Here is a 72,089-nt window from a genome sequence, read left to right on the forward strand (position 1 = left end):
AACATATAAATGACAAAAGTGTCATTACACTGTATTCAGCACAAACTAGGCTACAATAATATGTGAGGAACATGTATGCACATGTTTGTATTTTTGAAGGAATAATGTTTATGCGTGGTTATTGAAAAAACAAAAACTTAAGTCACTGAAATAAGGCCAAAAAAAGTATATTAAATCTGTGTTCACAAGACTTTTGGGTATTGGAGGTTGTAGACTAGAGTTTTTGCTTCAGAATTATGTAAAAATTATGCTGCCTGCTTCATATAAAACAATATATTGATTTAGTTTTTGTAAGACACTTTTTGTCAAGAAACACAGTATGCGTGGGGGCGTGAATCTGTATGAATAATGGGCCATTTACACTTGAGAAGACAAAGGAATCACATAATAATGATCTGAAAAGACCTGCATATTAATGAGACCTATCAGTCAGGTAGGCTGTGAAAAAAACCCTCTGTAATAATGTCTCAGCTCATCATAAACAGCAATACTGTGAAATATTATTACAATTTAAAATAATGGTATTCTATTATATTCTTTAAAATATAATGTATTTCTGTGGTACAAAGTGTCTGAACAATTATGTTACCTCTATGGCATTTCATATAGGCTTTTAGCTTAAAAGCATGAACATTTGGAGAAATATTGATGGATTCTTATATATTTATGTCAGTTTTCTATACTGAGAAATAATATTTATTGTCATCACTATGAGTGCTGGATACTGTGTTTTTAATTCATACTTGCAGCCGGAGAGCGCTCTTTACACCTTTAGTCCACAAATTCATAATATAAAGAAGAAAAGGAACTAGGAACTAACGGCATGTCTTCTAGAGATCGCTAACCATTGCTGTAACATCTAAATAAACACTTTTCAAGACAATAAATACACGATTGAGACGATGAATGCATGTATTGCCTCTGAATTTGCGTCTGAATAGCGCTGGCTCCGTGGGCGTGGCCGCATTAGCGGATAATGAGCTGAATCACAGACTTCTGACATGGCTCTCTTTTCATACAGATTATATAAACACAGAATGTTTGTTTTCGATTTGACTTGCACGATTTAAAACCTGACATTTCAACATTTCTTTAGACGTAAGTGTCATTTTTTTGTCATTAGTATTCATAAGTTACAGTTCATTTTCTGAGAACTATCAGATTGGACTTCGTTCAGAGGGAGAGGAGAGATCACGCATCATGTTAGTTTTCTTTATTTTACAAAAAGCACAACATTGTGTTTTTACTATGAGTGTACACAAATAAAAGAAGATATTCTATAGTTTCAATTGATATATTACTTATGTCTCTATGACAAGAAATGACGGAGTATTTTAAGTCTGTTTTGCTGCAATGTGAAAAAAAACCTGCAAAACGCGCCGGCGCGTTTTCAGACCTCAGGGAGTTAATAGTCAATTTATTTTCAGCAGTCAAGCTTGTACACACTGGTCACAGACACGAAGATGTACCTTTAATTTCCCCAAGCTGATAGCTCACTAAAAACCCAACAGTCATCATGTTTTCTGCCATTTCAAGTTTGATTTTGATGTGTAATGCGGTAAGTTGTTTACTTACTTTTTAATTAGTCTTCCCATTAACGGCATCGTTGTGTTCATTCAGGCCGATTCGACAAAAATGCGCATGAAAACAAAAGGCGGGATTTATCACATAAACCAATCATATCCAATCAAAACCGATCATATCCCATCATAACGTGATGGAGGCACTGCCACCTCTCACGTGACTTTCCCCCATTCATTCTCAATTACCCCCCACTAAACCCACCGCACGCTTTAGGGATACTGCTTTAACTCTATGAAGCTCAAGGGAAGCACAAGAGACACGGACTCCCCGCTGTAAGTTCACCTGCGGGTGTCGCTGTTGGACAGTGTTTCTTTTGAAAAATGAGTAACTTTTACACTCATTTAACAATATTTACATTGTTTTTGTAATATTGATTATTTTCTCAGCCAGAGGCACTGCCTCCCTTGCCTCCTTGGAGGAAATGCCCCTGAGTGGTATATCAGCTAGGGTCGTGGACCCCAACATCGCGGTGGTGCTGGATGATCTGGGTGAGTTTCATGGAACGAGGTAAGGAGAGCTGGGTCTAGGATGTTTTCTCTGTATGTCCATGAACGTTCTTCTGGTCAATAGCCCTCCTAGTCCATGAGATACTCAAGACGGCCACCACAGTGCCAGGAGTCTAATATCTCACGAACCGTGCACACCGCACCATCTTCCAGGATCAGTGGAAAGGGAGGTTCTTCTGTCGGCCAGGCTCTGTGGAGGGAACAGACACAGGTGAGTGGAAAGGTTTGAGGAGTGAGACATGGAATGCAGGGTGAATTCTGTAATGTGCAGGTAACTAACTAGGTGACTGGGTTGAGTCAGTTTTTTTGCAGGGGAGGCGCAGCTTGATGTCCCGTGTAGAAAGCCAAACCTTCTGTCCCGGCTGATAGGTTAGTCTTTCGGCTCTTCAGGCGTCAGCTTGGATCCTTTGGCTGCGCACTGCTCGCTGCAGATGGTGATGTACAGAGTCCCAGACCCTCTCACTCTCTCAGAACCAATAGTCGACGGAGGGGACATCGGATGGTTCCCCAGACCATGGGAACAGTGGAGGCTGGTAACTGAACACACACTGAAACGGAGTGAGTCCAGTGGCAGCTTGGCGGAGGGAGTCAAGTCAAGTCAAGTCAAGTCACCTTTATTTATATAGCGCTTTTTACAATGCAGATTGTGTCAAAGCAGCTTTACATTGATAGCTGGTACATAATTTGGCTGCACAGTAGCTCTTAAATAATAGTGTCAATGCAGGTAGATCAGAAGCACTGTTGAATAAATGTCAAGAATACTATTGAATATCAAATGTCGAGTGTCCCCAACTAAGCAAGCCAAAGGCAACAGCAGCAAGGAACCCAAACTCCATCAGGTGACATCAGGTGGCAAACAAGTGGCAAATAGGTGTTAAAATGGAGGGAAAAAAATCTTGGGAGAAACCAGGCTTAGTCGGGGGGCCAGTTCTCCTCTGGCGAACAGTGCTTTGTTACAATCAGGTTGCTATCATAAATCTGATAGGATCGCAACAATCAAAGTATTTATTTCAGTTCCATCCAGTTGAGGATCGTATTCATCACGCCGGTATGGACGGTTTGTTGAGGAACTGTGCTACTGGCTGTCGTGTCGATGAGGCCTTCACAATGGATGATCTAGTTGACTCGATCTCTGCTGATACTTCAGGGCTACGTTGTGGTCGTGTCCAGTTGAGGATCGTATTCATCACGCCGGTATGGACGGTCTGTTGAGGAACTGTACTACTGGGAGTACTACTGGGAGTACTACTGTTGAGGAACTGTACATGGGAGTTCTGCATGTACTCGGCCCAGCCTAGGAATTGTTTCCAAGAGTTCTGGTAGCCATGGCAAGGCAAGGCAAGGCAATTTTATTTGTATAGTACATTTCATACACAATGGTAATTATAAAAAATAATAATAAAAATAGAACATAAGGAATAGAAATAACAGTAAAAACAGAGAATTTTACCGCAATATTTAAAATGCTTTAAAAGTCAGAATCAAGATGATAAAATACATTAAAAATGAAATAAAAACAGGAAAAGGAATGTAAAGAATAAAAAGATAATACGTATAAAATAAAGTGCAAACAGTTTGGACATAGCACAGTGCTCAATCAGCAAATGCATAGATAAAAAGATGTGTTTTGAGTCTGGATTTGAATGTGGCTACTGTAGGAGCACACCTGATCTCTTCTGGAAGCTGGTTCCAGCTGCGGCTGGCGTAACAGCTAAAAGCAGACTCTCCCTGCTTTGAGTGAACCCTTGGTATTTTTAAGTGTGTTGATCCTGATGATCTGAGTGATCTGTTAGGTTTATATTCTATGAGCATATCTGCAATGTATTGGGGTCCTAGGCCATTGAGTGATTTATAAACGAGTTACAGTACTTTAAAATCAATTCTAAATGCAACTGGAAGCCAGTGCAAGGACCTGAGGACTGGTGTGATGTGTTCATGTTTTCGGGTTCTGCTCAGTATCCTGGCAGCAGCGTTCTGTACGAGCTGCAGTTGTCTTATGGTCTTTTTGGGAAGGCCAGTGAGGAGCCCATTACAGTAATCCACCCTGCTGGTGATGAAAGCATGAACAAGTTTCTCTAAGTCTTGACTGGAGACAAAGCATCTAATTCTTGCAATATTTTTGAGATGATAATATGCTGATTTAGTTATTGTCTTTACATGGCTACTGAAACTCAGGTCTGACTCCAGAATCACACCAAGATTCCTGACTTGATTTTTAGTTGTTTGACCCCTAGAGTGAAGGTACGTGTTCACTTTGAGAACTTCGTCTTTGTTTCCAAATGCAATGACTTCAGTTTTGTCTTTGTTTAACTGAAGGAAGTTTAGGCACATCCAATTTTTAATTTCATCAATGCATTGGCACAGGGAGTCAATGGGGCTGTAGTCGTTAGGTGAGAGGGCTAGGTAAATCTGGGTGTCATCTGCATAGCTGTGATATGCAATTTGGTTCTTTCTCATTATTTGGCTCAGTGGCAGCATATATAGGTTGAACAGGAGGGGTGCAAGTATTGAACCTTGAGGGACTCCGCATGTCATGGATGTCCACTCAGACTTATAGTCACCGATACTCACATAGTAACCTCTCCCTTCTAAGTATGACCTGAACCATTTAGGGACCATCCCAGAAAGCCCAACCCCGTTTTCGAGCCTGTCAAGAAGAATGTTGTGATCAACAGTGTCAAACGCAGCACTGAGGTCGAGTAAAACCAGCACTGATAATTTACCTGAATCTGTGTTTAGGCGAATATCATTTATTATCTTTATGAGTGCTATCTCTGTGCTGTGATGCGGTCGGAAACCAGATTGAAAGTTGTCGAGGTATCCATTCAAGCTTAAGAACTTGTTCAGCTGATTGAAAACAACTTTTTCAATGATCTTGCCTATGAAAGGAAGATTTGAGATTGGCCTGTAGTTGCTCAATATAGTGTTATCCAGATTGCTCTTTTTCAGGAGGGGCTTAACAACTGCAGTTTTCAGGGATTTTGGAAAAGTCCCAGAGAGAAGTGAGGCATTTACCACTTCTAGGAGATCTGCTTCTAAACAGTTAAACACTCTTTTGAAAAAAGATGTGGGAAGTGTGTCAAGGGCGCAGGTTGATGTTTTAAGGTGCTGTACTGTTTCTTCCAAAATTTTACCATCAATTGCTTCGAAATCAGACATAATAGCTACTTTCTGAGGTTGTGATCTGATCTGTTTTACCCCAGTGCAGCTCAAGGATGTGCTGATCGCCTTTCTGATATTATTAATTTTCTCAGAGAAGAAGGAAGCAAACTCACAACATTTGCTGTCTGAGAGCATTTCACTAGGAATCTGACTTGGGGGGTTTGTTAGTCTCTCTACAGTAGCAAAAAGAGTGCGGGTGTTGTTTAAGTTTCTGTTTATTATATTTGAGAAGAAGGTCTGTCTAGCTTTGCCTAATTCCACATTGAAAGCATGAAGAATATCTTTATAGATGTTATAATGAATTTCAAGTTTTGTCTTTTGCCACATGCGCTCAGCTTTTCTGCATTGTCTTTTCATATTTTGCACTGCTGTTGAGTTTCTCCACGGTGCTTTTTGTCTGCCACTTTTCTTCCTGACTTTCACAGGAGCAATGTTATCAATAACATTCTGTACTTTTGAGTTAAAAGAATCAAGGAGAAAATCAACAGAGTCTGCAGATATGCTTGGTGTTAAAGATATAGCCTTCATAAACAGTGCACTAGTATTCTCATTTAAGCATCGCTTTTTGCCCGAGACAGATCTAGCTTCAACAGTCGGACAGATCAATATTTCAAAGAAAATACAGAAATGATCAGATAGCGCTACATCCTTAATGACAATGGATGAAATGTTTAGACCCTTACTAATAATTAAATCTAGAGTGTGTCCACGATTGTGTGTAGGTCCATGTACATGCTGAGTCAGATCAAAAGTATTCAGAACAGTTATGATTTCTTTTGCCATATTGGATTCTGCATTGTCTATGTGGATGTTAAAGTCCCCAGTAATAACAAAACAGTCAAACTCTGAGGAAATTGCTGATAACAGTTCTGTAAAATCCTCCACAAAGGCTGGAGAGTATTTTGGAGGCCTGTAAATAACTAGAAGGAGAATGCGAGGAGCACCTTTTAACACAATACCTAAATATTTGAAAGACAAGTAATCCCCAAATGACACTTGCTTGCATTGATAGACATCTTTAAATAGAGCAGCAACACCTCCACCTCTCCTAACAGCTCTGCAGACACTCATAAAAGTAAAGTTAGGAGGGGCTGTTTCATTCAGGATTGTTGCACTGCAGCTGTCTTCAAGCCATGTTTCATTTAGAAGCATAAAATCTAGGTTGTTTGTGGTTATTAAGTCATTGACTAGAAGTGATTTATTTTTAAGTGAGCGGATGTTTAAAAGTGCTAACTTAACAGTCTTACTTTCTGTCTCTACAGTAATCTTAGTTTGACGTGTAATAGGTAGCAGATTAAATGGGTTTGCAAACGGTTTGAAAAGGCCTTAGGCTTTCTATAACGTAATAAAACAGAAATAGAGAAAGCTACAGGCACACTGTGTTCCTGCTTGTTCTGTAAACAATTGATAAAGTCACTGTTATCGTAGCGGGGACCCGACACACATCACTGAGAGCTGTTATCGGTTGTTTTTGATTCACCTAGAACAGATGGAGGAGGGTGAGGGCCCTGGCGTTGTGGCAGGGGCCGAAGAGCTCTCGCAGGAGGAGGGGGTGGCCGAGCTGGGCCCACAGGCTTTGGTGGTTTCGGGGCTTGACGCTTTTTTGTTGATATCTGGGGGCTCGCAGCAAAAGAGTGGGAGAGTTTGGTTCCAGCATACACCAGTTCCTCCATTTTCTCTGAAAAGCACAGAAGAGGGGATGCTGGAGAGAGGGATAAGGCAGAAGGTTCTCAGGAAGTGACCAATCTCCTGGATCTTCCTCTCTGTTTGCCCGTTTCACTGCAGATGGTACCCTGATGACAGGCTGATGGTCACACTAGGAGTTTGAAGAAAGCCTTCCATACCTGAGAGATGAATTGTGGCCTTCTGTCAGACACTATGTCTTCTGGAATGCCATAGTACCGGAATACAGGATTGAAGAGAAGCTCAGCAGTGGTCATGGCAGTGGGATCAAGATGGGATCAGAGGAATCAAAAGGCAGGATTTAGAAAATCGGTCAACAATGACTAGGATAGAGCAGGATAGAGGTGTTCTGATGGAGGCAGGTCAGTGGCGAAGTCTACTCCCAGGTGTGACCAAGGGTGTTGAGGTACAGGCAATGGAAGATGCTTGCCAGATGGAAGATGGCGTGGGCTTTTGGAGATGGCGCAGTCGGGGCCTCCCTGAATGAACCTTCTCACATCCCTGGCCATGTTGGGCCACCAGAAGTGATCTTGTAGCAGTGAGAGGGTGCAGTTGGCCCCTGGATGACCAGTGCCCATGGAAGAGTGAGTCGAGTGTGTGAGATTGGTGTGTTGGGATCTGGGAGCTGTTGATCCAATGACCACTGGATAGGACACAGGGTTATTTGTGTAGGCAAGATGGGCTCAGGCTCTTCGGAACTCTCTTCAGGAGTGTGGAGATGTGATAGGGCATCTGCCCTTAGGTTCTTGTTGCCTGGACGATATGAGATGGTGAAGTGGAAACGATTGAAGAATAAAGCCCATCTCGCCTGTCTGGGGTTGAGACATTTGAGATCACGGAGATATTGGAGATTCTTCTCCTTAGCACCCTCCAACCAATGTCTCCACTCCTCTAATGCGAGTTTGATAGCCAGTAACTCTCTGTTTCCGTAGTTGATCTCCTCCGGGGATAACTTCTTTGAATAGAAGGCGCATGGATGGAGTTGCGCTGGATTCCCCTGCTACTGAGAAATCACCGCTCCTACCCCAGTGGTGGAAGCATCAACCTCGAAGACAAAAGGTTTGTTGGGGTCAGGGTGGGTCAGGGTGGATCAGGAGCGGTGCCTTGGTGAACGAGTCCTTGAGTTTTTGGAAAGCTTGGGTGGCAGCTGGAGTCCAGGACAGAGACTTGGGCTTATTTTTGAGGAGATTGGTTAGTGGAGCTGTGATGGAGCTGTAGTTGTGAATGAAACAGCGATAGCAGTTTGAGAATCCAGTTGTGATAGCAGTTTGAGAATCAAGGTGTTGGCCAGTTGCGTACAGCATTTACCTGATGCCGTGTTAACTGATGTTATAGTCAAGCAACTGGATGATGGACTGATGGAAGGAGCATAACGAGGTATTCGTAGTGTCCAGTAGGGGTCACGAAGGCAGTCTTCCACTCGTCCCCCTCACGTATCTAGATGAGGTTATACACGCTGCGGAGGTCCAACTTGGTGAACCAGAGCTGCTGGGATGAGGGGAAGAGGATACCGGAACTTGACGGTGATTTTGTTGAGTACTCTGTAATCAATGCAGGGCCACAAGCCTCCGTTCTTCTTAGCCACAAAGAAAAAGCAGGGGAACTGGAAGGTCAGATGTAACCCTGTTGGAGAGTCTCTTCTACGTACTCCACCATGGCCTTCTGTTCTGGAAGAGATAAAGGGTAGATTTTACTGTGGGGCACTGGCTTATCCAGAAGGAGGTTAATGGCACAGTCCCATGGCCGGTGTGGAGGCAATGATGACGCCCGTTTGGGACAGAACACGTCACTGAAGGGGGCATAGCAGGCTGGACTCTCTGTGGATTGCTGTTCAACAGGGCTCTCGATGGACGTGGTGTTGACTGAAATTGATCTCACTGGATGTAAAAGACCTAGGAAGCATCCTGGAAAACAGCTATCGCCCCACTTCAGGACTTCACCGGTAATCCAGGAGAGAGTTGGGTCATGTTGCACTAGCCACGGACACCCTAGAATTATACCAACGGTGGAATTCTCCAGAACCAGAAAGGTGATGGATTCGGTGTGCAACTGTCATACTTGCAATTGGAAGGGTCCTACAGCATGTTGTACATTCTTCTTGTTTAAGGGTTTGCCGATGACCGAATGACCTGGTGATGAGTCTCAATGGACCTCTTCTTGAGGTTGAGCTGGCGGCAGAGGGAATAGGAGATGAAGTCTCCAGCTGACCCAAAGTCGAGGAGGATGTGTACTGGAAGAGAGACATGTGAGGCAGTAAGAATAACTTCAGTAGTGAGAGGCTTGGTATTCACAGACATTAAATGGATGACACTCACCATAGGTCTTGGTGGACGAATGGGACAGGCAGTGATAACATGTCCCCCAGCACTGCAGTATAGAGAAAGACACTGGGTCAGCCTCCTCTGCCATTCAGAAAACATCAGATGGGTGCCGTCCAATTGTACAGCCTCTGGTTCTGGAGAGCTGGTATGCTCTGGCTGGCGAGGACGTGATGGTGAAGGCTGGCCCTGTAGATCTTCCAGACATGGCTGCATATGATGATCGGTGCAGATGGAGAGATGAATGAACCATTCTAGACCGATGGTGTCGTAGTATGCAGTCGCAACCTGGGAATTCCTGTGGTAGGTGGTGAGGAGCGAGCACTCGTTCCAAAAAAAAAAAAAAAAAAATGGACATTTGTCCTTAAAAAAAAGATGATATAGCTGCTCACCAATTGAAGAATCACCATCAGGAACCCCAAAAATTTCACGGAAATGAGTAGTGACATTATCCAGTGTTTGTGTAACAATTCCATTCTGATTCCAAATGGTTTGGGCCCAGTGGAGCGCTTGCCCCATCAGCAGGGAGATTATGAAGGTGATCTTGGCTCTCTCGGTGGTAAAACGGTGCAACTGCATCTCTAGGGCCAGCGAACAAACCCGAAGAAATCCATCGCAATCTTCCACCAAGCCAGAGTAGGGCACTGGATTGGCCACGGGACTGGAAACCACAGGTGGTGAAGGAGTGACGTGATGGGTGATGAGGAAGTGGTCCCAGAAAGTGCTCACTTGAGTCAATAGGGTCTGGCTGCAGACTTAAGGGGCAAGTGGAGCTCCACTCTCAAACAGGAAATACGTCACCTCCATTAGTGGAGAAAGTTACAGCTATGGCCACTGGGCATGCTTACATCAATATTGAGTCATTTAATTACTGTATTTGCATTATTGTAAGGGTAGGTTTAGGGTTGGGGTAGGTGTAGATGTTAGTAGAACACAATCTGATAAGAAGATAATTTTATTAATTGTTATTTTATTGTGAGATTTTGCCTCACTATGTTATTTTAACACAAGCCATCAAAACATAGATTACGCCTAGTCGTCATGCAACACTGCTGAGAGAAAATTATTCAAGTGGAGGTGACGTATTTCCTGTTCAAGAGTGGAGCTCCACTCGCCCATGGTCTGCAGCCAGACCCTTCTTGCTTGAGTGCATCCACAACCTCCTGGAGTGAATCCGAAGAACTCATCATCAAACTGTAAGTTGGTCTGGTCTTCTGTAATGGAACATAGACTCACAACAATGTTGGAATTAATGGAGAGTTCATTCACAGAAGCAGGTATTGGTCACAAGCAGGTGAGTATAGCGGTTCAAGCAGTTCATGCAATAATGGAAGGAAATACTGACAGTTCTGTTTTGTTGCAGGAGATAGAGGAGGTAGTGGACTAGAGCAGCTGTAGCACACACTTTGGCGAGGCGAGTGGGGAATGGAAGGAGTCCAGAGTGGAATACGCTGGAGACACAGATGAACAGGGAGATGCTGGAGACATGGAGGATCAGGAGAGATGATGGGGGAAACAATGCATACAGTCTAGAGGTAAGTGAGTCCTTACTCAAAAAAAAGACCAGACAAAATGCCAGAGTGAAGTGTGTGCTTATATGCTGCTGTGGTGATGAGAAGATAAGGATCAGGTGCGGGTGATTAGTATTCAGGTGACAGTGATCTCTGTGATTGGGTGGTGATGGAGCTTGGCTGATCTCTGACACAGTTATTTTCAAGACTGGATTATGAGACTTCGATCAAGATAATTTTTAGATGACAAATGTCACAATTTTAGCTGATTTAGATATTTTTCACTTTTAATCACTTTTAATGGTAATGATTTAAGAACCTCACAGACTTCAAGTTTAAATTTGAATATATATGTAAATTTGAATATACATATCATATATTAAATCTTTACATCTCTGTTTAAAAGCACTTCAAGAGTAGTGAAAACAGGTTTACTCTCCAGATCACTCATAAGTGTACATAACTTGAACAGTAACCTGATGAGACAAGGTTTAAATCCATGACTTGATCCATGTTTCAGACAAATACACCTGCTGCATCACATCTGTGTCTTTTTGTATGGATCTTTAAAGTCATGGGCTCTAAATGGTGCTGGAGCCTACTCAACACTCCCTTTCTAATTTATTCACTATGGAGAAATGAGCTGTTGGACATTAGAATGTAACCTGTTTCACTTGTGTCTATGCTTATGTTTCTGTTCCTCACACAGGGTTTAATTTGATACAGAGACACTAAAGAAAGATGAGAAACCCAAAAGTCAGCGTAAATTTGTTCAGTGAATGTGGTGTTGAATGTCTCTGTGTGAGTGAGTGTGGGTGTATACGATACCCTTGTGGAAGACGGAGTTGATAGGTGACTGGGTTGACCTGCTTGACGATGGGGAATGGGCCAATGAACCTGGGACTCAGCTTTCTGCAGGGCAGACGCAGTCTGATGTCCCGGGTGGATAGCCAAACCATCTGACCAGGCTGGAAGACTGGGGTGTTGGAACGTCGGAGGTCGGCTACCATCATGCGTCTGCGCAGGGCTCCACTGCCGGAACGTTGGAGGGTTCCCCATCCCAGGGGAACAGTGGGGGTTGGTAGCCGAGTACGCACTGGAACGGTGTGAGCCCTGTAGTTGACAAAGAGAGTTTTGGGCGTACTCGGCCCAACCCAGGAACTGGTTCCAAGAGTCCTGGTGGTCATGACAGAAAGTACGGAGGAAGCGGCCAATCTCCTGCACCTTCCTTTCTGTCTGCCCGTTCGACTGCGGGTGGTATCCGAAAGTCAGGCTGACGGCCACACCTAGGAGGGAGTAGAACGACTTCCATACTCTGGATATGAACTGGGGTCCTCGGTCGGAGACTATATCTTCTGGTATTCCGAAGTATCTGAAGACTTGGTTGAAGAGTATTTCGGCGGTCTCCATGGCAGTGGGTAATCCTGGAAGTGGAATCAGGCGGCATGATTTCGAGAAGCGATCCACAACAACTAGGATGGTGATATTTCCTTCTGAGACAGGGAGATCAGTAATGAAATCCACTCCTAGGTGTGACCATGGGCGATCTGGAACGGGCAGCGGAAGGAGTTTCCCAGCTGGCAGATGACGAGGAGACTTGGAAATGGCACACTCCCGACAGCCCTGCACGTACCTTCTGACATCCGAACCCATCCCTGGCCACCAGAAGCGTTCTTTTAGCAACGAGAGGGTTTCATTGACCCCCGGGTGACCAGTGCCAAGTGACGTGTGAGCCGAGTGAATGGTGGGAGTACGTCGTGTCCGTGGAATGTACAGCAAGCCAGGTGGACAGCCCGGCGGACGATTCGTGGAGGCATTGGAGGAGGGGATGGTCTCTTCTGACCAGGTAATTGGACTCACGATGAGAGAGCTCGGGATGATGGGTTCAGGTTCTTCGGTCTTTTCCTCAGGAGCATGGAGACGGGAGAGAGCGTCTGCCTTCACGTTTTTGATACCTGGGCGGTAGGAGATGGTGTAATTAAAGCGGGAGAAGAACATGGCCCAGCGAGCTTGTCTAGGGTTCAGTCTCTTTGCTGACCGAAGATATTCAAGGTTTTTATGGTCTGTCAGTACCAGGAACGCGTGCTTGGCTCCCTCCAGCCAATGGCTCCACTCTTCCAAGGCAAGCTTCACAGCAAGAAGTTCCCTGTAACCGATGTAGTAGTTGACTTCCGCCGGGCTGAGCTTGCGGGAGAAGAAGGTGCATGGATGGAGTCTACTTGGCGTCCCCTGCTGCTGCGACAACACCGCTCCCACTCCAGTTGTGGAGGCGTCCACTTCGACGACGAATTGTTTCTCTGGGTCTGGATGTACGAGTAAGGGAGCGGTGGTGAAGGCTTCCTTGAGTTGGTTAAAGGCGTTGGTGGCTGCTGGGTTCCAGGACAGAGACTTGGGCTTATTGCGGAGCAGGCTGGTAAGTGGATGGGTGATGGAACTGTAACCTTTGATGAACCGTCTGTAAAAGTTGGAGAATCCGAGGAAGCGCTGGAGTTCTTTTATGGTGGTGGGTTCTGGCCAGTTGGTAATGGACTCCACCTTCCTCTCGTCCATCCGGATGCCACTGTGGTCTATGTTGTAGCCCAGGAAAGAGATGGAAGATTGGTGGAATGAGCACTTCTCTGCCTTGAGGAACAGGTTGTACTGACGAAGACGGGTGAGGACCTCCGCAACGTGTTGGCGATGTTCGGCCTGGCTCCGGGAGTATATAAGTATGTCGTCGATGTAAACTAGGACAAAGCGGTGGAGAAACTCCCGGAGCACCTCATGTATGAAATCCTGGAATACCGAGGGGGCGTTGACCAGTCCATACGGCATAACCAGATATTCGTAGTGGCCAGTAGGGGTGATGAAGGCGGTCTTCCACTCGTCCCCCTCACGTATCCGGATGAGGTTGTAAGCGCTGCGGAGGTCCAGCTTCGTAAACACAGTGGCACCACGGAGATGTTCCAGGGCCGCTGGGACAAGAGGAAGGGGATACCTGAACTTGACTGTGATTTTGTTGAGTGAGCGATAATCAATGCATGGCCGCAAGCCTCCGTCCTTTTTAGCCACGAAGAAGAAACTGGAAGCAGCAGGTGAAGTAGACGGCCTGATGTAACCTTGGGCGAGGGCGTCCTTGATGTAATCCTCCATGGCCTTCTCCTCCGGGATGGAAAGAGGATATATCTTACCCTTTGGCACTGGTTCACCCGGAAGCAGGTCGATGGCACAGTCCCATGGCCGGTGTGGAGGCAGCTTGGAAGCCCGTTGCGGGCAGAAGACATCGCTGAAGGGGGCGTAACACTTGGGAATGTTGACGGAGCGTTGTTCGACTGGACTTTCGATGGACGTGGCGCAGAGAGAGAGGTCAGGCGAAGGAGATGGTGGAACAGGGAGTTCAGCCAGACAGCGAGAGAAGCATGTGTCGCCCCACTTCAGGATTTCGCCCGTCTTCCAGGAGATGGTGGGGTTGTGCTGCTCCAACCAGGGGCACCCCAGAACCACGTCAGCGGTGGAGTCCTCCAGAACCAGCATATGAGCCTCTTCTCGGTGTAGTAAACCAACTTGAAGTGTTACTGGTCCAGCCACGGTGCGGACGCGCTTACGGCTCAGGGGTCAGCCGGTTATTGAGCTGATCTTGTAGATGGTCGGAGACGGAGTGGTCTTGAGACGTAGTTGGCGACAGATGGCGCCGGAGACGAAGTTGCCGGCTGACCCCGAGTCGATGAGCGCGACCACTGAAAGGGAGACAGTAGCGGCAGTAAGATTGACGACAGTAGTGAGTGGTTTCATTTTATGAGTAGCAGGAATAATAGCACTCACCAGGGGTCGCGGCGGTCGTGTGGGGCATGCTGCAATCACATGTCCAGGGTCTCCACAGTAGAGACAGAGATGAAGGGTCAGCCGGCGGCAGCGTTCTTCAGAAGATAGACGAGAGTTTTCCACTTTCATGGGTTCTTGGGCTGGTTCTGGAGTGCTGACGGGTTCGGATCGGCAGAGGAGCACGTTGGAGAGGGACTGGTCCTGGTGCTCTTGGATGCACGCTTGCATGCGAGTGGCACAGCGAATGGAGAGCTGGATGAACTTTTCAAGGCCGATGGAGTCCTCGCATGCAGCGAGATGCAGCCGCACCCGAGGTTCTAATCCTTGACGATAAGTTGTTATCAGGGCTTGTTCATTCCATCCGCTGAGTGCTGCAAGCGTTCTGAATTGCAAAGCATAATCGTAAATGGACATTGATCCTTGTTTTAAATTATAAAGTTTCTCACCAGCTGAAGAATCCGTGATCGGTTTCCCGAACACTTCCCGGAAGTGGGAAATAAACGCCGAGTAGGATTGGGTTACAGCGCCCCGCTGGGACCAGATGGAGTCGGCCCATTTTAATGCTTTGCCGCTGAGCTGAGAAATGATGAACGCTATCTTGGAGGTGTCACTCGGGTACAGCTGCGGCTGCATCTCCAGGACCAGTGTGCATTGCAGCAGGAACCCGCTGCAATCCTCCGCCGATCCTGAGAAGGGCGCCGGTTTGGCCATGGGACTGACGTACGGTGGCAACGAAGGAGGACTGTTGACATTGTCGGTGGTGTTCGCTGGTGCAGGTGAAGGGACAGTGACTGGAGATGGCGGTGGTGGGTTGATGGTTAATGTGCGCCGAAGCGCATCCAAAAGTTCCTGAAAGGGATCCGGCTGGCTCATACTGGGTCTGCGGTGTTGGTCCAGTCTTCTGTTACGGTACACAGGAGGCAGACACAGATGTAACAGGTAATGGTAGTTTTATTGACCACAGTAGAGCAGAGGAACACACACAGGTGAGTGAACTGGTTGTAGATAGGTTTGAGCAGGTAATATGAGGTATAGTTACTGTCCTTTCTCTTGCAGGTAGATACACGCTGGAGCTTGGAGATCGCTGGAGAACTTGGGAGCTGACTGGAACACACCCACACAGCAGACGAGGCACACAGAGGGAAGGAGACACGCTGGAGACAGGTGAGTATACGAAGAGGAGTCCTTGAGGTAAGCATAACAGTGAGTATATGCGAATGAGACCGGACATAGAGTGCTGTGTGAGTGTGTGCTTTATAGTGCTGTTGATGAGTGGAGTAATGAGGTGCAGGTGGCGGTGATCAGTACTCTGGAGACAGCGTGCGTTGTGATTGGGTGATGTTGGAACCTGACGTGTCTGTGACAATTTCCCTATGGAGAAAATTAGATACTATGAAAATAGTTTGTCATGATTTTTCCCCATTTCATTTAGTCTGGTTAGTTTTATATCAAATACAATGTGATTTTCGGTGATCAAGATCTGGCAGCAACAGCTCATTTTTCCTCTTGGATGGTACGTGGGTGTGGCAGATCTTCTAGCATCAGCCTGGCTCTTATGTCTCTGTACTGCCCTCTGCGGATGTACGTGCATTGAGTCCCAAACCCTCTCGCTTACCTCAAACCAGTGGCTCACAGCTGGAACGTCTCATGGCTCTCCTGACCAGGGAAACAGGGGTGGTTGGAAGGTGGTATCCAAAGGAGAGGCTGACAGAGACCCCCAGGAGATGGAAGAAAGAACTCCAAACCTGAGAAATGAATTGTGGTCCATGATCAGATACAACATTTTCAAGGATGCATGGTGAAACAGGGCTTCAGCTGTTTCCATGGCGGATGGAATACCCTTGAGAGGAACTAGACTACAGGCCTTTAAAAATCTGTCCACAGCGAGTATTGAAGTATAACCACCAGATGACAGGATGTCCGTCATGAAGTCAATACCGATGTGAGACCATGGTTGTCTGGGAATTGGTAGAGGGACCAATTTAAGTTCAGGAAGGTGAATAGTGTCTTTGTAGTATAGTCTTTGTGATGGCACAGTTGGTGCAGCCTCTCACAAACCGAGCGACATCCTGAGTGATACTGGGCCACCAGTAATGGTTATGGAGGAGCGAGAGGGTCTGTTGGCTGCCTGGGTGCCCAGAGCCCGGAGAAGAGTGTACTGAGTCCATGAGGGAGAGGTGCAAGGTGTTTGGAACATATAGTCTTCCCTCAGGACCTCCCAGCGGAGCTAGCTTAGTGCGACTGGCCTTAGCTATTTGATCTTCCAGGGACCATTGGATGGGGCTGGTGATGATGGCTGGAGGGAGGACGGGTTCATGAGGTGATGGACAGGCTTCTGAAGAATACAGTCAAGATAATGCATCTGCTTTAAGATTTTTCTCACCAGGTCTGTAGTTCACCTTGAAACAGAAACGTGTATAAAAAAAAAATATATATATAGGGCCCAGGGTGCTTGTCTTGGGTTAAGACGATGAGCTTCTCGTAGGTATTCCAAGTTTAGATGGTCGTGATCACTTCGAAAGGGTATTTCGCTCCCTCCAGCCAGTGCCTCTATTTTTCAAGGGCCAGTTTGATAGCTAATAACTCCCAGTTACCAATGTCATAATTTTGCTCCGCCAGGGACAGTTTATTCGAATAAAAGGCACAGTTTTGGAGGATTCCCTTGCCGTTGTGACAGCACTGCCCCTACTCCCATGATAGATGTGTCAACCTTGACAATGAAGGGTAGTTCTGGATCTGGGTGAACCAAGGTAAGGGCTGTTCAAAAAGCAGCCATGAGTTGATGGAAGGCTTTCGTGGCTGTTGGACTCCAGGATAGAGACTTGGTCTTTCGGCATGGAGGTGAGTGATGAAAATATCTTACTGTAATTCTCAATGAATGGTCGTTAGAATTTGGAAAAGCCGAGGAATCTCTGAAGTTCCTTTAACGTGGATGGTTGTGCCTAGGGATACACTGAGCCAATACTCAGATCGGGTATCGGCTCTGATACTGCCATTTTTGCCGGATCAGGTATCGGCTGGAAGGGACCGATCCAAATCTGATATTGTGCGTGTACTATTCTGTGTTGTTGTTAAGCCCCACAAAAGGCACAAAAACATTAAAGAGCACCTTAAAGTTTTTTGGCACTATATTCCAAGTGCTCTGATGCCATTCCATGGTTTAATTTGAGGTACAGATGAACAATTAAGTCGTTAGATTAAAGTTCACGTAAATGTCTCCCTCCGCTGCGTCTGTTAGTCATTCTCAATTCAGCATTCAAACTTCGTGTTGCGTTCGGTTACGACAGTCAACACAATGAAACTCTCTCCATGATGATTCAATGTTTCTATTATTATACTTCATCTGTAGACAAAGATACCGGTAATACAATATGCATCAATATATCTTTACTTTGTGCTTTGAACTTTTCAATGCGGAGCACTGCTGCTGTATGCTGTGACTTCATGTTGCTTCAAAGGCATCATTCTGCCTTTTTGTTCTGTCCTATCTATCATATGTTGCTGCCTCATTAAAAAACTGCACTATAAATGTAAAAGAAATTTCTTTTAATTTTATAGTATATATTTATATATACATATATTTAGTTTGTCATGTATGATGCAAAGATTCATGAAAAACAAGTCATTAGTCATGGATGAAGGAGTCAGCTGGACTTATTTTGAATGTCTACCAAATTAGTGAAGCTATTGGATTATTTACAGTTGTTGCACTGATGCACAATTATTTAATAAATAATTCACTACATTTGTGTCTTTCTTATTTTGTTTTACAAAGTTAAGAAAGTAATGTTTAAGTCAAGCCTGAAGCCTTGCACAGAAGAATAATCCCAGTCTCTTAGTGAGGCATACAGTTTATTAGGTAATTCAGCACTTTTTTATTATTATTACTTGAATATCGGATCGGTGTTGGTATCGGCTGATACTGAATCCCAGGTATTGGAATCGGTATCAGAAGCGAAAAAGGTGGATCGGAGCATCCCCAGTTGTGCCTAGTTGCGGATAGCTTGAACCTTTCCCTGGTCCTTTTTGATGTCTTGGGTGCTGATGATGTAGCCAAGGAAAGCGATGGTGGTTTTGTGGAACTCACACTTCTCTAAATTGAGGTGAAGATGGTGTTCTCTCATCTTTTGCAGGACCTGCGCAATGTGGTGGCAGTGGTCGGCCAGGGTTCGGGAGTAAATGAGGACTTGCTACACCATCCAGCGAAGAAACCGACACAGCGGCAGTTGGTTGTAGAGCTTGTTGAAGCATTGTTCTGAAAAGGCATCAGAAGAAGGATTAGAAGTGGCACTGCCTTCCATAACTTTTGCGTTCTGGTCTTCTGTCACACACACAGAAGAGGAGATGCTAGGAGATCGTAAAGGATGTTTTTTGAACAGAACTCAACAAACAAGCAGGTAAGCAGACTTAGCTAAGTAACAGTTAAAGTGTTCTTGTATAGCAGATGTAGAGAAGAGCAGTCCACGAAGAAGAAGTAATTCAACAGAAGACAGAAGATCCACGGGAGAGTAGTTAGATTGGCAATGCGCGTTAGTTATTGACTTATTTAGTGATGGCTGATTTCAAAACACTGCTTCATGAAGCATCAGAGCAAAAATGAATCAGTGTATCGAATCCTGATTCAGATTGCGTCAAACTGCCAACGGCTGAAATCATGTGACTCCGAACAGAAGATTCGATACACTGATTCATTGTGCTCCGATGCTTCCTGAAATAAATAAGTCGTTATTTTGGTTTTTTTTGGCGCACCAAAAATATTCTCATCGCTTTATAATATTAATATTGAACAACTGTACTCACATGAACTGATTTAAATGTTTTTCGTACCTTTATGGATCTTGAGAGAGAAAATGTCATTGCTCCCTTTGAAGGCCACACGGAGCCATCGGATTTCAACTAAAATATCTTAATTTGTGTTCTGAAGATTAACGAAGGTCTTATGGGTGTGGAACGGCATGAGGGTAAGTAATAAATGACAGAATTTTAATTTTTGGTTGAACTAACCCTTTAAAGTCTAGACATCTTAAAATTGTGATCCTCTCTTTTTAGATGGTTATAAATGTGAAGTTGACTGCTTATTCAGAGATTTCAGTACTGATTGTTAATAAGTGTTGAATTGAAGGTCACGTCTCTGTTCTTCATTCACTAGCTATAGAACTTGTGTTGCTGTGTTTAATTATTCCGGTGGGTATCAAAGCCCCGGTGGCGTAGTCGGAATCAAATGTGATCATTGACTATTGCTCGGTTACATGTGGAAAGATGTCAGTGAAACAGCTTGTAAACAGTGTTATATAGCATTTACCTCAGAAAAGCCATTCAGTGTCCACAGCTTGTAGTTCGCAAGAAAAATGAACTCTCTTGCTACATGTATGCACTATATTAGCCTATATATTCATTATATTTTACCTAACCTGTCTTGATGATTTAATATATATGTTTAATGTTTAAATAAATCTTTAAATAAATATGTCATGAAAACAAGTTATGATGGCCACTATGTAAGTGAATATATCTTAACATCGAGTAGAAACAACCTTATATGCAATTTACATATTTGCATACATTTTTTTTTAAAATGTTGATTATTATACCTAAAAATAAATGGCAAATAATTTAATAATTTGGGCTCTGTTGTTAATTGTAACCTTTAATATAATAGTAATATGCAAGAAAGTGCTCCCTGTATATAATAATAATAATAATAATAATAATAATAATAATAATAATAATAATAATTTATTGTCATTGTAAGAATACAACGAGATTACATTAGAGCATTCAATCGATTTCATAAAGTGTACAAGATCTACAATAGCACAATATATAACCCAGACAGCATGTGACAAACAAGGAATGTAAAACATAAGATAGATAACCTCTAGTAGCCAGGAAAAATGTGTATAGTTAAGTGTACTGCAGCAATGCAAAGTCCAGATTTGCAGCTATTGCAGTTGTTGGAGGGTGGTACGTGATACAGAACAGTACAACATGTAGCGAACAAGGGATGTAATATATAAGATAAATAAACTATAATAACCGGAAAAAGTGTATAATTGAGTGTGCTGCAGCAATGCAAAGTCCAGTTCATAGTTATTGCAGTTATTGGAAGATGGTGCATCATACCTACTATACTTTAAGTGAGTGAGGGGGGCAGAGGGGGACAATGTTTGTTCAGCAGTCTGACTGCCTGGGGATAGAAACTGTTGGCCATTCTGGCTGTTCTGGCCTGGAGGGACCTATACCTCCTACCCGAGGGCAGCAGGTGGAACAGACTGTGTGCTGGATGTGACCGGTCTCTTATAATGTTGTGTGTCCTGCGCAGGCAGCGGGAGGTGTACACAGTAGAAATCTCCGGGAGAACAGTCCAGATGATCTTCACCACCCTCTGAATCCTCTGCAGATCAGCTGTTGTGCAGCTAGAAAACCACACTAACAGCCCATAAGTCAGCACACTTTGGATTGCACAGTTATAAAAGTTTATCATGAGCCTCTGGGGCAGTTTGGCTCTCTTCAGCTTCCTCAAGTAAAAGAGTCTCTGCTGGGCCTTTCCTACAGCTGAGGTGATGTTACTGCCCCAGGACAGATCCTCCGACACAGTGAGACCCAGGAATTTAAAACTATGCACCCTCTCCACTACCTCTCCATTAATGTAGAGTGGTGAATGTCCAGGATGATTTGATTTACGAAAGTCAACAACGATTTCTTTTGTCTTTTTGATGTTAAGAGTCAAATCATATTCTTTACACCACCCTGCCAAACGTTCAATCTCCTCCCTGTATGCCGTCTCGTTGTTTGTTATGAGACCGAGCACAGTTGTGTCGTCTGCAAATTTAATGATGTAATTAGTGGGGGATGAGGCAGAACAATCATGTGTATAAAGTATGTAAAGTAATGGGCTGAGCACGCAACCCTGAGGGGCACCAGTGCTGATGTATATGCTGTTTGAAACGTGCTCGCCTATTTTCACACATTGAGAGCGGTTGGTTAAAAAATCCATAATCCAATTACATAATGAGTTGTTCAGACCGATGTTACGTAGTTTCAGCTGGAGTTTGTTTGGCCGGATTGTATTGAAGGCTGAACTGAAATCCATAAAAAGCAGTCTTGCATAGGTGCTTTTGTGCTCCAGGTGTTCCAACAGCATATGGAGCACAATGGCAATGGCATCCTCTGTTGATCTGTTCTCCCTGTATGCAAACTGGTATTTGTCAAGAGCGGTTGGTAAGGCCTTTTTTAAGCGTTTCACAACCAGCCGCTCCAAGCATTTGGCAGGGATAGGTCTAAGTGCCACAGGTCTATAGTCATTCTGGCATGTGACCTTGGCCTGTTTGGGAACAGGAATGATTATGGCTGCTTTGAAACATGCTGGGACCCATGACTTGGTCAGAGACAGGTTAAAGATGGTAGTAAAGACCTCTGCAAGCTCGTCCACACAGTCTCTTAGCACTCGGCCCGGCACTCCGTCTGGTCCAGGCAGATGTTACCCAGGCAGAGTCTTACTTCATGAAGGCTCAGGACCGGTGCAGTGTTGTCGTTGGTGGGCAGGAGGGACCACAATGTGTCCTTGTTCTCCCTATCAAAACGGGCATAGAACAGGTTTAAGTCCTCTGCTAGAGTGGAAGAACCATTTACAGGGGCAGATGTTATACACTTGTAGTCCGAGATCGCTCTTATTCCTTCCCACACCTGCCGGGAGTTCGTTGAGATGTTGAAATGGGCTTCAATCCTCCTTTTATAATTCAGTTTGGCGGACTTGATGCCCCTTTTAAGAGCACTCCTGGCTGTACTGTAGGCCTCTCTGTCTCCAGACCTATATGCTACATCCCTGGCTTTAAGTAGCATCCGAACCTCATGCGTCATCCATGGTTTTTGGTTAGGAAAAACATGGAACAGCTTCCAGGATGTAACTCTGTCCACACAAAAATGTATATAATCCATAACTACTGTATACATTTTTGTGTGGACAGAGTTACATCCTGGAAGCTGTTCCTTTATATAGTTTAAAGCATAGCAGAGATAGATTTTTTTCATCCTTAAGAAAATTTTAATTACAATTTAATTTATTTAAAGACAGATTCACAATGTGTTCCATAAACCACTGTTTAATAAAAAGAAATATAATATATTTTTAGTTTTCTCCCCCCTGCTGTACCGAACCTTGACTTTAATACCATGGTACGTACTGAACCGTCATTTTTGTGTACCGTTACACCCCTAATATATATATATATATATATACACAGTGGGTACGAAAAGTATTCAGACCCCCTTAAATTTTTCACTCTTTGTTATATTGCAGCCATTTGCTAAAATCATTTAAGTTCATTTTTTTCCTTATTAATATACACACAGCACCCCATATTGACAGAAAAACAGAATTGTTGACATTTTTGCAGATTTATTAAAAAAGGAAAACTGAAATATCACATGGTCCTAAGTATTCAGACCCTTTGCTGTGACACTCATATATTTAACTCAGGTGCTGTCCATTTCTTCTGATCATCCTTGGGATGGTTCTACACCTTCATTTGAGTCCAGCTGTGTTTGATTATACTGATTGGACTTGATTAGGAAAGCCACACACCTGTCTATATAAGACCTTCTTACAGCTCACAGTGCATGTCAGAGCAAATGAGAATCATGAGGTCAAAGGAACTGCCTGAAGAGCTCAGAGACAGAATTGTGGCAAGGCACAGATCTGGCCAAGGTTACAAAAAAAATTCTGCTGCACTTAAGGTTCCTAAGAGCACAGTGGCCTCCATAATCCTTAAATGGAAGATGTTTGGGACGACCAGAACCCTTCCTAGAGCTGGCCGTCCGGCCAAACTGAGCTATTGGGGGAGAAGAGCCTTGGTGAGAGAGGTAAAGCAGAACCCAAAGATCACTGTGGCTGAGCTCCAGAAATGCAGTCGGGAGATGGGAGAAAGTTGTAGAAAGTCAACCATCATTGCAGCCCTCCACCAGTCGGGGCTTGGCATCTATACTGCATCAGCATCTATACTGATATGTACTGGGTAATGTGTTAGGAACTAAAGGATGCCACATCGTTTGATGGAAATGAAAATTATGATTATGAATTATGATCCACTAGAGGATGTCAGGCCCTCGGGCCACCCTCATGAACCATGTTTCTGATTGTTTGGCCTGCTGAAGGTCATTTTGTAGGGCTTTGGTAGTGCTCATCCTGTTCCTCGCACAAAGGAGCAGATACTGGTCCTGCTGATGGGTTAAGGACCTTCTACGGCCCTGTCCAGCTTTCCTAGAATAACTGCCTGTCTCCTGGAATCTCCTCCATTCTCTTGAGACTGTGCTGGGAGACACAGCAAACCTTCTGGCAATGGCACGTATTGATGTGCCATCCTGGAGGAGTTGGACTGCCTGTGCAATATATATATATGTGTAAATATGAAGACATCAGATGCAAAAGCCTCTAAGTGCCATCTGAAATTTCCTTATAAAATGAGCATTTTTATCAAGCTTTATGTTTATGTTCAGTTATTTCACTTAATGGCAATGAAAAGGACCTATTAATTGCCATTAAAGTGAAATTACTGAACCTAAACATACAAGCTTGATAAAAAGGCTTTTGCATCTGAAGTCTTAATATATATACAAACCCGATTCCAAAAAAGTTGGGACACTGTACAAATTATGGATAAAAACAGAATGTAATGATGTGGAAGTTTCAAATTTCAATATTTTATTCAGAATACAACATAGATGACATATCAAATGTTTAAATTGAGATAATGTATCATTTTAAGGGGAAAAAAAGTTGATTTTAAATTTCATGGAATCAACACATCTCAAAAAAGTTGGGACAAGGCCATGTTTACCACTGTGTGGCATCCCCTCTTCTTTTTCTAACAGTTTGCAAACATCTGGGGACTGAGGAGACAAGTTGCTCAAGTTTAGGAATAGGAATGTTGTCCCATTCATGTCTAATACAGGCTTCTAGTTGCTCAACTGTCTTAGGTCTTCTTTGTCGCATCTTCCTCTTTATAATGCGCCAAATGTTTTCTATGGGTGAAAGATCTGGACTGCAGGCTGGCCATTTCAGTACCCGGATCCTTCTTCTACGCAGCCATGATGTTGTAATTGATGCAGTATGTGGTCTGGCATTGTCATGTTGGAAAATGCAAGGTCTTCCCTGAAAGAGACGACGTCTGGATGGGAGCATACAGGTGCTGGTCATAAAATTAGAATATCATCAAAAAGTTGATTTATTTCACTAATTCCATTCAAAAAGTGAAACTTGTATATTATATTAATTCATTACACACAGACTGATATATTTCAAATGTTTATTTCTTTTAATTTTGATGATTATAACTGACAACTAAGGAAAATCCCAAATTCAGTATCTCAGAAAATTAGAATATTACTTAAGACCAATATAAAGAGAGGATTTGTAGAAATCTTGGCCAACTGAAAAGTATGAACATGAAAAGTATGAGCATGTACAGCACTCAATACTTAGTTGGGGCTCCTTTTATCTGAATTGCGGCGTGGCATGGAGTCGGTCAGTCTGTGGCACTGCTCAGGTGTTATGAGAGCCAAAGTGCTCTGATAGTGGCCTTCAGCTCTTCTGCATTGTTGGCAGGCCCGGATTAAGAACACGTTGGGCCCTGGGGCTATAGCAACACCAAGGGCCCCCTTTCATATGACTGCCATGCCACAGTGTCTTGTACCACAATAATTTTTTTTTTATTGTTATTATTTTTATATTTTTACAAATCTCATTTTATCCAATCATTTTATATAAGCACAAGCACACTAAATATTCCATGCTATTTAACATTTTAAAATATATTTAACATATAAAATATTTAACATATTTTAAAATTGTATTGCATATATTGCTGACACAATAATTCTTTCCTCTGATTAACACAAAATAAACTATTTTGAAGAATGTGGGTAACCAAACAGTTGATGGTCCCCAGTGATTTCCACATTATATTTTTTTTTCCTATATGGAAATTAATGGGGACCAGCAACTGTTAGGTTACCCACATTCTTCAAAATATTTTCTTTTGTGTTCAACAGAAGAAAGAAACTCATTCAGGTTTAAAACAACTTGAAAGTGAGTATGTGGTGACAGGATTTTAATTTTTGGGTGAACTATCCCTTTAAGGACAAGGGTCCGCATGTATTAGGATGCTGTCACTTTAAGACCTGCACGCGTCCGATTTTCTCAACTCACTTCAGACATAACCAACTGTGTTTATGTAAACCTTTTGTGTATTTGACAGTATTATAGCGCAATCAGACGCGAAAGATGAAGTCCAGTAGTCAGGTGCTGTTTGACAGTGTGTGTGCACGCTTTGGGTGTATGGGGACTTGGGTAAAGTTGGTTTTATATTCGCACATTCGGACATCCGTATTCAATAGCCTTGTTAATCACACTACATTGGACATTCGGTGGACATTCACAAGTAAATATGCCATTAAAACAATACTTGCCTATTTTGATCGACTGTGAAAAATGTTGAAGTTGACAATCGTTGGTTGTCAATATCATGTCGCTGCTTTAAATTCGCAAACATTAATTTATTGCACATTTATTGGAAAGTCTGAATTTATCAGAAGTTCGAATGTGCGAATATAAAACCAACTTTACCTAAGTTGTATGGGGTCAGAAAAAGCGCATCTCAGAACAGCACAAGAATGATGCTTAGCAGGGTTTTAAAGCACATGCAAATAAAGAACTTTTGTGATTGCGAATAAATGCAGTGTCCCGTGAGTAACCGCTGTGTTAACATGTGATGTGAATGTGTCGAGGTCGAGTTGTACGGATGGAGGCACCAGAACTGCAACTGATAGAATGTGCTTCAAAGGCAGATAGTGGAGACAAGTCACACGACATTGGTGTTCGTCAAAAAACAGTAGGAAAGTTAATTCGGGATTTTTACACGGGTGATGATGATGAGAGAAAAACACTGACATTCTGAATTCAAACGGCAATAAAATCAATCAACTCGTCCCTGTAAATGTTGAAAACACCTTACGTTTTCATGAGAAACAATTACCGAATAGGGCTTAAGAGTAATAAGTTATAAGAGTAATAACTTGTTGCAGCTGCTATCTCACCTTCTTCAACTTGTAAAGCATGCAGATCGGCGACGGTGTCGGTGGGTGAAGATAATTGTGAGCTTCCGCTTCACGCGGGGTCTTCCACTGGCTCGGATGTTTTATGTGAACCGAAGTAGTTAGTTAGTTTTGGGATTTTTGCTGTAAGATTGGCATCCCTTTTCTCCCTTTCAAGCTTATTTTTCCTTTTTTGTGCACCACTATCACTTTTGTTTATCATTTTGAACACCAGCGAGGCTGAACAAGCAATAAAGGCCAATTTCCCATTTTAGTCTACATGCGATAGCATAACGCAAAGAGGCGTTTCCCGATGGCATGGCGCGAAATGTGTAAAGTGATTTTGATTGGACGGTGATTTATCAGTCAGAAACATTTTCCAAGCATTTTTTCTTGTTATTTTATTAGACACAAATCAACCACCTTTGATTTGTCAATCTCATTTCCTCCAGCCAATCACGGGCCCCCTCTACCCGCGGGCCCTGGGGCTTCAGCCCCACCTAGCCCTTATGTTAATCCGGCCCTGATTGTTGGGTCTGTCATATCTCATCTTCCTCTTCACAATACCCCATAGATTTTCTATGGGGTTAAGGTCAGGCGAGTTTGCTGGCCAATTAAGAACAGGGATACCATGTCCTTAAACCAGGTACTGGTAGCTTTGACACTGTGTGCAGGTGCCAAGTCCTGTTGGAAAATGAATCTGCATCTCCATAAAGTTGGTCAGCAGGAGGAAGAATGAAGTGCTCTAAAACTTCCTGGTATACAGCTGTGTTGACCTTGGACCCTTAGAAAACACAGTGGACCAACACCAGCAGATGACATGGCACCCCAAACCATCACTGACTGTGGAAACTTTACACTGGACCTCAAGCAACATAGATTGTGTGTCTCTCCTCTCTTCCTCCAGACTCTGGGACCCTGATTTCCAAAGGAAATGCAAACTTTACTTTCATCAGAGAACATAACTTTGGACCACTCAGCAGCAGTCCAGTCCTTTTTGTCTTCAGACGCTTTTGATGCTGTCTGTTGTTTAAGAGTGGCTTGACACAAGGAATGCGACAGCTGAAACCCATGTCTTGTATATGTCTGTGTGTGGTGGTTCTTGAAGCACTGACTCCAGCTGCAGTCCACTCTTTGTGAATCTCCCCCACATTTTTGAATGGGTTTTGTTTCACAATCCTCTCCAGGGTGCTGTTATCCCTATTGCTTGTACTTTTTTTCTACCACATCTTTTCCTTCCCTTCGCCTCTCTATTAATGTGCTTGGACACAGAGCTCTGTGAACAGCCAGTCTCTTTTGCAATGACCTTTTGTGTCTTGTGCAAGGTGTCAATGGTCGTCTTTTGGACAACTGTCAAGTCAGCAGTCTTCCCCATGATTGTGTAGCCTACAGAACTAGACTGAGAGACCATTTAAAGGCCTTTGCAGGTGTTTTGAGTTAATTAGCTGAGTAGAGTGTGGCACCAATTGCAATTTTTCTCTGAGAAACTCCTTTCTGATATTGCTCCACTATTTTTCTCCGCAGCATTGGGGGAATTGGTGATCCTCTGCCCATCTTGACTTCTGAGAGACACTGCCACTCTGAGAGGCTCTTTTTATACCCAATCATGTTGCCATGTTGACCTAATAAGTTGCAAATTGGTCCTCCAGCTGTTCCTTATATGTACATTTAACTTTTCCGGCCTCTTATTGCTACCTGTCCCAACTTTTTTGGAATGTGTAGCTCTCATGTAATCCAAAATGAGCCAATATTTGGCATGACATTTCAAAATGTCTCACTTTCAACATTTGATATATTGTCTATATTCTTTTGTGAAATTCTATTTGTAAATTATTGCATTACTTTTTTATTCACAATTTGTACAGTGTCCCAACTTTTTTGGAATCAGGTTTGTGTGTGTATATATATATATATACACCAAATGAATTCACTGATGTTGAGTGCAATGAATCTGCATCAGAAGCAGTATTACAACAAGGAAGTAACTCAGTTAAATAGGAGTATTTTGGTTTTACACATTGAAGAAACACAATAAAAAGTACTATGTTAAACCTTTACTGTAGATCACATGTGGCCACCCAGAGAGACATTATGCCAAACCTGCAGTCGAAGTATAACAAGTGTGGTTATATCTGACCAAGCAATCCATTGATTCTTAGTCAACTAAAACCTACCCTTTGTTCAAGGGATAGTTCACCCAAAAGAGAAAATTCTGTCATCATTTACTCATCCTCATGTTGTTCTAACCTTGCATACATTTCTTTCTTCTGCTAAAGACAGAAGATGACATTTTGCTGCATGTGTGACAACAGTTTGGCGACTATCGACTTACATTGTACATTGTATAGAAAAAAAAAACACAGACTTTTATATAGTTAGACTGAAATACATATACAAACATTCACAGGATGAGATGAATCTTACTTTTGAATACACAAGTTTGTTCAGTGTGCAGTTTGGATCGTTCAATAGATCATAGAGCATCTCAAGTCCTGATTGTCCTGGGAGATTGTATCTCAGATCCAGCTCTCTCAGGTGTGAGGGGTTTGAACGCAGAGCTGAAGCCAGATAACAACAGCCTTTATCTCTCACCTCACAGCCCCATAATATACAAACACACACAGAAAAAATGAAAACATCTGTGATATTAGAACAAAAGCTTGTTAAATCTTTTGACCTGAATGAGGAGCTTATATATTTCCTGTTATGATATATTATCACCAAATAATTGGATTCAGTATTTTGTCAACTTGTGTTGGCCTTGGACATGTGCATGCATGGATACATACATACTCACACTACCATACACTCGCGCAGTTTTTCATAGTAATCAAAACATTATTTGTTCATTAATCATTGGGACCTGTATACACACAGTCTCTGTGTGGTTTAGTCAGATCAGGTTATCGTTCAGTAATTTGACATGGAAACACATTCTAAAGTTCCATGCAGAGATGATAGAAGAGTCAGAAAGTAATGAGACAGGTGGACAAACAGCACTGAGACACAGGTAACAGAGACAGACACATTTATTAGCTTGATATTCAATGTAACCTTCTTATAAACGGAAGAGTTCACCCAACATTTCAAGTAATATTTAGAATAATATTCACTTACACTAATGTTTCTTGTGTGGAACACAAATAATAGTGTGTAGATTCATTTCTAACTGCCATGTCAGATAGACAGATATTTACAATAAACAAGATTTAATACACAAAACTATATAGTTTCAGAGCTGTTCATGTTCAAAATCACCAATAAAATCATTGACATTTACAATTCAAGACACTTAAGTAGTTTTGAAAACATGCTAATTGATGATGGTATGGATTAAAAAAATGAAGGCGTTAATGCTAGATTTGAGACAGCTGTATATCAGCATACTTTATATTAAAATCTGGATGGAGACCAGCAAAGATCTCATTATTCATCAGCCTGTTTGAACACCTGCTCCAGAAAACATGGCATGGATGGAAATGCATATTAATGCACATTAGCTATGTAAACTTATGGTAGATTTGCATCTTTCTGGCATCCATATTTAGACTCGTACAAGAGGAAAACAGAAGTGCATGAGTGTATTAGCATGCACACATACACACTGCACTAATGACAGCGCAAGTGTTTCAAACACCAGCAAAACATTTGACTGTAAGACAGCCAAAAATATCTTAATTTATATACCTCAGTCAAGCTTTTGTAAGCTCTGGCCCTTGTTTGTCTTGCATTAAAAACAGGTGGACTACCCCCGAGCCCTTGGGGTGTCTCTCTCATCTGGCTGCTGTGGGAACAGCTTGCAGGTCCAATGGGGAAACAGCTTTCAGATGAGTCAGCCAAATGTATTAACAGGTTTTGTATTTAGCATCAGCTCTCAGTTCAATCTTATGCTTCATGTCCACTGTGCTCATATCTGTTTCTAACTTGCAGAAATTCAAACAGGAACCATTCTGTAGTGTAGGCGATTTGGTTAAGATGACGTTGATAACAGGATTCTCTCATTAACATGGAGGTCTACAGGTTTACCCTGCATTGCACTTGCATTTTTTTTAAAAAAATGCAAAGCTTTAGCCAATGGGCTCTCAATTAACATAACCCATGAAAGAGCAATACAAACAGAACATATATTAAATTAAGACAGTTTGATATCTGATTTTCTTGACTCATTAATATGCATTATGTTTTACATTTATAATTAAGCTTTTGGCATACTCTAAATGACTTGAATCAAACCACACATTTAATCAGTTCCCTGCATCAAACCACAGCCTTGCTGTTGCTAGCATCATGCTCTACTGTCCACAGAACTAGAAATGGTTATCAAATAAAGCTTACTTAGAATATTTACATTAGGGAATATACTTTAGGGAATTGACTGTCAATGTCCATGAGAAGGATACAAAACTAATGCAATACTAGTTAACCCTTATGAAAAAGATGTATACTTCAAGTTCATTTTATGAAGTATAATTAAGTAATGTTGTATATTTTTAAGTATACTTTATGTAGTAAGTATATTAATATCAATGTGTACTAGTAGTAAACTTGTAAGTGTACTATTTCAATACTGCTTGTGACTAAATTGGCCCACTTTTAGTATATAAAAGTATACATTTAAGTGTACTATGAGTGTAACAGTAGTAAACTTAAAGTGCACAACTAGTTCACATCTACATTTCTCATTTACTGCATCAGTACTACATTTGAACTTGTAAGTATACTAGTAGTAACTAGTAGTTACTATTTTAATACTAGTAGTATTTTTTAGTTTATGAAAGTACACTTTGAAGTGTAGGTCTACTCTCAGTAAACTACTAGTTTAGTAGTTTTATAGCCTACTGCAAGTATACGTGTAAGTTTTGTTTAAATGAACATAATATACTAATAGTTTACTATTGCTACTACTGCACTTTCAGTATACTACTATGTTCCAATTTAGGTATTAATTTTTTTATATAATTGAAATAGTCAAACCAACATTTATTCAGACACCTTGAACATTACAGTTTATTCACTAATGTTTAAAAGAAAAATTGTAATAAAATATGACAAGATCTCAAAGCAAAACTGTGTCAGAAAAAAAAAAAAAAATCTTAATTATGTTAGAGATAACACAAGAAAAACATGGTCAGGTCAAAGTGTCTAAATAATTTTTGGTTCTAAATTTGTATCAATTTTACTGGTAGTCCACTGCATGAAGAATTTTTGGGCATAATATGTCAGTTTACTTTATTTTGCTATCCTCACTTACATAAATTAACTATAGTGTCCTGCACCCACTAGTAAAATATTTATAAAATATTTCTAGTGTCTGAATAATTTTTGGTTTGACTGTATACTTTTAACTATACTTTAACTAATAATAAAAAAAAGTACTATAGCTTCATGCATCCTTTTTTATCAACACTTGAATGTGGGTAAGTTTCATAAAGAAAAGCAACATTTTATACAAAAAGTTGAGAAAATTGCATTTTTGTCAAAGACTATGCCTGGATCAGATTTAGAACGATGATCAAAACACAGATGGAGTAGATTGAGTCCATCATCACCCCCAAAGCTTCACAGTTGTTTCCTCTTCATGGGTTCATCATTTCATTCAGTAACGTTAGGCAGTTGTGATTTACATGCTGTTTAATGTTTGATGATCATGTTATTTTACAGTTGTGTGAGCAATCATCTATCACTTGTTTCAGCTTCTTGTTCTCCTGTGTTTTGATATGGAGATTCTACTAGAAGATGTGTAATAGCGCTCCCTACCGTATAACAGTGAAAACATGGATGGCTGGAAAATTCAGTCAATGGCGGATTTGAAGTAAATTCATATGTACACTACCAGTAGACTAGCCTACACAAAAATGTAGATACTCAGAATTAGCAACATATCTGTTTTCTTTATAAAGTAATATTCTCAAAACAATGTACATTTATAAGACTATGTAAAACTACTCAGTCAAAAGATTAAACACAACTACAAACCAAGTACATTTTGAATACTTAATTATACTTTTAAGTACATCTCGTTTTAAAAGATTGAGTACAAGTATAAGCCAGATATACTTAGACTTTTCTGTCAGTATAAATACTGACAATACTGAAATGCAATTTTAAGTATATTTCTGAGAAGTATATAAAAAGTAGACTGAAAGTATACTTTATTATCTTTAGTTTAAAAGTATACTAATAGAACACTTGAATAAACTTGACCTACCTGGAGTCTCCAGAAGTGCAAGGTGTCAGTCAGGATCTCAGAGACTTAGGTTAGGTAAAGAATCCTAAAAAATGACCCCCATTTAATAAGAATCAGAAGCTGAAGTGTTGTAAAATACATGAAGACTGGTTTTTATAGGCTTTATAGACGGACAGATTGAGAGTGATTCTTGAAGGACCAGCACCACATCCTCTTGTACCACTGTTTGAAGAATTTATCTTCCAGAATCTGGCAGTAAATTTTGGAAGATCATTCTTATTCCATATTTGCAAGACGGAATTTTCAGGATAGGAGATGGACTAAAAATGAACTCCCACACCTTACTGCCAGATTCTAAAAGATAAATGTATACAAAAGTAGTGTATACAAATCAGAGAAATTGGAATAAGAATAATGGTTTCTCATTGGTCCTGTGTTTCTGAATACACTCATGAAGTTCCCTGCTAATTAGCAGCAGCGTTAGAAGAACTCACTCTAGGCATGGTGAGACTGGCGTTGAATGGTAATGGCTGGCACACTGTGACACTGCTTGGCATGGACCTTCCTCACTGGCACAGTCTGGTTTAGATCTGGCTTCAGATGTAGGGGTTGGCATACTGTCAGATGGCAAAGTTTGGCAGGGCACAGCAGAGGCTGGCATGTATAAACAAGGCTTGGCATGGCATGTGCCTGCGCTCTGTGCCACCCAAACCATAAAGAAGTTTAATTAGAGGACTAATGCCCACTTCTGGGGGTGGCACAGTAGGCAGCTTGCACAGACTGGCAAAAGCACACTGGGGAGCAGACCTGGACATGGTGAAGAGGAATAAAACACACACACACACACACACACAAACCAGTGAACCAACAAATCTAAATGTAAAACCATGGAAGTGGACTTGCAAATCTCATCATCACGTACCTCTATTTTGCAGTTGCTCTTTCCCAATCTGTCTTTGTCCCACACTTGCTGCAGGATTTATTGAGTGTATTTGCATGTTTTAAGAAAATTAATGCATGTTTATAGAATGTAGAGATGCTCTTTTATTTGGCCATTTCACATATTTTCCTGCATATCACAAGAGGGGAAAAACTTTTCCACTTTTTTTTTTTTTTTTACATTTATGGTTTTATTTCTGCATTGAAATGTAGAGAATATATGTAAAAGAAAATACATTTCAATATAATATTGTTTGATACAACTCAACTTTTCTTTTTATTCCATGGCCCTCAATCAAGTTTGATTTTTGGCCCTTTCACGAGTTCGTGTGCCCATATAATCTTAGCGGAAGTGGTAAACTGATTTGGCTTGCTGACTGCTATAGAGGGGCTCAGAGAGGATATTCTACTCAAGCTCCGATTGCCCCCCTATAACAGGCAAAATTGTACAAAAAGGAGGAGGAGGGATGCCGAAAGAACTAACAACAGGAAGAGGGAAGATGCTGGTTTTATACCTTGGTATTAATTGGAAGATTAGATGGACATACTCCTCCTGAAATTACGTTTAAAGGTCCCGTTTTTCGTGTTTTTTTTTAAGCTTTGATTGTGTTTATAGTGTGCAATATAACATGTGTTCATGTTTCGCGTGTAAAAAAAAAAAGTATTTTTCACATAATTTACTTATCTGTATACCACTGTTTCCACTGTCATAAAAACGGGCTGATGACTTCCTTGTTCTATGAAGTCCCTCCTTCAGAAATACGTAACGAGTTCTGTTTGTGTTAGCGGTTCCTGTGTTGTGATTCGACAGCTCTGAGCGCACCGTGCCCGGAAAAGTCACGCCTCATAACGTGGAGATGCATGCGCTCAGTGTTATTGTAAACATGTCTTTAATTTTACCCTATCAATTTGAGCCGGAATCAGACCCGGTGATTGGACTGCGGGATGAAAATAACAGCGTTTCGACGACATGGCGACAAACACACTCTACAAACGCAACTCTTGTGTATTCCTGTGGGCGGAGGTTAGTCAAAAAACTGTTTTAGTGACGTCATTAAAGAAGGAAGTAGAGGGATGTAGTCCAAACTGTTGGCTGTTCGATGTAGGCGACTTCTGTTAAATAAAATATCTCGCTTGGCATTGAACTTTGAGCTTTAAAATTTTACAGATTTTATTTATACTCTAACAACAACATTACACACTAACTAAAGTTTGAAACATGGGATCACGAAGAATGGGACCTTTAATAACTTCACTTGTAGTAAAATATTTGGGCACCTCTATCTTAATGAAATGTATTATTTATGTATTATTTAACAGTTATGCAACAAAACAAAATCTAATCTAGTTTTTATGAGTGAACTACATACCATATTAATGTGATCAATTGTGCTCATGTATAAACGTGCTCTGAATGTGTTAATCACAAAATCTATTGAAATGATTTACATATGTGATGACTAATTATAGCTAATTAAGCCTGACATTGCTATGTGGCTATTCTGAGCCAGACTCTCCTTATTAATTGAATTTTCTTCTTAAAGTACATTAAACTGAAATTAAGAGAAACACGTGGCCATAAAAACACTGCTGTCAAAAACTCCACTTTATATAAAGAGCCACAGAGTTTTATATTATCACTCTCATATAGACAAACAGGCAGCGACGATCACACTGAAATCATAATCATCGGTGTATGGCTCGGGATTTCCAAAGGGCAGGATGGTGTTATCTGAGAACCGCAGATTCTCCTGCTCTTGACCTGAGCTTTCCTCACTCAATTCCATACGGATACGCTTCAATGTGCATCCAAAACCTTTCCATCTAGACAGAGATGAAGAAACACAGATATTAAATGTAAAAGAGTGGGATTATTGAGATAATGGAGAGAATGCAGGAAAGAAATTAGGCTGATATGCATGAAATGGATAACAGTTAAAGTGATATTGAAACTGTAGTTTGCCATGCTACAAACTATTATTTTAAAAATAATTAAACAATCAAGTTACAGAAAAAGTAATTAGCCACAGTAAAAAAAAAAAAAAAAAAAAAAAAAATGAAGTAAATAACATTGATGCAACTGAAGGAGATTATACTTTAATTACCAGATGACTGATATTTATTTTTTCAGTAAAACTATGAAACTTAAACACGAAGCTTAAACATGAAACTTGAACAAAAGTTCATTCTAAATAAAACAAGAAAAGACAACAAACTTCAAAACTAAACAGCAAAAATAGGACAATATTTTAACAAAGAATTTCACTGCAAAACAGAAGATGCAAAAAGCTACAAAGGGAATTAATCCTTATACAGGTGCTGATCATATAATTAGAATATCGTGAAAAAGTTCATTTTTTTATTGTAAATTATTTTTAAAAATGAAACCTTTCATATATTCTAGATTCCCTACATGTAAAGTAAAACATTTCAAAAGTTTTTTATTTTTTATTTTTTTATTTTGATGATTAGAGCGTACAATTCATGAAAGTCCAAAATCCAGTATCTCAAAATATTAGAATATTTCCTAAGATCAATCAAAAAATGGATTTTCAAAACAGAAAAGTTCTTTAAAGTATGTTCATTTGTACACTCAATACTTGGTCGGCAGCACATATTACAGCAAATGACTTGCTCTAGCACAAATTACAGCATCAGTGAAGTGTGGCATGGAAGTGATCAGCCTGTGGCACTGCTGAGGCACTATTGAGCCTTCAGATCATCTGTATATTGTTGGATCGACTGTTTCTCATCTTTCTCTTGAAAATATCCCATAGATTCAGGGGTCAGGCATGTTGGCTGGCCAATAAAGCACAGTAATATCATGGTCAGCAAACCACTTGGAAGTGGTTTTTGCACTGTGGGCAGGTGCTAAAGTCCTGCTGGAAAAAGAAATCAGCATCTCTATAAAGCTTGTCAGCAGATGGAAGCATAAAGTGCTCCAAAATCTCCTGGAAGATGGCTGCATTGACTTTGCACTTGATAAAACACAATGGACCAACACCAGCAGACGTCACGGCCCCCCAAATCATTACTAATTTCAGAAACTTCCCACTAGACTTCAAGCAGCTTGGATTCTGTGCCTCTCCAGTCTTCCTTCAGACTCTGGGACCATGATTTCAACATGAAATGCAAAATTTACTTTTATCTGAAAAGAGGACTTTCGGCCACTGTTCACTGTCCAGGGGTCTCATTTATAAAACTGTGTCAGAAAAATTCTGCTAGATAAAACCATGCGTACGCCAGAACCTGCGCACAAATCCCTTTATAAATCCCAGTCAGCGGAAGATTGTGCGTACGTGCATCTCCACCCTGTCTCCTCCTCGAAATCACCATATATGGAGCTTACGACGCCTAGTTTTACTATGCATAACCTCATCTGCATATCATTTCCATACATGTTCCCATCCACGTGACATTCACGGTTAACACCGTCAAAGGTACAAGACATTGGAAAATATTAGATATGGACTATAAATGCAATTTGTGCCACACATTATATTGATAAAGATCATCCAATATCCTCTTTATGTTTTAGAATAAATATATCAAAATATCCATAAAAACAAAATTGTATAAAATACTTCAGATAAAGGTTTTAGAATAGAGTTGATTCATTCATTTCCACTGGCCAGATAGTATTTTAATAGTTTTAAACAATTCAAATCAAATTTATGCAGTTTTGCTGATAAGGTGAACATATCTTTTAGGAAGTTTATAGGCTATTTTTAGTGGAAACATATCGTCCTACCTATTTATTGCAGTGTAAATACAATTGTCTGAAACGGCGCGTCACCGACAAAGTATTTTAAAAAGAAAACATGCAAATCTTACCGTTTTCCTCAAATGATATCCTTCAAATAGTAATTGTTTGAAGATCCTTCACACGACATCAACACCTCCTGCAGCTGTGGTTGTACAGTAAGATATTATTGGACCTATTCAAAATGGACAACGGACCGTTCGACCACCAAATCCAGCAGTGTCTTCCATAATATCTAAGTTAAGTGTGCATCACTGATCGTCATTCTCGAAAAAATATTTTGTCATAACATCTGCAGTTTAGTTTAAAGAGGAATTATTGTGCTTCCAGCGCTCCTCGCTGTCATTAAAACAGCGTGTCACTGGAAAAGTGATCGAAAGTAGCACATCTACTATCTCAATTCATATCACTTTTGTCTCCAGAATGTGCGTACGCACAGCTCAAAGTTTGCTTAAAGGTGCGCACATTCTCCCGTCAAGTTTGTTTTTATAGATCACAACCTTTGCGTGGGAACTGGTGTACGCACGTTTCCATCCCCGTTTTGTGCGTATGCACGCTTTATAAATGAGACCCCAGTTCTTTTTCTCCTTAGCCCAGGTAAGATGCTTCTGACGTTGTTTCTGTTTCAGAAGTGGCTTGGTAGTCCTTTTCCTGAAGCTATCCGAGTTTGGTGACTTGATGCGCTGACTCCGTCTTCATTCTACTCATTGTGAAGCTCTCCCAAGTGTTTGAATCGGCTTTACTTGACAGTATTCTCAAGCTTGTGGTCATCCCTGTTGCTTGTGCACCTTTGCCTACCCAATTTCTTCCTTCTCATCAACTTTGCATTTAATATGCTTTGATACATCACTCTGTAAACAGCCACGACATTCAGTAATGACCATCTGTGACTTACTCTCTTTGTGGAGGCCTCCTTCTCCTGTCTGCCTCATGTTTCTCCTGTCTGCCTCTCCAGTCACGCACGCCCCTTTTCAATGCGTTCATCAAACAGCTGTGGTATCTCGGATCAGTCTACAGTGGTAATCAGTCTACAAACACGGTGAGTCATGTCATCCTTTCCCACTGTTATCTGGTGTTCAGTTTGTCACATGTTCAGTGTAGATCTCTCTGTCAGCGACGAGGGATTTACATGTCATAAATGTAGGGAAATAGTCAGGCTGACAGAGAGAATCTCAGAATTAGAGACACGCATCCAAACTTTAATCGAGGATAGTAAGAATGCAGGGGCTTCAGATACTGTTTTGAATGCGACTACCTTAGTGAACTCTGTACATTGTTCGGTTCCGGCTGTAGAGCCCGCGCAGCAGGGCACTTGGGTAACGGTGAGGCGGCCTAGCCGTGGAAAACACCACTCTTCCATTCCATTAAGAACATCAAACAGGTTCTCCCCACTCAGTGACGCACCCACTGAGAATCCTGTTGAAAGTGCCCTAGTTATTGCCGATTCTATTACACGGAACGTGAAAATAGAGACACCAGCCACCATAGTCACATGTTTGCCGGGAGCCAGAGCACCTGACATCAAAGCAAATTTAAAAGTGCTGACTAATGCTAATCGTAAATATTCTAAAATTATTATTCACATCGGCACAAATTATGTTTGACTTCGCCAGTCGGAGATCACTAAAATTAACATTAAAGAGGTGTGTGAAAAACCGGACGATTACACTACTTTAAATGAGTCTAGTCCTCAATGTTATGATTATCGACACAATCCTCGACAGAAAGGAAAAGGGGGAGGTGTTGCTGTAATTTATAGTAATATTTACAGTATCAGCCAGAAGTCTTTCAAATATAATTCCTTCGAAGTGATGGTGCTTTACGTAACATTATGTAAGTTGACATTTGTGTTGGCTACTGTATACAGGCCACCAGGGCACAATACAGACTTTATCAAAGAGATTGCCGATTTTCTATCAGAATTAGTACTAGCTGCAGATAAAGTCCTTGTTGTTGGTGATTTTAATATCCATGTAGATAATAAAAAAGACTCATTAGGATTGGCATTTACAGACATTCTAAACTCTATTGGTGTTAGACAACACGTGTCGGGACCCACTCATTGTCGTAATCATACTTTAGATCTAATATTGTCACATGGAATTGATACTGATGCCGTTGAAATTCTACAGCAGAGTGACGACATCTCAGATCATTATCTAGTCTTGTGTATATTACATTTAGTGAAAGCGGCTAAACTGCCTCCCTGCCATAAATATGGTAGAACCATCACTTCTACCACTAAAGATTGCTTTATAAATAATCTTCCTGATCAGTTTCATCGCCTTAGCATACCAGACAGCTTAGAAGACCTCGATATTGCAACAGAAACTATTGACTCTCTCTTTTCCAGCACATTAGACTCAGTTGCTCCTTTGCGTTTAAAAAAAGATTAAGGAAATTAATCCAACACCATGGTACAATAAGCACACTCGGGCCCTAAAAACAGCAGTTAGAAAAATGGAGCACAGCTGGAAGAAAACAAAACTAGAAGTATTTCGCATTTCGTGGAGAGAGAAAATGACTGAGTACAGAAAGGCCTTAAAAACTGCTAGATCTGCCTATTTTTCAAAACTTTTAGAAGAAAATAAACACAACCCTAGGTATTTATTTGATACAGTGGCTAAATTAACAAGAAATAAAGCTTCAACTTCTGATGTTTCCAAAGAGCACAGCAGTAATGACTTTATGAACTTCTTTACTTGCAAGATTGATAATATTAATTCAATTCAATTCAATTCAAATTTATTTGTATAGCGCTTTTCACGATACATATCATTTCAAAGCAGCTTTACAGAAAATGGATGTCAACATTACAATTTAAAGAATGTAGTTAGCAAATAATATACTGTAGGTAATTAATTACAATCACTGTTAGCAGTTTAACTGAAGGTAGAAGCAAAGAGCTCCTGGAAAATGAATTACATTAACAATAAATTAGGATATAGAGATTGTGCAATGTGAATGTTGATCCAGATGATTGCGTCTTCTGAAGTCCTCGCAGGAGCTGGCGCCGTCTCTTCACAGGTGATGGTCATCTGAGGTCTTCTTAAGAGGCTGGATCCAAACTGAAGCTGAAGTCCTCTCTAGTCACCTCAGGGCGGGTGTCCCGAGGTAAAACAGAAAAGCAAAAGGAGAATAATTAGCGTAGCTGCTGTTCATAACTTTAAGCAAAGATAGTCATGTGCAGTTGATCTGGTATGAGATGCATTATGTGAATGCTTGGCTAAAGAGATGCGTCTTTAATCTGGATTTAAACTGGGTGAGCGAGTCTGAGCCCCTAACATTATCAGGAAGGCTATTCCAGAGTTTAGGAGCCAAATGTGAAAACGCTCTCCCTCCTTTAGTGGACTTAGCTATCCTAGGTACAACCAGAAGTCCAGAGTTTTGTGACCTTAGAGAGCGTGAAGGATTGTAGGGCGATAGAAGATTGGTTAAGTACACAGGAGCTAAACCATTTAGAGCCTTATAGGTCATTAGCAATACTTTATAATCGATACGGAACTTAATAGGTAACCAGTGTAGAGATAAGATTGGTGTTATATGATCATATTTTCTTGACCTGGTAAGAACTCTAGCAGCTGCATTTTGTACTAATTGTAGCTTGTTTATTGATGAAGCAGGACAACCAGCTAATAATGCATTACAGTAATCTAGTCAAGATGTCATGAAAGCATGAACTAACTTTTCTGCATCAGAAATAGATAACATATTCCAAATCTTAGCAATGTTTCTGAGGTGGAAGAAGGCTGTTTTTGTAACATATGAAATATGATTTTCAAAGGACAAGTTGCTGTCTAATATAACACCCAGGTCTTTAACTGTCGAGGATGGAGTAACAGTACATCCTTCTAAATGCAGATTGTAGTCTGAGAGATTCTGTGTACAGGTTTTTGGTCCAATAAGTAATACTTCAGTCTTATCTGAATTTAATAGAAGAAAATTACTAGTCATCCAATGTTTTACTTCTTTAACACACTCTGTCAGTTTGGATAATTTAGAGATTTCATCTGGTCGTGATGAGATATATAACTGAGTATCATCGGCATAGCAGTGAAAACTAATTCCATGTTTTCTTATAATATTGCCGAGTGGCAGCATGTATATTGAAAATAGCAGAGGGCCGAACACCGATCCTTGCGGCACTCCATAGTTTACTATCGTGATCTTAGATTTTTCCCCGTTTATATAAACAAAATTGTGACGGTCTGATAGGTACGACTTAAACCACCGTAATGCCTGTCCCTGAATACCAGTGTAATATTGTAGTCGATCTAAGAGTAATATATGATCTATAGTGTCAAACGCAGCACTGAGATCAAGTAACACTAGTATTGAGACACGGCCTTGGTCAGAAGCTAGAAGCAAGTCGTTTGTAATTTTAACGAGCGCAGTTTCTGTGCTATGATGAGACCTGAATCCTGACTGGAATTTTTCATAGATATAGTTTTTTTGCAAGAAGGAGCACAATTGGACCGACACTACTTTTTCTAGTATTTTAGACATAAATGGAAGATTTGAAATGGGTCTGTAATTTGCTAATACGTTTGGATCTAATTGTGGTTTCTTAATGAGAGGCTTAATAACTGCTAGCTTGAACGGTCGTGGGACGTGACCTAGAGATAAAGACGAGTTGATAATATTGAGAAGAGGTTCTTCTGCTACAGGTAACAGCTCTTTCAGTAGTTTAGTGGGTATTGGATCTAATAAACATGTTGTTGGTTTAGACGCAGTGATAAGTTTATGTAGCTCTTCCTGTCCTATAGTTGTAAAGCACTGCAACTGTTCTTGAGGGGCGATAATTAAAGCTGAATCATAAAACTCTGTCAAAGGTTGTACATTTACAATTTTATTTCTGATACTTTCGATTTTTTCATTAAAGAAATTCATAAAGTCATCACTACTAAACTGTAATGAAACATTTTGTTCTGGTGATATCTGTTTATTTGTTAATCTAGCTACTGTACTAAATAAGAACCGTGGATTGTTTTGGTTATTTTCTATGAGTTTGCGGAGATGCTCAGCCCTGGCTGCTTTTAGAGTCTTTCTATAGCGGGACGAACTGTCTTTCCATGCGATTCTGAAGACCTCTAAACGAGTTTGTGTCTCCATTTGCGTTCTAGATTACGAGTTTCTCTTTTCATAGCGCGAGTAATACTGTTGTACCATGGAACAGTATTTTTCTCTCTAACCTTTTTTAATCTCATCGGTGCAACAGTATCTAATGTACTAGTAAAAATGGTGTACATACTGCTAGTCATTTCCTCAAGATCATTTGTGTGTTTGGGTACGATGAGCAGCTGAGACAGATCAGGCAGATTATTTGTGAATTTATCTATAGTTGTCGGGAGAATTGTTCTGCCTAGTCGATATCGTGGCGCAATTTGACAAATATCATCAGTATGCAGTACGCATGTTACAAGGTAGTGATCAGAGACGTCATCACTTTGCGGTAGAATTTCTATATCAGTAGGATTTATTCCATGTGATATAATTAAATCTAGAGTATGATTAAGACGGTGAGTGGGTCCAGTGACGTTTTGTTCGACCCCAAATGAGTTTAGTAAATCTGTAAACGCAGCCCCTAACGTATCATTTGTATTGTCTACATGAATGTTAAAATCTCCAACAATCAGCGCTTTATCAACATTGACCAATAGGTCTGAGAGAAAGTCTGCAAACTCTTTTAGGAAATCAGCATAAGGCCCTGGAGGTCTATAAACGATAGCCAAAGCAAGAGATAGTAGCGACTTTTTACTTATATCTGAGAGTGTAACATTTAGCATAAGAATTTCAAATGAATTAAACCTGTAGTTTGTTCTCTGAGTAACATTAAGTATCTCTCTATAGATTGTTGCTACACCACCGCCACGGCCAATCAGGCGGCATTTATTTTTATAACGGTAGCCTGGTGGACAAGACTCATTAAGACCAAAATAATCATTTGCTTCAAGCCATGTTTCAGTAAGGCAAATTACATCAAGACTATTATCCGTGATAATTTCATTTATGATAACTGCCTTAGGTGTCAGCGATCTAATGTTTAGTAGCCCTAGTTTTAGAGATAGTTTTTGTTCAGTAATTTTACAAAAATCTGGTTTGATCACGATTAGGTTTTTTCTAGATCCTTTATTTTTATTGTTAAACCTCACTATTCGGGGAATAGACACAGTTTCTATAGACTGTACTACACTCACATTTCTATCAATGAAGTGGGCAGAACACAGGCTGTGATTTGAGGTTTGACTTACTAGTCATATGGTGCGAAGCGTCTTGGAGATGTTCTCTGACAGAAGATCAGCTCCGATGCTGCTGGGGTGCAGGCCATCAGTACGGAAGAGCCTAGGACGCTCCCAGAAAAGATTCCAATTATTTACAAAGAGCAGCTTCTGTTCATTACACCAAGACATCAACCATTCATTTAAAGCAAATAATCTACTGAACCTTTCATGTCCTCGTCGGTACGTCGGAAGCGGTCCGGACACGATGATCTTCATCGCGGGCGATGTGGCTTGTACCGTCTCGATCAGGCTTCTGAAGTCCTGCTTCAGCACCTCCGTCTGCCGCAGCCTGGTGTCGTTCACCTGTGCAGCACTACAGCTCCGATGGTCTCAGCACCGTTGAGGATCGCGGGAATCTGCGCAGAGACATCGAGAACACGAGCACCAGGAAAACAGTGACTGCGCACCTTACCTTTGGCTGTGGTAGCGTGGACGTGGCGGACGATGGAGTCTCCGATGACCATGGCGTCGCGTTCTGCCTCGCGAAGAGGGGAGAAGCGGTTCCGTGTCGAGACGTCGAAGACCGGGGGCGGTGGAGGAGAGGTCCTGGTCCGAGGCCTGGCTCGCATCTTCCGCTGCTGAAGCACCCAAGGTCCCTGGTGTGACGGCGCCGGAGTGAACGAGGGCTGGGATGAACGCGTTCTTGGTGCTCGGGCCCTGTGCAGAGAAACACACGGCGTAGAGGAAGCAGGAGTGTTAATATCGCGCTGCAAACTTACCGAGGGTTGGTGAGCGTCAGCGCGAGAAGTTTCCAGCGCTGTCTGCCGCTCGCGTAGCTCGGCCTGCTTCTCGAGAAGGATCCGGATCTGCCGCTCCACGGCCTCCAGTTCCAACTGCACCGCATGCAGCTCAAACGTGTCCTCACCTGCACACAAAGGTAGAGAAACATCCAATACACTCGCCATTAGAGTAGATGAAACAATAGTATTGTGAGAGCGAAGAGTACAAACGCTAGCGTAGCGTAACGTGGGCGTGGCACGCCGCTAATGCTAACAGGCTAAAGCTAGTAGCGAAAGTTCGGGAAGTCGGATAAAACTAGCGATATCAAGGTAATCCAAATGTTTTTTATATAAAATAATGTTGGGGATGTGTTCCCCCACCCTCTAATATTAGAGAAAAAATTATAACCATGCAACCGTCTACTACAGTCTTGTGTCAGACAGTGCATTGTAGTGTCCCTAAAGAAAAATTCAATTCATTTACTGCTTTAGGAGAGGAAGAATTGTCTAAACCTGTTAAATCATCAAAATCATCCACATGTATGTTAGACCCTATTGAAAGGGTCTAACATACATGTTAGACTATCGACTAAGCTATTGAAAGAGATGCTTCCAGAGGTCATAGATCCTCTTCTTAATATTGTTAATTCATCTTCATCACTAGGATACGTACCAAAGACGTTTAAGCTGGCTGTTATTAAACCCCTTATTAAAAAACCACAACTTGATCCTAGAGAATTAGTCAATTACAAGCCGATCTCAAATCTCACTTTTCTGTCAAAAATACTAGAAAAGGCAGTTTCATCACAACTATGTTCCTTTTTAGAAAGAAATAGTATCTGTGAAGATTTCCAGTCAGGATTTAGACCATACCATAGTACTGAGACTGCTCTCATTAGAGTTACTAATGATTTGCTCTTATCATCAGATCGTGGTTGTATCTCTCTATTAGTGTTACTGGATCTTAGTGCTGCATTTGACACTATTGATCACAATATTCTTCTAAACAGACTCGAAAATTATGTTGGCATTAGTGAAATTGCATTGGCATGGTTCAAATCATACTTATCTGACCATTATCAGTTTGTAGTAGTAAACGATGAGATGTCATATCAATCACAAGTTAAATATGGAGTACCGCAAGGCTCAGTACTAGGACTGTTGCTTTTTACGCTGTACATGCTACCCTACGCTAAATTAACAGAATGTATAGCTGATATAAAAAACTGGATGACCAGTAATTTCCTACTACTAAATTCAGGAAAAACAGAGATTCTAATTTTTGGACCCAAAACTTCTTCACGCAATAATCTAGAATACTGTCTAACACTTGATGGCTGCTCTGTTAAGTCTTCGTCGTCAGCTAGGAACCTGGGTGTGCTCTTTGATACCAATCTTTCATTTGAAAGCCATGTTACTAGCATCTGCAAAACCGCATTCTTCCATCTTAAAAATATATCTAAACTACGACATATGCTCTCAATGAAAAATGCAGAACAGTTAGTTCATGCGTTTATGACCTCAAGGCTAGACTACTGTAATGCTCTACTGGGTGGTTGTTCTGCTCGCTTGATAAATAAACTACAGCTCGTACAAAATGCAGCTGCTAGAGTTCTTACTAGAACTAGGAAGTATGACCATATTAGCCCAGTTCTGTCATCACTGCATTGGCTTCCTGTTAAACATTGTATAGATTTTAAAATCTTGCTAATTACTTACAAAGCACTAAATGGTTTAGCTCCCCAGTACCTGAGTGAGCTCTTAATACATTATAGTCCTTCACGTTTATTGCGATCTCAGAATTCAGGCCAGCTGATAATACCTAGAATATCAAAATCAACTGCAGGCGGTAGATCCTTCTCCTATTTGGCACCTAAACTCTGGAACAACCTTCCTAGCATTGTTCAGGATGCAGACACACTCTGTCAGTTTAAATCTAGACTAAAAACACATCTCTTTAACCTGGCATACACATAACACATTATCAATTTATATTTTCAAATCCATTAAAGGATTATTAGGCTGCATAAATTAGGTCAGCCGGAACCGGGAACACTTCCTATAACACCAGATGTACTCGTTACATCAGAAAAAGAATGGCATCTACGCTAATATTAGTCTTTCTGTTTATCCCGAGGTTTACCATAGTCAACCGGATCTGGGCCGTATCCAGCTGAGACCAAGGATCTGTGCCTTGACACGACCACAACGCAGCCCTGAAGTATCAGCAGAGATCGAGTCAACTAGATCATCCATTGTGATGACATCATCAACACGACAGCCAGTGCCACAGTTCCTCAACAGACCGTCCATACCGGCGTGATGAATACGATCCTCAACTGGATGGAACTGAAATAAATACTTTGATTGTTGCGATCCTATCAGATTTATGATAGCAACCTGATTGTAACAAAGCACTGTTCGCCAGAGGAGAACTGGCCCCCCCGACTAAGCCTGGTTTCTCCCAAGGTTTTTTTTTTTCTTCATTTTAACACCTATTTGCCACTTGTTTGCCACCTGATGTCACCTGATGGAGTTTGGGTTCCTTGCCGCTGTCGCCTTTGGCTTGCTTAGTTGGGGACACTTGACATTTGATATTCAATAGTATTCTTGACATTTATTCAACAGTGCTTCTGATCTGCCTGCTTTGACACTATTATTTAAGAGCTGCTGTGCAGCCAAATTATGTACCAGCTATCAATGTAAAGCTGCTTTGACACAATCTGCATTGTAAAAAGCGCTATATAAATAAAGGTGACTTGACTTGACTTGAGGGTGTCAATGATTGTCTCCTGGACCATTGCCATGTCAGCAGTCTTCCCCATTAGTGTGGTTTCAAAGAACAAGAGATACCCGAAATTTATACTGTAGGAATGGTCATTTAATGAAACTCAAATGTAAATATTCTAATTTTTTGAGATACTGGATTTTGGACTTTCAAGAGCTGTACGCTCTAATCATCAAAATTAAAAAAAAAAAAACTTTTCAAATGTTTTACTTTACATGTAGGGAATCTAGAATATATGAAAGTTTCATTTTTAAAAACAATATACAATAAAAAAATTAACTTTTTCACGATATTCTAATTATATGACCAGCACCTGTATGCATGATGGGGTTGTTGGTGACCCCAAATTACATTTGCTGGTGACCGTCAACACTTGCTAGTTCTAGTCACTCAGGATGTTCGGGGTCTCCTCAGACCCCACATTTTAATTTGTCAAATAAAATCACTAGATCAGCCACAACACTGAATATGGCTGTAAAATCGCTTAATCGTGATTAATCACATCTAACATAAAAGTTTGTTTACATAATATAAGTGTGTATATATATATATATATATATATATATATATATATATATATATATATATATATATATATATATATATTATTATATTTATTTGTTTTATATATATGTCTGTGTGTGCATATATATATATGTATAATATGTGTGTATATACTATGTACAGTGCGTGCATAATTATGCAAGATGATATTCTGATCATAATTTTTTTCCAAGCACATTTTACCAATTCCAAATCACATCAATCTTAATAACTACTATTATTTTGTATTTAATCATTTGTAAGTGATATATAAATGTTCATGAAGGCTGGAAATGAAAAATGCCTTATATTCAGGTGTGCATAATTATTAGGCAGGTTTTCTTTGACAGATAAAATGAACCAAAAAGAGATTTAAGTCAAAAATTATTAAATGCCGATGAGAAGAATGAAATACTAATACAATACAAGAAATTGCAAAATTAAGGCATGACCATTGGACAGTGAAATGCTCATTGGGTTAGCAGGGTCAGACAAAAACAGGTGAAGAAGAAAAGACACATGTTAACTGCAAAATAATTAAGAATTAAGATAAAGAATTAAGTGTGAAACCATCAGGAACCCTTTAGTCTCCAGCACCACCATTTTCCAGAACTGCATCCTCTTGTACCACTATCTGAAGAATTTATCTTTCATAATCTGGTAGTATGTTTTGAAAATTCATTTTTGGAAGTTCATTCTTTTTTTGGAAGTCCATCTCCTATTCTGAAAAGTCTGTCTTGCAGAGATGGACTAAAAATGATCTTCCAAAACTTACTGCCAGATTCTGGAAGATAAATTCTTCAAACAGTGGTACTAGAGGATGTGGTGCTGGTCCTTTAAGAGTCACTCTCAATCTGTCTGTCTATAAAGCCTATAAAAAAAAATCAGTCTTCATGTATTTTACTGTACTTCAGCTTGTGATTCTTAGTAAGTTTTTTTTTAGGATTCTTTACCTAACCTAAGTCTCTGAGATCCTGACACCTTGCACTACTGGAGACTCCAGGTAGGTTGCAGTTCTGGAAAATGGTAGCGCTGGAGACTAAAGGGTTCAAGATGGTTTCACACTTAATTCTTTATGATCAGCAGTTATTGGAAACGTTTAGTTGCCATCATTGCTGCACAAGGGGGTCACACCAGATTCTGAAAGCAAGAGTTCACATACTTTTGCCACACACAGATAAATAATACTAGATAATTTTTCTCAATAAATAAATGACCAAGTATATATTTTTGTCTCATTTGTTTGTCTTTGTCTACTTTTAGGACTTGTGTGAACATCTGATGATGTTTCAATCATTCAATTCAATCACCACTGTATATTATGTAAACAAACTTGTATGTTAGATTTGATTAATCAATTTTACAGACCTAATGGTGAACACAAACACACAAATGATGTGGCAACACTATAACATCCACAATGTGGACCACTTGTGATCACTTCAGTCGAAAAAAAAAGCTAAACTTTGACAGAGTAATTTTTTATTTTTATAATAATGATTTTATAATGTGTAAACATAAATCTGTATACCTATGAAGAAATGGCAAATGAGCCAGAATAAACCTCTGCAGCCATAAAATCTTATATTTTAGTTTTAAGTGTTTGTTTTTCAGTAGATGGCAGCAATCTTCTGCTAAACAATCACACATTTGTTGATGTTATGACCACAAATTAAATTGAGAAATGTAGATTCTTTAAAAAGTGAATGTAAGTGAAATAAAATAAATTTTTTAAAAAACCATAAATCCTCCCAAAACCGCACAACTTTAAACATTAATGAAGTGAGTAATATTTAAAAAAAAAATTCACAAAATCACAAAATCACAAAATCACATTTTACTATCCGGAAAGACCCCAAACATCCCTACACATCCTTGTTAATTCCTAACCAGTCTCAACTGTGCTCCTCTCAGAGTATGTTCCTAACCATCCCACGGTCTCGACTGAGACGTAGTGGAGACCGCGCTTTTTCTGTTGCGGCTCCTGCACTCTGGAATGTGCTACCATTATCTTAAGCTTTCTGCGTTTGAATAAGTCGGAGAACTGTGAGTAACTGATGCCATGATTTTCTTGGTGTTATGTTTGGTTGTTATTTTATGTTTCTATTAATTTTTACTGTTATTTACTATTTATGGACAGCACTTTGGTCCATTGTAATGGTTTTGAAAGTGCTTTATAAATAAAAGTTGAGTTGAGTTGGTCAGTCTCTCGAATCTCATTCCCAACTGTTTGTGATATGATGGTGTTCATCGGTCCACTCTGCATTATTGAACTAAAATTCTCACAGCTACTGTTTGTGAACTGACTTTTGGCCACTAAACCTTCATATTTCAACTCGAAACATGAAATTACTGACCATTTTCCCTCTTCCTTCTACCACGCGCTCTCTGTTCTCTCTGTGTCTCCTCCTAGCAGCAACAATTGCAGCCATGTCGCAAAATGGGTTAAGACATGCTTTTTTAGGGCATTAAATAATGGCATAGATACCAGTAAATTGACAAGCGCAAATATTAGTAAATCGCATTGCGTGATTCATTTAAATACTCTCCTCCCATAAATTTTGCATCTGAAAGGGAAACTCCTACAAATGCATATGCAATAAGGTCAGCCGCAAAAACAACTCAGTCCACGGCTTTTCAGCGCTAATTTTAGACAGTAGTTTTTTAACCCCAAAAGAGGGTTTGCGCTGGCGCAAGCTGTTAGTAAATCTGGCCCTAAGTCTTGTTTTCTTGATTTACAGCGAGTACCATGTTTTACCATGACTAATATCGATCTAGCTTACTGCAGTGTGCAACAAGTGTCTCATAGCAGCTGCTGAGCGAAAGCGCAGAGTGGCACTATAACAACTTTTCAACACACAAATGTATCTAATATGATAAGCAACGCTGCTTTACCCTACGTGCACATGACCGGAAGAAGCGGAAGCAGCGACTGTGGCATAATAAAAGATCCACTGCTGTCGAGACGTGTGTCGTGCTCGTCTGTCATTAGCAACCGCTCCAGCGGCCTCATTACTGTTCCCACAGCACTCGACCCTGCTCTGCTTACAGTAACGTTAATAATCTCAACCATGAACATGATTTCTGCCTGAGTCCCATCCCGATTCTTTTCCACCGGCTGTAGACGTGAAGACAACACCTCCCATGATTCCCGTGAAATCAAGGTGTCATCGAGCTACGCCTTTGTTTTGAATGAGCGATCTCTGGCGCTGAAAATGTACATATTGTGGCTTTAACAGATCAAATATTCACATATCCCTGTGATCTCCCAGATGAAGGTTAGTTTAAAAGTAACCAACAGTATAATGTTTGCAAATGACTCATAATTGTATCCTAATTTAGTTACTTGGTGTTTGGTAATGAAGGGCCTTCTTTGCATCAGCAACACTGACTCAATGACAAACAAGTCATTTATAAGAAGACAACTGATGGCAACTAGTTTCTAACTAATTAATCATTTGATTGTTAATCATAAATATAGGGGAGGCTGCTACTCGCTATAATTGTTTTCAAGAACATTTTGTATATTTGGTATACTATTTAGCCTAGGCTACCAAAACTAACACCAAAACTTAACATGAACTGTTGCAAAAAATGCAAAAAATTGATGGAAAGCTGACAGCCTGCACGTTTCTTGACCACCTTCTTCCATATGGATCAATTTTCTGTTCTGATCACAAGTCTCTGCAAACTATAGAGTAGGCACCAATCAGAGGCCACAATTTTATGATGTCATCATGTAGACTTCTTACAAAGTATTTTACAGTATTTTAAAAATACTAAAATACAAAACAATAAAGTATTTTGATACAAAATACGAAGCCATTTTTTAATCAACCCTATCAAATACAAATTACAAAATATTATTTTGTATTTGAAATACATATTTGAAATGTATTATCAATACTGGCCGTCCCTGGTGGCGCGCCCAATATCCTCCTGCCTCTCATGCTTTCACTTCTGTTGACGGTGCCGAGCAGAAAGGTTATGAGAAGCTGCCTCCTTTGGACGAAGCTGTGGCCGCACACCTGTGCCTGGCCGCCACCATTGGATGGAAAATGAAGGTCACCCACCCATCCAAGCCCTGCCGCACTACGTCAGCCCTTGCTGGATGGGCGTACTCATCAGCCGACCAGGCTGCTTCTGCACTCCACACCGTGGCGGTACTCCAGGTGTACCAGGCTAAGCTCCTGCGGGCCCTGGATGAGGCTGGTCACTACTCAGCCACCTTCAAAGAGCTGCACAGCGCCACAGACCTGGCCCTGCGCGCCACCAAGACCACGGCTCAGGCTATTAGGTGTTTGATGGCCAGTCTGGTGGTGCTGGAGCGCCACCTGTGATTAACGCTGACTGAGATCAAGGATGCGGACAAAGCCGAAGCGACAGGGACCCCGACCCAAGATAATGCTGGACCCTGCACCTCAGAAGTCGGCCTGATGTCTGAGAAAGGAAGAGGAGAAGGTTAAGTCCCGCTGCGGCCGGACCACCTTCCAAAATGCCTCGCTCTATTTTCCTGTCACCCCGATCAGTTCTGGGTGCTCGAGAAACGCCCTGGCAGTGCACCGCTGTTATAGCGAAAGTAATAAAAAACAAACATACGCAAAAAGAGAGCAAATTTCCTCTTTCACCCCATATGTGCACCACAGTCCCTCACAGTGCCAGAAAATATCCAGCCCCTTGCCTCGCGGGCCGAGGCCTGGGAGGCCATCCCTGGAGTGTCAACTTGGGTGCTGAACATAATAAAACAAGGTTATCCAATTACTCCAATTCGTTCAACGAATTCAATGGCGTGGACTAAACCTCTGTGGAAAGCAAGGATATGCACGTCCTGCGTTCCGGGGCGAACACCATGCTGGCAAAAGGAGACATAGAAGTGGTTCCCCCAGCACTGAGTGATTCAGGCTTCTACAGCAGGTACTTCCTAGTTCCCAAAAAAGATGGCGATCTCAGACCCATCCTCGATCTTGGACATCTGAACAGGGCCATGATAAAGCGCTCATTCAGAATGATCACTTTGAAGCAGATCTTCCCGCAAATCTGCCCGGGAGACTGGTTCTTTACCCTGGATCTGAAAGATGCTTATTTTCACATCCAGATGGCTATTCTTGAGATTTGCCTTTGAAGGTGTGGCATATCAATACACGGTCCTTCCGTTCGGACTGTCCCTAGCTCCCTGCACCTTTACGAAGTGCATGGATGTGGCTCTCTCCCCTCAGACAGATGGGTGTGCGCATACTGAACTACCTCGACGACTGGCTCGTTCTGGCCCAGTCGGAGGTGGAGCTTATATCTCACAGATCCATTGGGGCTCAGGGTCAATTTTCTCAAGAGCTCATTATCTCCCAGCCAACGTGTCTCGTTCCTGGGGATAATTTTAGACTCGACCCGCAAGAGTCGAGTCAAGTCAAGTCCCGTCACCTTTATTTATATTGCGCTTTTTACAATGCAGATTGTGTCAAAGCAGCTTTACAGTGATAACTGGTATATAATTTTGGCTGCAGAGCAGCTCTTAAAGAAAATGATGCCAATGAAGGCAGATCAAATCACTGTTGAATATCAAATGTCAAGTCAAATGTCAAGTGTCCCCAACTAAGCAAGCCAAAAGGCGACAGTGGCAAAGCAGCTTTGCAGTGATAACTGGTATATAATTTTAGCTGCATAGCAGCTCTTAAAGAAAATGATGCCAATGAAGGCAGATCAAAGCACTGTTGAATATCAAATGTCAAGTGTTCCCAACTAAGCAAGCCAAAAGGCGACAGTGGCAAGGAACCCAAACTCCAACAGGTGACATCAGGTGGCAAACAGGTGTTAAAATGGAGAAAAAAACGGATCGCAACATTCAAAGTATTTATTCCAATTCCATCCAGTTGAGGATCATATTCATCATGCCGGTATGGACAGTTTGTTGAGGAACTGTGCCACTGGCTGTCGTGATGAGGCCTTCACAGTGGATGATCTAGTTGACTCAATCTCTGCTGATATTTCAGGGCTGTGTTGTGGTCGTGTCAAGGCGCAGGTCCCCGATCTCACCTGGATACGGCCTGGATCTGACTGACAACGGTAAACCTCGGGATAAACAGAGAGACTAATATTAGCGTAGATGCCATTCTTCTTCTGATGTAACGTGTACATCTAGAATTATAGGAAGTGTTCCCAGTTCCGGCTGACCTAATTTATGCAGCCTAACAATCCATGAGGTCCGTGGTCTCACCAGAACGATCTCTGGCCATTAAGCAGCTCGCGGAAATCTTTATGCCTAGGGCATAAAGGCCCATGACTGGCCCAGCCTCCTCCTGTACGCCTTTCCCCTGATCGCTCTGATTCCCCTGGTTGTCAAATGAATCAGAGAGGATGCTCACAAGGTCCTCCTGGTGGCTCCTCTGTGGAGGACTCAACCATGGTTCTCGGACCTGTCTCAGTTATCGCCCAAGAAACCATGGCCGATTCCTTTGAGGCAAGATCTCCTCTCTCAAGCGAGAGGAATGATTTGGCACCCCAGACCCGAGCTGTGGGATCTTCACGTGTGGTTTCTCAATGGGAGCCTGCAAGCCTCCCCGAGAATGTCTTAAACACACAAGCTAGAGCTCCTTCAACAAGACATCTCTACTCCCTGAAATGGTTTATCTTTGCCGCCTGGTGCACGGCCTGCGGTGTGGATCCAGCGACTTGTGACATATCACAGATATTGTACTTCCTTCAAGACTTAATGGATAGAGGCTGTACTCCCTCTACCCTTAAGGTCTATATCGCAGCTATAGCAGCCTCTCATGCTCCTATAGCAGGGCAGTCGATAGGGAGAAACAACTTGGTTGTACCCTGTCGCTGAAAATCGTTTTACTGCTAGCTTTAACATCGGTTAAGCGTGTGGGAGATTTGCAAGCACTCTCTGTGAGCCCCTCGGGCCTAGCAACTCCAAGGTTGTCCTGAAATCAAGACATGGATACGTCCCAAAGGTCATATCCACCCCCTTTAAGGCACAGTTGGTTATTCTCTCTGCTCTTCCTCCTTCTCAGGATGATCAGGAGTCGAACCTACTCTGTCCTGTCAGGGCCCTGAGGGCCTATATTGACCATTCCCCCCTTTTTTTTGCCAGGCTTGGCGGGCTCGAGCGGGCTCACTCACCGTTGACATTTACTTTAACTTCACGAACCAATAGCTGTGCGGTTTCACTGCGTGATTGAAAAAGGCTTCAGAAATCAGAGAAATAAGGAGTTTTCCCCATATGCGTCTCATGTATAATAAGACATGCGACGCAGTACTCGTTCTGTATCTAAGGGAACCGAGGTTACGTCAGTAACCGAGTACGTTTAAGGCCCCGATAAACTTCAAACGAAAACAAACTGATGGGACGTCATTTTGAACAAAATCAGGCCAAAACGAAGTTTGTTTTGTGTTCTTTTTGAAGTTCGAAATGGGAAAAGTTCGCTCTAGCTGCAAAACATCTTCGTACTACCATTGTTCCGTGGCGATAACGTAATAGGAACTGTTTTCTCACTCATTTTGCCTGTAGAGTTTTTTGAGGTAAAAGCTCCACGGGTGAAAACATGAACACACTGGATAGCCACTTTATAGTACAAAATGAAGTTGTGCTTCTGATGAAAAGAGGCTCAGACACTGTTTTTCATGTTTGATACTGTAAAGCTGCTTGCTTTTAAGCAATCTATTGAATAAAGTGCTATATAAATAAACGTGACGTGACTGGAGTGCTAATTTGCAGAGCTTGTGCTAACATACAATGTTGTTATGATCAGACGCTTTTCTTATGCTTTTTATAAAAATGCTTGCAGTTTTCTCATTTTTGTTGTGTTTATTTTATTACTGAGAAGAAAGTGTACAGCACGTATTTACATATTCATCTAACCGTCGCTCTCAGTAGTATGGGGGGCGTCAGATGTTCGATTACAGTATATCGCTGCTCACGCATTTCGAACTTCGTTTTACTCCTAAACGAAGAACAAAAAAGTATTTTGAAGCCTTTATTATCTAATTTAGTTTTTAAGACAGGCTTAACTCAGCGGCTATGTTCATGCAACTGAGCCCTGCAGCTGGACTGGCACTGTGGACATGGTAATAAAAAATAAAGCGTCCTCAAGGCGACACACGTCGTTGAAGCTGACAGTCAGACAGGCACGTACTGTATCATCCTCAGGCTTTTAAAGAGTACTAGACTGTGAACTCGGCCCAGGGTGCAAATCAATGAGCATTTCAAAAGACGAGGGTTTGGACCAGAACAACACTTAGAGATTTGATTTTTGTGGCTTAGAGGGACTGAGAAAATATTACAAAAGCTTACAAAACTAAAATTGTTGTAATTTCTGCCTAGTCATGAGGGTGTAAAATATTTTATGTTTATCATAGTTTCTATACATAATCTTGAAAGGAAAACCTCCTGTACTCTGTAAGGATGTGTTTCAGCACCATAATCAATGATAACATAATGAAATAGACTCAACCTGATGATGGATGCAGTCACTGAATGTAAATCCACCAGCACAATCCAGGTCTGTAAATCAATAAATCAAGCTGAACTCCAAGATCCATATAATCCAAAAGCAATAGGGCAAAACACCAATCACTGAGAGATCTCAGGAACAAGCCCAGGTCAGAAACATGCTGAGACAACAATACATTATGAGACACAGAAATAGTCTACCAGTAATAGACAATTGTGAGGTTTTTAGGATTAAACTGTGGTAAACACTGACTACAACTGAGAGTGCAGAGATATCTGATGAACTGTTAAAAGTTAAAAACTTCCATACACTGACCACTGGCGATCCCTGAAGCTGTTACTTTTAAGCACGTAGTCAGTGCATCACATTCATTGGGGGAAAACATAAATCCATAAAACTGTTAGTTAAACTTACTTAAGGAATCTCAATAAACAGGTCTTCTGCCATTTATTGTCATACTCTATCAATATTAGTCTAAGATCTCATTCACAGTGTTCACACACAGAAAGCCCACAGTCAACTGTGTGATTTGTCTGGTAAATACTGTAAGAAATTGCTGCTCATTCTAATGGAGTGCTGAATATATTGAGCAAGTCTTAGTTTATCTGCTTGGAGTGTCCCATCAGCTCCGGATCATAAATACTTTTCAATGCATTATTATTTTATCCATTCCCAGTGCCTGGGGAATATTTCAATGCAGAGCTCTCATTCAGTCTCAGTCTCAGTTTCCATCCACATACTTCTACCATCTATAGACTGAAACCTTAAACTCATTCTAAAATAAAGGGGAACTTTCACACTAGAGTTGTTGGCCTGGACACAAGCTTAGCAATTGTCAAAGTAATCACAAAGGTCATATTGACCCCAAACACCCAATTAGGATTAAAAAAAATATTAAGCAGCACAACTGTCATATTATTGTTTCAACAACAAGAAATGTTTAAGCACCAAATCAGCTTTGCCACCACAGGAATAAATTATTATTATTATTTAAAACACTGTTCTTTTAAATTGTGATATTTCACAAAATTTGTTTTTATCAAGTACATGCGGAATTGGTGAACATAAGAGACTTCTTTTAAAAACTTAAAAATAATAATAATAATGATAATAAAAATTATTCCGAAATTGACCAGTAGAACAAGCCCAGAAAGCGACAAAAATTTCCATAACACATGCTTATGTTGCATTCCACATGTCCTGGAATTCAGATCAAGAGTGCTTTCTCTTACACACACACACACACACACACACACACACACACACACACACACACACACACACACACACACACACTGCTGACTCTGAGTATTCTCTGCCTTGTATGGTGATCAAAGGGGTTTCATCTTCAGATGAGCTCTGCCCTTCCTCATAACCTTATGCTGTCAAAGTTATCTCTTTCAAACACACACACCCAGATGGTTTTAACCTGCTCTTTCTCTCTCTCACACACAGACACACACACACACACACACACACACACACACACACACACACACACACACACACACACACACACACACACACACCTAACTAGACATGAGGACACTATGACTTCACTGCTCTACTCAAAGTAATAATGTACAGCTGTTTAACTTTAAAGATAAATGAGATAACAATAAACAAGATCAGTGTACTATGAAACTTGCTGTAACTTTCAAAATCAAAGCTTCCTATCCAAAAAAGTGTTTATTTAAACTAAACAGCAGAAAGGATTTGTTCTGAACTTTTGCAGCTTTCTGTCATCATCACACAGAAGAACATCAACACATGACCGTCAACATTTACACATCACTGATCAGAAACTTGGTCGTCCAGTCAGAGTAAAGAGGAAGACCTACAGATAATTTTCATGAACAGCAGAAGAAACTTGATAAAAGTCAAATTTGGTTAAATTAATGAATCATTAAAACCCCTCCAGAATTGCACTCTGCAAAAAAAAAAAAAAAAAAAAACCTACTAAGACTCAGACCCCATCCCAAACCTAAACATATGCATTTTATACAGAATTTTAAAAGAATAAAACATAATGGACAGAAATATGTAGGAAAATGACAATTTTAGTAAAAATACAACATTAAAACGATATTTTGAGCCACTAATCGTACACTTAACTTAGCCTACCCCTAAACCTAACGTTACCCATAACCATTTCTTAAAACTATACTGTTACAAATAAAAGAATAACGGACAAACAGGCATAAACACAAGAATTTATTTATTGTGAAAATGTCAAAAATGGTACCAAAAGTAGTTCAAATGACGATGAGTTGCAGTCGCAGTCCTCTCTGGTGGTGATAGTTTTTAATAGGGTACAATTGAACTTGATGATCCATGAAAATATGAATCCGGCTGCTCTCCATCAAGGCGCACACTCATTTCAAATGTCAATCCACTGAAACGAAGCATGCCGCAATCTAAAGCACGTAAGAACCAATGAGTGTTTGATATCAGTACCGTAAACCATGTCGTAATGCTTCTCGACGAGGGCGCAACTTTCAAATTTTAATCATAACGAGCACGGGCTTAGACTGTGACTGTTGCTGCTGAGAATGAAGAGAATGAAGATCAATGGATAAAGGGGGCAGAATTTGGAATTGTTCCTTGCAAAGATATGGATTCTAAAGATTTGGAGTACAGCGAACAAATAAAATTGATGTGATTTGTAAATTTATGTTGTGTTTTGGTGTATCTTATGGTTGTATTGTCAGTCCCTGCAAAGGAGAAAACGCCTTCTGTGTCACATATTACAAAATGGTTAAACAATTACAGAAATGTAAGGTTTCAAAGTGTAGTCTTGTTTAACATTATGTAATCCTCCAAAACGAGTTTGCAGCACGTCACGAACAGAAATATTTCATATTAAGTAGATGAATAAACTGGATTTAATAAATAATATTAATATATGGGAATTCATACACATTCACACCTGGATACGTAAATGATTTACGTTTAATTGCTGTTAATATGCAAGCATTTTTACTTTTTAGTCCTATAAATATGTCAATATTGTACGTTCTTGTGTGTATGAAAGCGTAAGTACATGTACATGAGGTACTTAATGTTAAAATACACACATATTCTCATGAAATCATGTTGCAAGACTACTTAAGCAACTTACACTTCTCTCTGTGACAATGCTACAAACATCTGCAGGATGTATCATGTCATACATTACATGATACAAAGAGACTGATGAAAGATGCACACAAACAGAAAGAGAGAAGAGAATAAAGGAGAGAGAAGATTGAGAGTGATCTGGCTGGTAGCCAATCAGAGCTAATCAGAATAATATTGATGCAAGCAATAATTTCAGGGCAAAACACTTCAGTGTCATAAACGTTACAAGTAAATTTAATAGGAAAAAGTATCCCAGCAAATTTTATAAAAGTAAAGTTACAAATGCGTATGACTTTTGACCAATAGGTGGCACAAATTGCTTTGCAATTATCAGAACATTGTGTTCAAGGCACGTGTATAAATTTCATGTCAGTTTACCAAAGCATTTCTGAAATATAACCTCAGATCCAGTCTGGTTTCATCGTGTTGAATTCATTGATGCATTACACGTGAATGGTTTGGTACATCGAAAAGCTTTTAATAGCTTTTGGCCAGCACAGTCTGAAGATGACCTGAGACAAATTTTTGGAAAGATCTGATGAAAACTGTTAAAGTAAGGAGGGAAAATAAATAAATAAATAAAAAATGGATGAATTTAATGACCCTACACTTCTCAGACACCATTTTAGGACAAAATTTAAAAATGGTGGAAAGGCAATAATCATTGACCATAGAACACTGGACATCACTGAACTGTGTATGGCCCAAAGAATCTAAACCAACCATAACTTTTGGCCAAAATATTGAAGTTAGAACTAAAATTATCCATTTGACAGACATCGTGTTTGTATTTTTATCATGCTGCAGAGTCACTCAAGCTACTTTATTTTGCCTTGACATCTGAATTAAAATGAGTTTCTTATGTGTGATTTGATCGCTATGTATTTTACTCTTTACACATTAAAATAACAGACAGTTTCATTAAAGCCAGGGACCGGGTTCATGAAACATTCTTAAAGGATTAGTTCACTTTCAAATAAATATCCTGATGCATCTGAGTTTTATAATGGCAGTGAACAGGGGTCACGAGTATGAGCTGAAGAAAGTGCGTCCATCCACATCCATCCATCATAAACGTGTACTCCACATGGCTTTGGGGGGTTAATAAAGGACTTCTGAAGTGAAGCGATGCGTTTGTGTAAAAAATATCCATATTTAAACAAGTTATGAAGTAAAATATCTAGCTTCCACCAGACCGCCTTTCGTATTCAACATACGAAGAAAGTGTAAAACTCTTGCAATTCAAAAAGCTTACGCTACATCCTACGCCTTCCCTATCCAACTTACGGAAAAAGTGTAACTGACGCGATGCCAGTTAACACTTTCTTCGTACGTTGAATACGGAAGGAGGTCTGGCGGAACTTTTTTTACACAAACGCATCGCTTTGCTTCAGAAGGCCTTTATTAACCCCCCAGAGCCATGTGGAGTACACGTTTATGATGGATGGATGTGGATGGAAGCACTTTCTTCAGCTTATACTCATTTGATCCCTATCACTACCATTACACTCTAAAAAATGCTGGGTTAAATATGGACAAACCCAGGGATTGGGTTGTTTTCACCCAGCCATTTTTTTCAACCAATTTTGGATTTATTTTTTAGCCAGCAATATAGTAATATAGTAAAAGGCATGTTTTTGCTCACCCCCAAATAGGGGCAAATTTGTGGGGTATTTTAAGATGAAACTTGACCAGACCAGAGACTTATATTACATCTTGTGAAAGAGGGCATAATAGGTGCCCTTTAACCCAACCCGCTGGGTTGTTTTTAACCCAGCATTTTTTAGAGTGTATAAAGCTTGGATGCATCAGGATATTTATGGCTTGAGGGTGAGTAAAGCTTGGGCTAGTTTAAGAATGCTTTAAGAATAAAATTCTTTTTTAACTTAAGAATAAAGTTAAGAATATTTTGTATTGCCAAAAACATTTCTTAAAAAATTGTTCTGAACATTTTTTTCTTAAGACTGTTCTTATCTTTTTACCATTTACTAACAGCTTGTGCCAGTGGAAACCCTCTTTTGGCATTTAAAACACTACTGTCAGAATTTATTAAAGACATGCAGTGAAAAATTTGTGCTGAAAAGGTGTGGAAACAGTTATTTCTTTCAGATGTTAAATTTATGGGAGGAGAGTATTTAAATGAATCATGCAAGGTGATTTACTAAGGTTTGTGCTAGTCAATTTACATAATTTAAAGCCCAAAAATACATGTCTTAAACCAGACGCTAATTTGCACTGCTCTTGGTAGATTGTGTTGGTCATTACGGAAATGATCCAGCTGCGTCTGTGTTCTTAATGTGCACATTGTCAGTAGATCATGCGCAGAACTTACCACTCACATCGGCGCTTTAATGGGATTGCACTCTCATGCTAATTTGCCCTGTTTAGTATAACTGGCCCTAAGAGTCAAACGGTAATTCTAGTTTTATATGTATGAGTTACTTACAAAATACCCCAAAGAAACCATGGTAATACAAGTGGTCCAACAACACACTATGGCCTATACACCCTGAGAGACTTGTGACCCAAATTACAACCTGTCTAGAATGTGGCTTTCTATCATCAAAACTAATCACAGAGTGTCTGAATATCCACCAACACAGAGACTCATACTACAGTCCTGCAACTGTTTGAGGAGAATTTCATCTTCCTGAGTTGTTCTTTATTTGACTAAGACTCGTCTACTCTGACTAGCGGAGGTCTCAAGGGTTCAGGAGCAATAAATTAATCATCACACACACACACACACACACACTTTAGAGACTCCATCAACCCCCAACACATCTGATCATTGCAAAAACGTTGCCCCTAACGACAAGACCCTTCCCCCATGATGCATGCATAATTAACACGGTTGTAAATGAATTAATCATTATAAACATATTGATATAGATATAAAATTCATTATATAAATTCAGATCAATAAATCATCACAGAAAACATTCTCTCATCTCCTTCTAAAGGCAATATTGAGGTCATGCAAAGCACTGATTTCCTCTCAGGCATTCTGAAGGCCACATATGAAGGTGTCAGCTGCGTATTGGGAGGTCTTGAGATTTACTTGACTCCTTATTTTTGCAGTATGCATTATGTATACTGAGCAGAGTATGACGATGAAATGCCCGAATGACCTACTTACCACATTGCCAAAGTATGCAGTACACAATCACAACACATTTTTTTTTTTTTTTTTAAATAATCACTCTGTATCTGATCCGGACAAAGTCTTTGCCAAAAATACCATTTTCTCACCTTTCTGTTCAAAATGTTGCTTTTTTATGAAACTTACCCACATTCAAGTGTTGATAAAAAAATGTATGAAGCCGTAATTTTTGTTTGATTGTTTGTTTAAAAGCAGAGGCTCTGTTCTTTCTTTTGATATATTCCATGTTCAGATATTTTTGTTTTCATGTTCATTTCAAGTTTTGTGAAAATTATAAATTCTGGCGAAGGCCTGAAATGAAGGTCATGTGGCAATGGCAAGTATACCAATGTGATTCACTCAGATACTATTATAGTTTTTATTCATATTTTGAATTTAATTGCAGTAATTTTGTTGTGTTTTTATATAGTTTTATAGTTCTATATAGCTTTTTTTTTCATTTGTATTTCAGTTTTAGTTATTTTAGTACATCAAATCAAACATATTTTATTTCAGCTAGCTGCCAAGACAATATTTAATTTTCATTTAGTTTAAGTTTTTTATATTTATATTATTTATTTCAAGTAATGAAACTTATATTGTTTTTGTTAACTATGATAACATTAATGTACTATATACATTTAAATATTGTGTAAAATAGTACACTTCTTATTTTTAGTGTAAGTGACAATCGCCTCATCAACTATCCTGGATGAATGTATTCACTGAGCTTGTTACACTGCATTCTCAGTTGTCCTTCGCTATGAATGCATGCAATGTTTGAATTTGACGTCAAGAAGTTCTCTTGCTAATAATTAAGAAGTGCATCTGCATATCGACAATCCACTTACAGTATGGTACCTTAAAATGCTGCCTACATAGTAGAGATGCGCGGTATACTGGTATACTTTTTTCAAACGGTACGATATCATGATGTTGCTCATTTCGGTAAATGCTGCTGTTCCAAAATTAACCGCTAGGTGGCAGTGTGCTATCCAAACTGACGCAAAACCAGCAAATGTGACAACGTTGAGGAACAAAATGGAAAAAGCAGTTGAATCTCACTCAACATGCCCAAAACTAATTAATAACGACAGCAGTAGACATATAATTTGCAATTGCTTTGCTTATAAAAATTATGAAGAACCATCAAACCTTGCCAAGCATCTGTCACTTGCTCATCCTGACTTACAAGACAAGATCGACAGGTCAGTGCGCCATTCAAACGATCTAATTTAGACATTTATATCAACGCACGTACATAAGATTATATCGTTTAGATAACATAAATGCTCCAGCGTGCGTTTGAACCAATGCTGTTTAGATCTCATAATATTTGCACGTAAGTTTAGGTGGTTCTAACAGTAGTATTCAGGTACAGAGATGCTAGTTACAGAATTTAAATAACGTAATCAAATGTAAAATAACACTGGATAGTCACTGTTAATACATTAGGTAAATCCTTACGATTAATTTAAACTTACAAACGTTATTTAGTGACAGACAGCAGCATGTATTTTAGGCACGTGCAATGACGCATAGGCTACTATTAAACTATTTAAATTTACGTACGACATAACCTACTGTGTTTATGTGAATACTCACTAAGTAAGACGGACATTTTGACAATTTTGTGTATATTTGACCGTTTAAGGTATAGGCTAAAACTACTCAATTTGGAATGCGCAAGCTATACAGCCGGCGTGTGTGTGCGTTGTTTGTTGGTTTAGTGCAAAGAAACCATCTCTCAAAGAGCTCCCAAGTACGTTACTACTGAATATTAAAATCACTTGGCAAGGTTTATGTGGGCAAGTGATTTCCGTCAGTTGTCCGAAACACGCACGAGAGTGTTGTATTGCAGGGTGCGTACTTAAAGTGCTCTATTTTCGTGCACTAATTTTGTACTTAAAGGTGCTAAAGAGGATCTTTTCGTCAACTGAAAAGCCAAAGACTGTTAGTGAGTTTTTTAAATGAGCGCATGCGTAAGAACAACCCCCCTCCTTCACAGCTCATTTCGAGGGAACGCCTCCCAAAACTCGTGCACGAGTATTGGAACACGAGTGTTTACCACCGGCATTACGCGATGATCGCGTAAATGATTGGCTGATGTTTTTAAGGCCCTACCTCGTGCACAGATGATGTATACTGCGTTCCAAATTATTATGCAATTGGCATATCAGTAAGATTTGAGTACAATAAACATTCAGATTTTAGTTTTTCTAAGAAAATGTTTGTTTGTTTATTTATCCATGTCTTTTTAGATAACTGGTATCAATCTCAGACAAAATAATTTGCCAGATCTATGGAAACCCTACTTAGAGGTTGTTCCACATTATTAAGCAAGTCACAGTTCTCATGCAATATGGGGAGGAAGAAAGATCGGTAACGCTTTAGATTACAGCCCAGAAAGTACTGCACTTATAACAAATTTACAGCATAACTTTCAATAATTACAGTGTAACTATACAGTAAGTATGTGTAAGTATAGGGGAACAATATGTAAAGTATTGGGAATAAAGGGGTAACAACCAGGAAAATAACAAATTATTTATACTGTAAATATTTTATAACTAAGGGGTACGTATGACATATAACTAAGGGGTAAGTATGACATTACGGGCCGTAAATTAAAGTGGAGCTTGTTACCCTCTTATTTCATGTAGTTACAGGGTAAGTATGACATTACGGGCCGTAAATTAAAGCGGAGCTTGTTACCCTCTTATTTCATGTAGTTACAGGGTAAGTATGACATTACGGGCCGTAAATTAAAGCGGAGCTTGTTACCCTCTTATTTCATGTAGTTACAGGGTAAGTAATTAATAAAATGCAAACAATCTGATATCACTGATTCCGAAACCTTTATTTGAAAAACAACTTTATTAAAAACAGGTCTACAACACTTATTATTAATTTTTTTTTAAAATCAACTTTTCACTTCAAACTCTAAATAGTTACTTTCCTGACAGAAAGTAACAAGTTTTGTCCGTTTTTTGGTTGTTGTTTCTCGCTTGGCTTCCTCCTGCTCTTCTCAGCTAATGAATCTTAAGAAGGAATCTCATTGCTGTTCTGTATTATAAGAAAATACAGTACACCCCGAAATTTTCTCATGGTTTAAGCTATTCATCTTTTCGCTTCGGTCCAACTGTCACCAGCGCCTGCATGAGAGTCGACTGTGCGTTTGACGAAGCATATTGTAATGAGCAACGTGAAGCTTTCATGACGTTCTCGCGGGAGATTCATGTGAAACTCGCGTGAGAACTGCCATCTCTGTTATTCTGTCTTGTTTGTTTGTCATTCTCATTATCTGTTATTCTGTGTATTTTGTTGTGAGCATTACTAAAATAATAATTAAAAAAAAAATTTGACGGCATCCAACATCTGCGTGAGTTTCTCGGCACACTTACGTCACGCTTCAAGTTACGTCAAGCATGAACTCTCAACCCTTGCATGCACGCGCAGAAGACAGTTGGTCGAAAGTTTTAAAAATATTCAAATATTCTGTATTTTTCTTACAAATACGTATCGTTTCACTTCAGAAGACATCGATTCATCCATTAGGGTCGTGTGGATTACTGTAGTTATTGCTGTATGTGCTGTTTGATGCTTCGACTTTTAGGAACACGTGAGCATGCATTATAAAGCGTTCCCAGATTATTTTTTATAATAATCTGATATTTTTTCCTAAAATCCTTTTTGTGTTCATCTTAAGAAGGAAAGTCGTATACTTCTCAGATGGCATGAGGGTAAAAGATGAGTAAACGGTGAGCACATTTCCGGGTGTACTGTATTTTCTTTTGATACAGAATAGCAAATGGTATTCCCTCTTAAGATTCATCAGTGGAAAGAAAGAATAAGAGGAACAAGAGGAGGAGGAAGCCAAACAAGAGAAACAAATAAGAAGTGTTGCAACTCTAAATCTGTTTTGAATAATTTGTTTTTCAAATAAAGTTTTCCAAGTGATATGACTGTTTGCGTTTTTTTATTTATTTATTTATTATTAATTACTTACCCTGTAACTACATGAAATAAGAGGGTAACAAGCTCCGCTTTAATTTACGGCCCGTAATGTCATACTTACCCTGTAACTACATGAAATAAGAGGGTAACAAGCTCCACTTTAATTTACGGCCCGTAATGTCATACTTACCCCTTAGTTATAAAATATTTACAGTATAAATAATTTGTTATTTTCCTGGTTGTTACCCCTTTATTCCCAATACTTTACATATTGTTCCCCTATACTTACACATACTTACTGTATAGTTACACTATAATTATTGAAAGTTACGCTGTAAATTTGTTGTAATTACGCAGTACTTTCCGGGCTGTAATCTAAAGCGTTACCGAAAGATCTTTCTGAAGATGAAAAGCATGAAATGGTGCAATGTTGTGCAAAAGGCATGAAAACAACTAATATTGTGTGAAACTGAATGGAGATTATCAAATTATCATAAGATTTGTGAGTGATTTAGAGCACAGCAGAACTCGGTCAGATAAAGGCTTATTAATTAAAGTTCCTATCAAAAAAATTAATTGTATTAAAAGGAAAGCTATAAAAAAAAGCCAGTGTTGAGCAGCAAACAGGTATTTGAAGCTGCTGGTGTCTCTGGAGTCTTGAGAGCCTCTCCATGCAGGCTGGCAGTTGTGTGTAAAGATGCATTTTAGACACCACTAACCAAACCTAACAAAGAGAAACATTTACAGTGGGTGTAGAAATACATTTTCAAACAGTTTTATTGCTGTGGTGTTTTTTTGCAGCATGGGATAGTGCATAGTGCATTGTACAAATAGTGCATTGTACTATGCACTATCCTCCTTTTTATACCATAGCTGAAAATGGCCAGTTATGAGCTCCACATATCTTGCAAAAGTCATTTTAATACCCTCCATCTCACTTCCCAGTATTCCAGCCCAAATCATCACCCACCAGCTCCTTGCTGACGTCGCAGTCTTGTTGGAACGTGGTGGCCATTCACCAACCATCCAGAAATCCATCCATTTAGACCATCCATTGTAGTACAGCATTAGTCAGTGAATAAAACTATTTAAAAATTAGTCTTCATGTATTTGTACACCCAATGTAAATGTTTCTCTTTGTGAGGTTTGGTTAGTGATGGCTGAAATGCATCTTTACACACAACTGCCAGCCTGCATGGAGAGCTTCTTGAGACTCGAGAGACACCAGCAGCTTCAAATACCTGTTTGCTGCTCAACACTGGCTTTTTTTATAGCTGCCCTTTTAAGACAATTTTTTGACAGGAACTTTCCTCAATAAGCCTTTATCTGACCAAGTTCTGCTGTGCTCTAAATCACTCACAAATCTTATGATAATCTTCATTCAGTTTCACACAATATTAGTTGTTTTCATGCCTTTTGCACAACATTGCACCATTTCATGCTTTTCATCTTCAGAAAGATCTTTCTTCCTCCCCATATTGCATGAGAACTGTGACTTGCTTAATAATGTGGAACAACCTCTAAGTAGGGTTTCCATAGATCTGGCAAATTATTTTGTCTGAGATTGATACCAGTTATCTAAAAAGACATGGATAAATAAACGAACAAACATTTTCTTAGAAAAACTAAAATCTAAATGTTTATTGTACAGAAATCTTACTGATTTGTCTCTTGCATAATAATTTGGAACGCAGTGTAATTTTATTCCATTCAGTGCACCTAATAAATAGTCTTTTATCAGTTAGTAAAGACAGTTTCAAGTAATATTGCAAAAATGTATAAAACAAAACATCCTCTTTAGCACCATTAATATACCAAAGATTCTTTTTTACTACTTCTTAAGATAATCTTAAGAACATCTAAGTGTACTCAACCGTGCTATTTTAAAACACCATGAAATATGAACTAAACCACTTGTTGTACACTATGGGTTCAAGTGTGCTATAAATGGTAACCAATTACTGATTTGATGTGATAATCTGTGTTGATTAATTTACTAATAAACATTTGCGGTAATTTCCCACTTTGTAAACACGAAACCTGCGAGAATGAGTAAAATTATGCGCAATACCCGCGCCAAAATTTAGACCCTGTATGGTATCGATTTAATACCGATATACCGGTATTTGAGTGTGGTACCGTACCAAAGCCAAGATTGTGGGATCAACCCATCCCTACTACATTGGCATCTCACTAGGTTTTATAGCCATAGTCTTTTGATTTGCAGTGATGCTCAGTCGGCATACACAAATTAGAAAGAAATCTGTCAAACAAAACAGTTGGTGCTAGTTTATAAAAAAGACAAAAACAAGACTGTAATTTCGCTCAAGACATTTAGCCCTTTTCTGTTTCTTTCTCTGCTCAAATGTATTTCTAGCAGAACAGCAGAAATTGCCTTTTATCTGGGGTCGATTTTTAATGTGCTTGTAAATTGGTGAGTATTGACACACTGTCAGGGAGGAACAGTCGATGTTAACCGACTGAGTAAAGCAGCAGTCTGGACCCCAAACCCTTCCATCTGTGCAAACACAGATCGAATGTGACAGACAGAGAGAAGAAAGAGAGAGACGACTGCAGAGAGAAAAAAATGGAGACAGTTGGAGGTGGCTGTTGGTCAAGTAAAAAGTAAAATAAAAATGAAGCATACCTGCTGTGTAAGAAACATGCACAAATACATTCTCAGACAATACAAGGAAAGGCGTCAATTTGTGCACATCTACTGACACTTCATCTAGATGACTTTTGAAGGCAGTGTAGATCCTTCAGATGTTTCCTACAATATCTCACAATCATGCGAGGGAGGTTTGCCTGTTGGTGAAAAAAATATTAATCATAAATTCAATATCATATGTTCTCAGTTTGAGATTTCTACTGTCAAATGACTGTTATAGCAGCTATGTGAATATTAACACTACCTCAGGTTTAATGACAGATATTTGAAGGAAACTATCACCCCCTTGAGTACTGAAGAGTGTTACTGTCATAACAGAACTGTGCATTTGCTAAGTATTCACTTCTGCACCGCTGTTTAGGTGTTTCTGGGCTGACAGTTAAGCATTACACAACAAAATGTTGCTTATTTTAGATACTTGGTAAAACTTTACAATAAGGTCTCATTTGTTAGTTATTTGTTGCATTAGCTAACATGAACAAACTATGAGCAATCCAATCAGAATTTATTAATATTTGCTAATGTTAATAAAAATACAATTGTTCATCGAGTAAGTTCACAGAGCATTAACTTAGCAGATACAACATTAAATTTGAAAAATGTATTGTTAAATGTTGAAGTTAATGTTATTGCTCGTTATTAAATTGCTGTATTGTTCATTGTTATCAAATGAAACGTTATTGCAAAGTGTTAGCAGACATTATCACTGCAAAACACGACAAAAATACTGGTTCAGAACATGATTTTTATCCAGTGCAGTTATCACATAAGGTGCCGTTAGAAAACAACACTGGATATTGTGAAAAATATGTGGACGTTTTTCTAAAACGTGACAGAATAGAAAAGTGTTATGCTTGATTTTTGCAGATACTTTTGGCACGAGGAGGTAAAAGATGAATAATAACATAAAATATGTGTTATAACAGATCTAAGTGTGTTTGCATGTTCTCCCAAGTTGAACACATTCACTGCCAAGACTCACACAAACACATCCCAAACCCATCCTTCGCACAATCTCAAACACACACAAATCTTGTCACTCTCTTTCTGTTAGTCATACTGATTTTTTCATGCTTCAGTGTGTCTATTTCTTCCCTCAAACCCTTAGAAACAAAGAGAGAGTCAAAATGACCTCAATCTGTCTCCTTTCATTATACATTTTGACGTGCTCACTGTGGAACACCTTGAGAACTATAAACAACATGTCTGCATGCGTGTACATGAAAGCTGTGTTTACGAGTGATATATTTATGTGCACAAAATGCATTTATATTATTTATATATACACCAATAGAAAAACGTATTATTGCATGCATATCTTGTCTGCAGTATCACGCCCTCCCTCTGGCCTTTGCCCTTTTATTGTCATCTCCTCTCTTTATTTTGCATTTTTCTGATGTTTAAAAAAGAGCATTTTTTAAACCACTCAGATAAATGTGTGTAAAGATCTGACAGAAAACCAGACCTGCTGCCAAATTCAAAAATGGAAAACTTAAGTTTACACCAAATAGTTTTGTGTTCATGATTTTTATGGAATTATACAAGGACTAAAAATATTTGCCCATTTAATAGATTTGATGTGTATGGTGAGACAACAGCTGAAGCTTTTACTTAGAGTCTTAGAATATATGAATGGGAATTTGAATGCATGTGAGAAAACTACACCAGATAATCCTATCAACACTTCCTGCTCTTTTTACAATATTTTCCCCCACACTTCAACAATCTCCCAGCAGACACAATAAATAACAAGTTAACTGTCTCATTGTCTCTGTATCAAATGCACCGCCCACAGTTCATTCACTAACCATACAATGCATATTGCAAACAAAAATGGAAAGCACTTACTTGATCTGGCTCTCATCTGATTGGTTGGATTTATGCAACTTCCGTGAGTAAATGCACACATGGGTTTCATCAATCTGCCAGAAAACAAAACTTTCTTTACTGAGTACTAGAAATAAGTATAGTAGCCTACTTTTAGAAAGAAACAAACCCTGATCACAGTCTACACACATTTTCTGTGCCATTGTGTTATTAATTAAATTAACCTTTTCTAGTCTATTAATGTGGCATGAAACATTTTAGATAAACCCGCCTCTAAATGGCACATAAAAACTATGATTGGACGCTTTCATGTTGAACAGACAGCCTCTTTCTGTCTGTATCTTCGATAAACTGCAATGTGGTACAGACTTTATACTGATAGACTGAGTTTTATTGCACCTACAGTAAATCTCTTACATAACAGCAGTAGTGTTTTAGCAGTAGTGATATCTCTGGAGTGACAGTTTCTGTATTTATATTCAAGTGTGAGTTCAATGTCAACTTTGATCATCTTAAATCAACAAATGTCTAGAATAAATGCAAAAAATATCAAACACTAAATGAGGCAATGAGTTACACCCCCTACAAGGAAACCAGCATTTAACCAGTATGATATCAATATTAACATGTCGTCTTCTTGTTTAGATAATTTTTATGGTCTAAATGCTGATAATGAAAGATATTACAAGGCCAAAAGATGCAAATATGACTTGACTGATAATTAAGACTAGTACCAAAGTTGACAATAATCATTAAATGAGGTTTAAATTGTGGATATTTTTTTGTTCAGCAAATAAATTCCAACCATTTTAGATTACTGCCAAAGTCACAAAAGTGTCATACTGCATGATGTGCTCTTCTGAAGGATAATATATAATTTACAATCCTGTCTGATATATTTCAGAGTGAAATAGAATATTTAACAGGAAAAAAAGTGAGTAGTACTTGATTTTATGAATTAGGAATTGAGTGGATCAGTGGACAGTGGGTGCATACCATAACTGAGAGGTTGAAAAATAAGAAGACTTGATGAAGTGAGTTCAA

The 72,089-nt window shown here is 40.0% G+C and overlaps 1 protein-coding gene across 2 annotated transcripts; it reads right to left on the minus strand.

Moving 5' to 3' along the window:
* Window positions 1–40,591: 40,591 nt before the first annotated feature.
* Window positions 40,592–45,026, minus strand: LOC125274067. Of its 2 annotated transcripts, none has more exons than XR_007186179.1 (2): window positions 43,796–45,008; window positions 40,592–40,638 (listed from the first exon to the last, which is right to left on the minus strand). XR_007186179.1 is itself a non-coding variant. In XM_048200122.1 (2 exons), the coding sequence occupies exons 1-2, from the start codon at window positions 44,728–44,730 to the stop codon at window positions 44,234–44,236; spliced, it is 435 nt and encodes a 144-aa protein (XP_048056079.1). In that variant the 5' UTR covers window positions 44,731–45,026; the 3' UTR covers window positions 42,941–44,233. The 2 variants fall into 2 exon arrangements, 1 of the variants encoding a protein (XP_048056079.1); XM_048200122.1 differs by lacking the exon at window positions 40,592–40,638 and having other exon boundaries at window positions 42,941–44,482; window positions 44,545–45,026.
* Between the last annotated feature and the right edge of the window lie 27,063 nt (window positions 45,027–72,089).

This window comes from Megalobrama amblycephala, linkage group LG8 (genome assembly GCF_018812025.1).
Source record: "Megalobrama amblycephala isolate DHTTF-2021 linkage group LG8, ASM1881202v1, whole genome shotgun sequence".
Lineage (NCBI taxonomy): Eukaryota > Metazoa > Chordata > Actinopteri > Cypriniformes > Xenocyprididae > Megalobrama > Megalobrama amblycephala.

Excerpts from the sequence above, each read along its gene's own strand:
- LOC125274067 (XM_048200122.1), bottom strand. The coding sequence starts at position 44,730 with ATGGCGAGTGTATTGGATGTTTCTCTACCTTTGTGTGCAGGTGAGGAC. Across the intron at positions 44,483-44,544 it reads CTGACGCTCACCAACCCTCG|GGCCCGAGCACCAAGAACGC; the intron begins GTAAGTTTGCAG and ends TTCTCTGCACAG.